General features: G+C 38.3%; 1 protein-coding gene across 3 annotated transcripts; it reads left to right on the top strand.

The window, feature by feature from the left end:
- Positions 1-1,755: 1,755 nt before the first annotated feature.
- Positions 1,756-37,070, top strand: LOC121381580 (chitin synthase chs-2-like). 3 transcript variants are annotated; one of them, XM_041510915.1, is made up of 14 exons: positions 1,756-1,958; positions 3,404-3,547; positions 9,465-9,518; positions 10,254-10,789; positions 12,183-12,360; positions 13,136-13,273; positions 13,602-14,743; positions 17,987-18,066; positions 24,308-24,413; positions 28,579-28,732; positions 29,985-30,203; positions 31,644-31,791; positions 33,004-33,204; positions 33,955-37,070. In XM_041510915.1, exons 3-14 carry the CDS (start codon positions 9,477-9,479, stop codon positions 35,802-35,804), a joined length of 4,794 nt encoding a protein of 1,597 aa, XP_041366849.1. In that variant the 5' UTR covers positions 1,756-1,958; positions 3,404-3,547; positions 9,465-9,476; the 3' UTR covers positions 35,805-37,070. The 3 variants fall into 3 exon arrangements, with proteins under 3 accessions (XP_041366849.1, XP_041366856.1, XP_041366863.1); XM_041510922.1 differs by having other exon boundaries at positions 3,436-3,547; XM_041510929.1 differs by lacking the exon at positions 1,756-1,958 and having other exon boundaries at positions 3,071-3,547.
- Positions 37,071-72,089: the final 35,019 nt, after the last annotated feature.

Consider the following 72,089-nt stretch of genomic DNA (forward strand, 5'->3'; position numbering starts at 1 on the left):
TCTAGGATCGATTCCCGTCAGTGGAACCATTGGCCTATTTCTCGTTCCAGCCGGTGCACTGCGGCTGGTATATCAAAGGACGTGGTATGTGCTTTCCTGTCTGTAAGGAAAATGTAGAGGGTTTCTTCTGATGAGTACGTGTTAGAATTACAACTTTAACTTTATTCCCCACTAACAAAGTTTGTTTGTTTTTGTTTAAGACACCACTAGAGCATATTGATTTATTAATCAAACATTTAGTAATTTTGACATATGAACTACTTTTACTTAAGAATTAAAATGTTTTTACGTGCCTCTATACTTTCAAGGGGGTAGCCTATTAGCAAAGCGCTAGCTTGATGCACGATCGGTCTAGGATCGATCCCCATCGGTGGGCTATTTCTCGTTCCAGCCAGCACACAACGACTGGTCTATCAAAGGCTGTGGTGTGTGCTATCATGTCTGTTGGATGGTGCATATAAAAGATCCCTTGCTACTAATGGGGAAATGTAGCGGGTTTCCTCTCTAAGACAATTTGTCAAAATTACCAAATATTTGACATCCAATAGCCGATGATTAATAAAGCAATGTGTTCTAGTGGTGTCGTTAAACAAAACAAATAATACTTTACTTTTCACCAACCGATGTTATTATAGATGATTTTTTTTTTTAAACAGTTTATTTATTTATTTATTTGTATGTATCAAGTGTTTATTAATACCAAGGAGCAGTATTTAGCTTAGTCGGTTGAGTGCTCGCTTGACGTGTTTGGGTCGCAGGATCGAACCTTCTCGGTGGGTCCATTCAACTGATTGTTTTTCTCGTTCCAACCACTGCACAATAACTGGTCAAAGGTCGTGGTGTGTGCTCTCTTGTATGTGGGAAAATATATAGAAGATCCCTTGCTGAATGTAGCGGGTTTCCTCTGATGACTACGTGTCAGAATTGCCAATACGTTTGACATCCAATAGCCGATGATTAATTAATCAATGTGCTCTACTGATGTCTTAACGAAAACATTTTTATTTTATTTTATTAATATCAAAGAAACAATTCAAACAGATAACTTAATCATGCTGAACATAGAGAAAGGGTGGGAGAAATGACTAGAGCATTAATTTCAACTTATTTTCGTGTTATATCTAATTAAGGTTCAAGCACGCTGTTAGTTAGTTGTTAGTAGTTAGTGGTTAGTGAGAGAGAAGAGGGTGCAATGACCTTACACCTACCCACTGAGCCCTTAAGAACTCGCTCTGGGATAAAGCCGGTACCGGGCTGCGAACCCTGTACCTACCAGCCTGTAGTCCGACGGCTTAACAACTGCGCCACCGAAGCCGGTACAAGAGCATTAATTTTAGAGAAGAAGTGGTCTTAGCGTTCCAGGACATCATATGAGGGTTGGCTTACTAGGGAGTTACAAACATTATTTAATAGGCTCATTTTGCGTTTCGTGATTGTTAAAGCACCCCCCCCCCCCCCCCCCCCCCCAATGACACTGAAGGCGAAACATGCGTGTAATTACCTTGCGTCGGCGTGAGTTAAAGATTCTTGCGTATACAAATATATAATAATGTCAAGTTACGCCTTTGATGGGTGTAACCCAAAAAATGTATCCTGTATATGAAAATATATTCATAAGATACGCTTGGTTCACGCTTGTTCCACGTCACGATCGCACAACTAGGTGTGACGTCAGATGCATTCTGTTAAGTAAATCCTCCCTCTGACAGAAAACATCAAGTTCGGTGTCAGATGAGACGATGTCACTTTGTCAGATAGAAAGGTCAGATGCTAAGCTAATACCGCCGCATTATCTGTTGTCGTTTTTCACATGACACAAGAGTTTAAGTGGGAGTAGAAGTGATACAAAAACAATCCGAAAACTTAGACATACTTAGTTTATGAACATTCTCATTATGACCAAATGGATACAAGAATTTGAGGACATCTTAAAATAACGTGGAATATTAAGACAGCAGGTAAGTGTTAATTAAATTAAATTAATTAAATTAAATTAAATTAAATTGTAAATAAATTAAATTATTGTAATCTCTAAATTATTGTAATCTCTTAAATTATATTATGTTATGTTATATTATATTATATATTAAATAAATTAAACTATTGTAATCTATTGGATTATGTTAGTGTTAAATTATATTATATTATATTATATTATATTATATTATATTATATTATATTATATTATATTATATTAATCTATTAATGTAAACTGTGCGCAAAATATGGGTGTGAAATCATAAGATTTAATTTATGTAAAAATCTCCCCAAAACTAATTTTTTTACTAAATATCTTTAAAAAAAACACCAAAAAAAGAAGAAGAAATACAAAATAAAAATATAACAAAATACCCCAAAATAACCGCACCAACACCCCACCAACACCCCCTCCCCCCCACCACCAACACCACAACAGATACCTCACCCCACCAAAAAAAACCCAAACACGATTATTTGGTGTACCCAATGTTATGGTGGGTTTCAACTATCGAAAACGTTTTCTTCGTTTCATCAAATTCAAATTTCAGAAACTGTCTGACCCAAGGTCTAGTTCCAAAAAATTCAAAGGTGACCTCAGTGTAACAGGTATATTATCATGTCATAAACATGTTAGAAACATAGGAGGTAATAACACGGACACATTTGAAGTGTTATAATCAGGCTGTAAAATGTAAGTAAGTAGTAAGTAAGTAAGTAAAAATTAATATAAAATATGCAATGCAAACAGCATATTAAATGTCTGAAGCATAGTAATTTCGCTATAAAACTGAAATGTGATAAACATGTTAAAACTCGAAGTATAATAAACAGCCATAAAATGTAATGAAATGTAATACACATATTATTAAACTTAACTGACAAAAGCATGCTGTAAAATTGTAATACCTGTTAAAACGTAATAAACATTAAAAATACTAAATGTGTATATTATATATGTTAAAGATTATACCTCCATTCAAAAAGTTATTACTTTTATTTGCATATGCCAGGCTATCTAGCTACACAAGGCAAGGAGAGAGAGAGAGAGAGAGAGAGAGAGAGAGAGAGAGAGAGAGAGAGAGAGAGAGAGAGAGAGAGAGAGAGAGAGAGAGAGAGAGAGAGAGAGAGAGAGAGAGAGGCCGCCACCATTTGTAGTTTACAGGTGCCCCTTGCCCCTTTTGTCTACCTGGAGAATACCCTATATTATAAAACCCTAATTTTTCAACCCCTTGCTTTTTGGATGGAGGCTGGGAATGGTAAATGACAAAAACATTCTTGGATCAATCCCTGTCAGTGAGCCATTAGGCTTTTTCTTTCAGACAGTATACCACAACAGTTACTGCTGTTAGAAAGGCCTTTGTATCCTGTCTGTTTCCTGTTTAATTCTTCTTGTTTTATTACCACCCTAGTTATTTTGGGATAGGTACCGCCCTGACGACATATTTTCTACCTCAGTTAATTCAGGGAGGAGATGGGAAGGAGTGACTAACATGCGGATCCAGCTGCGATGTGTTGAAAAATAGCACACACTGCGTCTATAGCTTCTTACACACTAGGACACATCCAGGTAAAAACTGCTAAATGATTTATTTTAGAGCCGTATTCGCGATATAGGGGCGTGGTGAATGAGTGCTTTGTGAATGCCGGGTTCGGGGCACACCAAAAGTAACAACCGAATTACCCAGAATCCAATTGCCCTAATAAGACAGTGCCTTAAATAATGTCTTTAGTTATACTTGGCAGCAATGAATGAATGAATGAATGAATGTTTAACGACACCCCAACACGAAAAATACATCGGCTATTGGGTGTCAAACTATGGTAAAACTTGGCAAAAAGTGCTATATCATCAGAAATGGGTGTTAGAACACATAAAGAGTGCATATATAAGTGTGGGTATCTGGGTAAATCTGCAATGTGTAATCTATAGTATAGTTTACAATGATACATAAACAGAGATTGTGTATGTGGAAGATGGACATTCAGATGAGTTTTATTTTATTTTTTATTTTTATTTATTTAAAAAAAAAAAATTGTAAATAGTCCGACGCACTTTATTTTGGCAGCCCATTCTAATTGCTCAAAACACATTAAAACCCTTTCGGACGAGCACTCTAATTTTATTCTTTAGACTTGGACAGATATGAGTGGTATGAAATGAGCTCATTTTTGGATTTAGGTCTTTGACCTAACTACTAAATTCGTATTCCAAATTCCGCCCACCTTAAACTCACTCGGAAGTCGGACTCTGGATGGCGTGTTCAAAACCCTAATGGTATATGGCACATTAAACTAGTTATCTATCTATCTATCTATCTATCTATCTATCTATCTATCTATAAAATGAGATGAGAACGTAAATATGTTGCCTGTTTGGAGGGGTCGGTTAGAAAGCAAGCAAACCGTTACCATATCAGACATATTCATAAATAAGATTAACTTTTTTTTCTTTTATTAGCATTTTCTTTTTCCTTTAAAACAAAATGGATGACGTTAATCGGTCATTGTCAATCTATCAAATGACGTAATAAAACTGTTATTTTCCCTACCAATCCCCCACGCTCTATCCACTCCACGATGGTCCCAACATAAGACGCATAGCTATGTCAGTGCTGTGTCAAAACACTTTATCAAACAACAGACGTTTTTGTGTTTTTTGAGATGACAAGTGACGAGTACCAGGGTGAACTGTTAAGCACGCTAATGTGTGGGAAGAACATGTTTTCCATGACATTCACGGTTGAAACAGCTCGCTTACTTTTGGTAGACTGAAGTTAGTGGTGCTGTGGTAGAAGAGACAGACATATCATCACTCTGCATCCTGTGGATTTAGAATTCCTTGGATAGAGGAAACAGAAGTATAAACACGCCTACCTTACACTGGATTATGTGGAGTTATAATCACTGTGGTAAAGGAAACAGACGTATAAACACGCCTACCTGAGACTGGATTATGCGGAGTTAGAATTCCTGGGTAAAGGAAACAGACGTATTGACACGACTACTTTAACACTGGATCATGTGGAGTTAAAATCCCTGGTGTAGAGGAAACAGACGTACTGACACGCCTACCTTAACACTGGATTATGTGGATTTAGAATTTCTGTGGTAAAGGAAACAGACGTACTGACACGCCTACCTTAACACTGGATTATGTGGATTTAGAATTCATGTGGTAGAGGAAAGAGACGTATAGACACGCCTACCTTAACACTGGATTATGTGGATTTAGGATTAAAGTTGCAGAAAAAACAGTTTGTATCCCCATGGTAGAAAACCATCAGATATATATACATATATATATATATATATATATATATATATATATATATATACCCATATCATAATATAGACAGTGTACTAGACGTCTCAGCAATGGATGTCAGCCAACAAATAATTACCGGTGATTTATTTTATATAGGTAGTCATGTAGATGCTATTCTCGTCGTTTTCAAATCAAAATGATATCACTTTATTTGTTACAGCTGTCCTCGCCTTGCCTTTTGTTTCATATCATTTTGACTTTACGTTTGAACTTACATTCAATCAGGCACGCTGTTCTGGGAACACACCCTCAACTATGTGGTCTCTCACTCACTCGCTCACTCACTCATCCATCCACTCACTCACCCACTCACTTACTGTCTGGATCTGTCTCCATCTCGCTGTCTGTATCTATCTCTGTCTCTGTGACTCTCTCTTTCAGTCTCTCTCACTATATAAAGACGTTAGCGACAATATTACAGGTATACATGTTAAAATTCTAATGTTATCTATATAATTTAAGAACATTTCAATTTAAAAAATGTAGGAGCAGTGAAACTTAGATGTCATTGTGATATGTTCTAGGCAAGCCATTCAAAAATCAGGAGTAGGGTTAGTTCGCATTGACGGATTGGTAGGCTGGCTAGCTGGCTCGAATGTTTGCGTGCCTTGCTAACTGTATGTTTACCAAAATGCTTGCCTGGCTGAAGGTCCGGTTGCTTACCCAAGTTCTTCCCTCGTTGACTGTCTGATTGCTTGCCCAAATGCTTGCATGCCTGATTGGCTATCTGAGTGCTTGCCCAAATACTTGCCTGACTGACGGTCTGATTGCTAGCTTAAATGTTTGCCTGACTGAAGGTATGATTGCTTTGCCAAAATGCTTGCATGACTGAAGGTCGGATTGGTTGCCCATATATCTGCCTGCCTTAGTGACTATCTGATTGCTTGCCCAAATGCCTGTCTGACTAACTGTCTGGTTGCCCAGATGCTTGCTTGACTTAATTATCTGATTAATTGACCAAATGCTTGCTTGGTTGACTGTCTGATTACTTACCCGAATGTTTGCCTACACATTGGTCTATGGTTTTTTTTTGTTGTAATTCAACTGTAGTATTGTTGTAGTCAGCACAATATATATTTTTCACGCATCTGCTGATAATATAGAGAATACCTCATAGCCTTATCTATCTTAATGTGCTGTTCATGGAACATTGGTTTATGTGAACCAATTAATTTCTGTACGTACATTTGGGATTCGTTTACACTAGATCATGGGAGATGGGACAAGTTAAATATTGCGCACGTTATCAGTTTGACAGTAAACTCTGCTTTCACCGAGAACCTAGCGACAGGAGTAGGCCATAAACTGTGTCACAAACGCCACCTTATAATTCTCTTATATCAGTAAACACGATGGTATTATTCTCTTACGTCATAGCAGACGGTCCTACACTGGTTTTTGCGCCTAACGTCAAAAATAACATGATGGATAAAATAGGCTGGAAACCAGTCAAATTGTTCGTGAGATATCGCCCACCTCCCTAAACACATCTCGGTGAATGTTGACATCAGATGTGGGTTAAGAGAAAAACTGCGTCATTTCTGTCTAAAAGGGCGTCAAAACTGAGACATTTACACGGATGTTCAATTGAATTTCCGCCAGGGGATTCTGGAACAACAATATCTATTTTTAATAGATGGTATGTAATATATTTACATCCAATGCGGTAGTTAATTATATATACATGCAGTTTATATATATATATATATATATATATATATATATATATATAAATACTAGGGGAACCTAAAATATTAATATCAACTATTAGATCGAACATACGTTTTGACCACAGACATCCTAGAAAAGAACATGCAGGTCTGTTTATCAACACACCGAAACACATTCCATAGTTTGCACGCGCATCACGCAGTTGCCTCGTACACGTGCGTGGGGTGTCATTCTCGATTTTGACAATTTCCAGGAAGGTTCATTAATCACTGTGGAACATTATTTCTGTCAATCCTTTTCATTCTGTTGATCATACAGTTGTTATTATTTTGTTTTTAGTCATTTTTATTGTTTGAATTTGCGATTTAATGATAAAAAACGTCAACTTTCAAATTTCACTTCTGACCCCAATCGTCCTTCAAGATCTTCGGTGGTCATAAAACTTACTGTAAAACTGAACTACCGGTTGTAATGTTTGCCCAATTAATTCACTATTATCATATAACCATTCCTCACAGCATATATACCTTACTATTTTGGCAATTGTAATTTCTTATTTATAGAGTTCTCCTACTTTTCTGAAGAGTATATATATATATATATATATATATATATATATATATATATATATATATATATATATATATATATATCAATTATTGACCGTCATTGAGGGCAATATCAATTTCTTCGGTCCATAAAACATGATATTGCCCGAAATGTGGTCAATAATTGTTTTATTACATAATGTCATCCATAAGACTCGTACATTCCTGCTTTGTTTATCAGAATCTAAATACGCCAACACTTATAATTTCCCCGCATTGGCTTAAAACTGATGACGTCACGTAATCCTATGACGTTGTATGACACGCAGAGGAATGCGGAAATACACAGTTGCAAAATTACCAAGACAAAAAGTCAAATTCAAGACATTATAACCAGCAAGAATGCCAAAATCATATTAATAGCAAAATAAAACACAAAATGTTATAAATCTGAACATACATTTATACTGAACGGTTACCGATTACCTTCAAATGCATTTTTTATTTGTAACATAAAATCCTGAGAGTGCCGATTCCAACTGCATTTTGATGTAAATTAGTCGAGGTCTTGGCACTAGGTTTATTGACATTTAAGCAAACGTACTTAGGTGGCACTCCATGACTGACGTATGCATTCATAGTCATCAAATAAAAAATTTCAATGGCAATTTGACACTGAAAGCTGTCCAGCGTTCAGAAAACGAAGAACGTTAGGCATAACTTTATTTTGACGTAAGGACATCCAAAATGACGTCATTCGAGTTTGACGTCATTTCCATTCAAAAATACATCGCGCCACATATTCTTACGTCATTTGAATATCTAGTAATGGCGGACTGGAATTAAAGTTGCGTGTACAGTTTACAAAAACATGATGTATTAAGCTTGAGATTATATGATAAAGAGATTATTACCTTTGTGTATTTCGGTATCGTCAATATCATATATTAGGGATAAAAATGATGTATTATGCTCGGCAGAGGCTCGCATAATACAATTTTTATTCCTAATACTGTAAATCATGAAATTAATGCGAGCAAGTAATTAATGCGAAAAATGCGGCGAACACATCGACGCAATAATAACTTAACGCATTTGGTTTAGACTCATTCCCAATACAAAAAATGTGCAGGATTTTACTATAATACTTCTCAATAAAACAAAACTTTTATAATATAAAGATGAAACAAAATACAAAAACAATTGTTCTTAAACGTCTTTTTGTGAACACTTCAAGAATCTTTCTTTCGTTTCGATGTTGCCATTCTATTTTCACTTTCCTGGAATATCATAGCGGTTATATAATACAGTGATGTTCCAAATGTTTTGTTTTTAAAAAGCTCATTTTGCTATGTGAGTATTTTTCAAATCTTTTTACACTTCGGATTACTGTATACATTTAAACTGTTTTGAACATTTGTAAAAATATAATCAACAAATTTTATTACTAAATATATTCCTGTAAAAATGAAACAGTAGAAAATTATATAACCGTAACCAACAATCCGTGCGTATTTCTTCAAACCATTTGGCTCGACTCTATACATGGCATTTAAATTTAGACTGGTCGCAAGTTGTCACTGTTGCAATATATCGCATTTGTTAACGTCTATTCCTGTGCTGCGCATCAAGTGTATAAAATCAGTCTAAAACATTTGTTATATGTATATGATATTGACGATACCGAAAAACACTCTGGTAATAAACACACACACACACACACACACACACACACACACACATATATATATATATATATATATATATGTATATATATATATAAGGGCAACCCAATGAAGCGTGCTTGAACCGTTAATGGTATAAAAGCACATGACATGAAATAAATATGGAAACAAAATGTAGAAATTATGCTGTAACCATGTTTTAATTAATACCAGTTAATCAGGAATACTTTAAATCTTTTTTCTCGTTGATTTCAGGTTTTTCTTAACATGTGGAATCGAGAGGCTCTGGAGGATTGTATAAAGAAAAAGGTTAGTACCATCTATAGGCCCATTTGGGGGATTACCCCTTGTGGAAGAAAAGGGCTACAAGAGCAAAAAGACAAATAATAATATAGTATAATGATAATATAATATAATGATAATATAATGATAATATAATATAATGATAATATAATGATAATATAATATAATATAATATAATGATAATATAATGATAATATATGGTATGATATGGTATTGATAATAATAATGATATAATAATAATAATAAAAATAATAATGATGATGATGATGATGATGAGATGATAATAATAAATAATAATAACAATAATAATAATAATAATAATAAGATAATAAAACATAATAATAATAATAATAATAAATAAAATAAATAAAAATAATAATAATAACAATAGTAATGAGAAAAATAAAACCAATAACTAGACCTATCATATATATATATATATATATATATATATATATGGGTTTTTTTATACTAGGCACGCAAAAACGTACTGCAAACTGGGATTGTAATGGTAAAGACGTCAAGACAGGTCGGCTATATCAATTTATCAAATGGTCTCAAGTCGTCTACAGCAAACAGCTTGTACCAAATAATCCTACAGACTTTTTTTTTTCTACAGTAACCATACCCAGCTGAATTATTTCATAACTTATATATAGATCTTAAAGCAATGCAGGAAGAACCAGAGTGAGAACCAATGAACACCGCACGTGCTGATTATTAATTAATGTTTACCCGCAGGTCAAGGAGCGGGACACGAGCCAGCAGTTCCAAGCCTCGCTTTCAAGTATGAGTACACATAATGACTCAACAGTTCCGGAGTGTTACCAGTCCGTAGCTCACTCCCTAGACAGCGGTCACGTGTCTGCTGACGTCAGCTCACCCGTGGAGGACTACAACAAACGATTCTCCGTCCCAAACCTTCTGGCCTACAACAAGCTCAACTCGGAGAAGTCTGGTCAGCGAAGATCCACGATCGGGGACTTGACCTGTGACCACGCGGATGAACCTATGGACAAGCGTCGTCTTAATCTCCTCCATGTTCCAAAGAGCACTAACAAACGGCGACCGTCTTTGGCGGGGACGCTGGACGATGATTTTAATGAGAGCGTGTCGATGACGGGGGTGAATGTCCAGAACGGGATAAACGAGAGTCTGGAGAGGACGGCGGGAAACGGCGGCAGTCAGGACAGCGTCCACAACCGTTCAGCAGACGACAGCCACAGCATTGCCACGACTGTTGAGGTGGAGGAGGAGGTGGAGGAAGATGACAGTTGGTAGGGATTAGTTTCCTCTTTTCAGTTGTTGGCATAGAGTATAAAATGATCATCCCCAGTCATAAAGTAACATTTTAAATAACAACACACAAATAACAAGAACAACAAAACAACATCAAGACAACCTCGTAAGGGCACTTGAAAATCCGCCATAAAATAAAAAAAATATTAAAAAGAAAAAGAAAATCCACCACAACTTCATCCATGATCACCACCGCCACCACCACCACCACCACCACACTAACAATCACTTTTCCCAAACAATTCTAAACTCGACTATATATAAAATTCTGTAGCAAATTGAAAAGCCACCCCTAAAAAACCCTAAAAACAAACAAACAAACAAACCGTATCCAATAGCAAAACGAATTTTAAAAACGGTTAACATAACAAAAACAGTCAAAAACGGTTAACGTAAAACGTATATACATGTGCTTGTGTTTATTCAAATAAATATATCTATTGTGCATTACAAAAGGCTATTGGGGAAGGAAGGTTCGTCAAGTGAATGATAGTTACATTCAGATTGGGATTTTTTTTACTCCAAAATTGGGAATAAATAGAATGGTGGGGAATCATGCCCATTACCAGAGTCTAGAAACACAGGTGATAAAACTCTGCATATTATTACGTTTTAAACTCACAACAGCTCTCATATTATTTTAACTTAAGATGACTGTAATTACATTTTTGCAACGGCAGTCAAGGTCAATTAAATGACCACTTTGATGAATATTAGCGCAGCAAAAAGGGTGATGTATCGAAGTCGCATAATGGTGTGTTGCCGCAGAAATTGTTAATTAACTTTGTGCTTGGCTAAGGCGATAACAGAAATCGAGATAACGAAGTTTGACTGTATATATCTTTTTAATTTATAATTTCCATATTTTGTAGGGATGGACTTTCTTTCTGTATGTCGAACACTGCTTTCAAGATTGTGTTTAAAGCCAGGACTAGTATAATTGATATTGTTATTAGTAATATTTGTATACATTTCACATTTATATATATTTATTAATAAACATTAGATATGTTGCCGTATGTACATTTATTGCATTAACTGTAAGATTATGAATCTTAAAAAAGTTAAATTAATAATTTTAAAAAGAAACAACCCTAAACTCGTTTTACTTTGAAATGTAAACATTATACATTGAACTAACACATTACAACCAAATAATTTAATTTACTAGTAGAAAAAACCCCATGAGAATGTTTAGAAGACATCCAAAGGAATTGTGCGCGATCTTTTGAGGCTTATGATCATCTCATAGAAAAGTATCCCAAAACACAAGTATTTGAAATTTAAAAGTTAGCTGTACATGTAACTTCATTCACCGTGGAATTGCGCTAATGGCACACGCAGCTGATGTTGACGTTGTTGTTATCACAGGAGGCCGTACGACGTGTTCCAGCTGTCTGAGCGAGATAGCGACGCCAGCGACTCCATCTTCAAGGAACTGCTCAAGATTCTCAGACTCGTCCTCTACGTCTTCCTCGTGCTCGCCATCCTGGCAACCACCGTCACCAGCAGACTGTCGCTGTTCCTCCTAACGTCAGGCATCAACGAGGTCAGTGAACGATTTACACACAGATAGGTCAAACAATTATTGTAGCTGTTTCTGTTGACGTCAGTGGACGATTTACATACAGACAGATAGGTACAATTATCACTGACAGTTTCTGATAAAGAAAGAAAGAAATGTTTTATTTAACGACGCACTCAACACATTTTATTTACGGTTATATGGCGTCAGACGTATGGTTAAGGACCACACAGATTTTGAGAGGAAACCCGCTGTCGCCACTACATGGGCTACTCTTTCCGATTAACAGCAAGGGCTCCTTTAGTTGCGCTTCCCACAGGCAGGATAGCACAAACCATGGCCTTTGTTGAACCAGTTATGGATCACTGGTCGGTGCAAGTGGTTTACACCTACCCATTGAGTCTTGCGGAGCACTCACTCGGGGTTTGGAGTCGGTATCTGGATTAAACATCTCATGCCTCCACTGGGATCCGAACCCAGCACCTACCAGTCTGTAGACGTTTCTGATAACGTCAGGAATCAACGAGATCAATGTGATCTAGTGGTGTCGTTAAACGAAACAAGCATACATAAGTACAGGCGTACACATATACGCATACATCAAAGACATCACAAGATGGCAGCATATTTGGGTGGTGTTTTTGTTTTTGGTGGATGGAGGGCAGTTATTAAATACTAATTAAGCTAGTTATTAAATACTAATTAAACTAGTGTTAGATGCCAAATAGCCCTAGCTTTAAAATGTGCAGAGGTTGAACACATACATCTTTCCTTGCCTGTATGTGATGATTTATTACAGGACAAACAGTCTCTCAGTGTGAGCATGGTTCTCCTGCTGTTCTGTATCTGCGCTCCCATTGGATGGAACTGGCTTCTGTCCTTCATGAAGATTCTCTTCGGTGGCAAGGAATGGCCGTCTGTAAAAACCTTATTTGTGGTAAGTTAAAGTTTTACTTTGAGGTGTTCAAAAGACAAGGAAGTCACCACTGACATAGCACAACCTCAGTAGATTATTTGTAACGTAGGGTCATCTACTGCTAGCCAAAAAAATAATACACCTAAACTAAAAGGGCGCCTATTGCCCTGTTTTGAGATATGCTAGGTCGTATTGTAATGCTCTTGTTTTTGACCTGTTTCTCTACACTGTTTTCAGATATTATGGGTCGTATTATAATGCTCTTGTTTGTGGCTTGTTTCTCTACACTGTTTTCAGATATGATTGTAATGATCTTGTTTTGTTACCTCTTTCTCTTCACTGTTTTCAGCTGACAGTGCTGGAGCTGCTCCAGACCTGTGGAATATCCCTCCTGGTGTTCAAAGTTCTCCCATCAACTGATTTCTTCTGTGGAATCGTCATCACGTTTGCTGTGTTCCAGGTGCCTAGCTTTCTCCAGATGCTCTTCTCGGACTACAAGCTAACCTCCGGTTTGTGGAACTGTCTCAAGCTGGTCGGTATCACCGCGGCGTTTGTGTGTCAGGTCGGATCAGCAGTGCTTTTCACCCTGACAGACTTCACATCGTCTGCTGGTCCAAGTATCACAGTGGACAAGAACGCGACATTCAGTTTGAGAAATCTAGTGCAGTTTGGATATTTCACCTGGGAAATTCCAGTAGCCCTGGGTCTTGTTTCTTTGGGATTTTGGCAGAATTTTATTTCGGGCGAGTGGTTCCTGTGTATGAAGGTGCACTGCTGTTTTAAATCGTGGAGGAACACGCTCCATAACGTCAAGGAGACGTCCTACTTCCTCATAGGACCTCTGAAAATTGGACTAACCGTCCTCCTCGCAAGACTGATCACCAACAGCGGGTACAGCTTACCGGACGTGGTTGCGAGGACAGATGGTGACGTTGTGGGTCACCTGGCGACATACAGCTTGATGTACATACAGATCGGGTCTGGCATTATCTGCACGTACCTGGCGGGTTTGGCGTGCAAACTGCACATGCAGCGCATGTCCTTCGCCTTGCCTCTCCTGCTGTCACCTCCTGTAAGTCTAGGCGTGGTCTACCTACAGTGCCGCTACGCCTTTTTGCCGTCCCACTGGCATGACGGGGAATGGGCGTGCCCGCGACTGGACTTAATCCCTCTAGTCATTCCACTCGGATGTGCGGGCGCACTCTGGATCTCCTACTGCCTGATTACGTCACATATATGGTTCCCGAAGTGCGAACGCATGGCCAAAATTGAACGGCTGTTCGTCACTCCGAACTACAATGGAATTTTCCCGGATTACAATCTGACGATGCGCAGACGTCGATACGAGTTGGATGTGGTGCGAGGGCGATGCGAGAGCAGCAAGCCGGGGGTGCCGGGTCTGGACAGTGTGACGCCCATGCTGTATGTGTGTGCCACCATGTGGCACGAGACTAGGAAAGAAATGAGTCAGCTACTGAAGTCACTGTACAGGTAAGTCACACAGCAGCATTATATACGTACACGGTGGATAGCTGCTTGAGTAGATTTCACACAACAGCATTATATACGTACACAGTGGATAGCTGCTTGGGTAGATTTCACACAACAGCATTATATACGTACACAGTGAATAGCTGCTTGAGTAGATTTCACACAACAGCATTATATACGTACATGGTGGATAGCTGCTTGGGTAGATTTTACACAACAGCATTATGTACGTACATGGCGGATAGCTGCTTGAGTAGATTTCACACAACAACATTATATAATATAATGTGCACCCAATAGCCAATATATCTTTCGTGCTGGAATGTAGTTACTTAGTAGTTTTCACAAAATATTATATATGTACAGGGTGGTTAGCTGCTTCGGTAGTTTCGCCAAACTTCATTATATATGTTCAGAATTGTTTGCTGCTTGAATAGATTTCACACAACAATATCATATATATACTTTGTAGAGAGCTGCTTAAGTAGATGTCATGGACACATAGATAGATAGATGGATCATTGGCTGGATGAATGAATTGTTTTTAGGTTGCTGGACAGTTAACTGGTTGAGGATTGGGTTGGTGGATGGATATATGATTAGCTGGGCGGATGTGTGTTGGTTTGCTGAGTAGATGAATGCTCGAATGGATAAATGAATGGTCTTTGGGTGGCTGGGCCGTTGCTTGGTTCGATCATTGGGTGGATGGATGGAAGAATGATTGTGGCTGGACGGATGTGTTTTGGGTTGCTAAGTAGATCAATGTTTGAATGGATGAGTGAATTAATGGGTTTAGTACTTTGATGGTATAGTCAGATGAACCAAAGGTGGATGTTCGAACGTACTGGTAGAATACATTGATAGCCGGCTAGTGAGATGGATTGACTAATGAACGAAATGTATGAATTAATCAAAGTCTGCTTATAAAGAACCATCCCACTATAATGGTTGTAAATATTAACCCAAAAGGCAGATAACGGGGGAAAAGTACACACCAAAAAACACATTACAAAACTGGATCGTTCAAAACACTCAGTTAAAGATATTCTTAGCCAATTGGTGGATATTTTTAGCTTTTAATATTGATCGATTGAGGATCGGAACCGTCAGATTTGAAGCTACTTTTAGATACAAGGCAATAAATAATGTTAAACAATGTTAGTAACACCAAAACACAATTAGAATGAATAATCTATGGGTGTCTAATAATGATTTATTGCACCAAAATTCAATATTGTCATTTTAGCCTTTTGGCTGCCACCCAAACATAATATATGTCTACTGGAGAGAAAAAACGTTACCCAAACATTTTCTGAAGGACTTGGCATATAGTAGCGATGTGTCAATGGTTGATTGCAGGGTATGACACATTTTTTTTAAAGTCACTAGCCACAGGGCTAGTGGGGTTGTAAATTCCACTAGCTCACCAAAATAAAGCACTAGCCCAAATTTCTGATTTCTGCCTAATTACAACAAACTTTATATAAGGCTGAAACACATGATTCTGGGAACCAATCCTCTACAGTACCTAAAAAACACCCGCGTGACCTGTTTTCTTTCTTTTTTTCGTTGTACATGTGTATAATATATTTTAAAAATCGACGATCATAATCCAATATTGATCGGTTTGGTTCTACCGATTATTAAAATGATGATCGATTATTAAAATCTGTGATCGATTGTGTGGAAATGTGTTAACTGTAATTGTTCTTCTAGATTAGATGACGGAACTGATTATATTGGGGTTGGTGTTTAAAGAAAAAATAATATATTAAATAATTAATAATGGTATAAATAGCGATTTATAGGATCTATTGCGGTGAACACAACAATAGGTACATGACGCTTACAATTCAAAAGCACTTTATGTTCATATAATTTTAACCGATTGTGTAATCAAAAGTTGATCGGTTGGTACAAACCGATATATGGATTAATTATCGATTATGAAATCCCAACCAATTCCCAAGACAAGCATATAGAACAAGACCATTTAAATTAACACTCTAAAAGTTAAAGTTAAAATTTGTTTTGTTTAACGAAACCACTGGAGCACATTGATTAATTAATAATCGGCTATTGGATGTCAAACATTTGGTAATTCTGACACGTAGTCATCGGAGGAAACCCGCTGCATTTTTCCTAATACAGCAAAGGATCTTTTATATACAGCGATAGAAATAAACAGCATTTTTCAATTGTCCACCGGACAAGTACATCGAGAAATCTACTTGTCTTGCAATATTTTCACTTGTCCAAATACATTTTTTGTTTTATTCAAATACAAGGACCGTATTTTTTATTTCTCAAAATTAAACTGCATTGAACATTTTTACTTGTCCACTGGACAACCATATAGGTACATTTTGCTGGTCCGAGCAGATTTTCACTTGTCAGGACAAACGGACATGTGCTTATTTCGAACACTGATACACACCATCCCACAGACAGGATAGCACATATCACGGCCTTTGAAATATGAGTCATGGTGCATTGGCTGGAACGAGAAATAGTCCAATGAACCCACCGACGGGGATCGATCCCAAAACGACCGCTAATCAAACGAGCGCTTTACCACTGGGCTACGTCCCGCCTCACCATGCATATACTTTTCTCCCAGCCAGAACTACACGGTGTAGATTTTATAACCTGGTAGACCAGTGGGCCACCACTGAAGAAAGTTAAAGTCAAGACCTGACTATACAATTAGAACATACTAATGGTTTACAATCTTTTCAATATGAGTGTTTAAATACAATAACTGCATTTTAACACGATATAGCAAAAAAAACAAAACAAAAAAAAAACAAAAAAAAAAAAACAACCCCTGATTGATGTTCTTAGATCGGTCTCTGTGGCGTCGTGGTTAAGCCATCGGATATAAGGCTGGTAGGTACAGGGTTCGCAGCCCTGTACCGGCCCCCACCCAGAGCGAGATTTAACGAATCAATGGGTAAGTGTATCACCCAAATAGCTGAGGTGTGTGTGCCCAGGACAAGGTGCTTCAACCTAAATTGGATATAAGCACAGAAATAAGTTCAAATGAAATGATTTTCTTAAAATATATAAATATATGCTAAACATTTTATCTCTTTTGTGTGTGTGCCTTTATTGTGTGTGTGTGTGTGTGTGTGTGTGTGTGTGCCTTTATTGTGTGTGTGTGTGTGTGTGTGTGTGTGTGTGTGTGTGTGTGTGTGTGCCTTTATTGTGTCTGTGTTTTAAAGGACTAATGTATTGTTTTAGGTTGGACTACATGCACTGCGCTAGCCGACTGGCCCAAGAAAAGTTTTTAATCAGAGATCCGGATTACTTCGATTTGGAAAGTAATTATGTTACCGTTTTTATTTATTCACTTCGTGTATTATAGCATGTGTGCGTCTCTCTCTCTCTCTCTCTCTCTCTCTCTCTCTCTCTCTCTCTCTCTCTCTCTCTCTCTCTCTCTCTCTCTCTCTCTCTATCTGTGTGTGTGCGTGCGTGCATGCGTGCGTGTGTGTTTGTTATTAAGTTAGTTTAATTATGTGGTGTTTCTGGTCGTAATAATAACTAGGCCAAATATAATATGCGTGGTTCCGATTACATAAACTAGACAAAATTAGGGTAGGTAGGTGGGTTCAATTTTTTATCTTTTTATTACTAGGCAAATTATGTAGGGTAGGTAGGCACTGTATAAACTTTTTTAAAGACTGAAATATTTTATATTAAAATATTTGTAGCAAGAGAGCCAGGTTTTTCTTAAATTTAATTAAATATTTAATATAGATGTATAGATATAAAGCAACATAATTAAACACCATGAAAAATAATATATCAATATGCCTAGTATGACATTCAACAAGTTTAAACAAAATTAACATCACAATGCACACAAAGAAAGCAGATTGTCACATGAATAAGCATGTATCCCTGTGTGCACCGACATGCTGTTCAGTGTTTTCAACTTTAGGTCCTGCAAAGTTTATTTTGTGGTAAAAGTGGTAAAGAAATTAACGATATAGAGTAGGCATTCATTTAAGGTTCAAAGTGTAATATATTTTTTTTTCATTTTGCAAAATTATGAAAGAAAGAAATGTTTTATTTAACGACGCACTCAACACATTTTATTTACGGTTATATGGCGTCAGACATATGGTTAAGGACCACACAGATTTTGAGAGGAAACCCGCTGTGGCCACTACATGGGCTACTCTTCCGATTAGCAGCAAGGGATCTTTTATTTGCGCTTCCCACAGGCAGGATAGCACAAACCATGGCCTTTGTTGAACCAGTTATGGATCACTGGTCGGTGCAAGTGGTTTACACCTACCCATTGAGTCTTGCGGAGCACTCACTCAGGGTTTGGAGTCGGTATCTGGATTAAAAATCCCATGCCTCGACTGGGATCCAAACCCAGTACCTACCAGCCTGTAGACCGATGGCCTACCACGACGCCACCGAGGCCGATACAAAATTACGAAATGCATTACAATGGGCTGAGTGCGTTTTCGGGAAAAGTAATACTCTTTGTAGGACTGAAAAATGTGAAAACTTTGCACAGATCCTAATACACTAACTAAATATATTAATGTCTCTCTCTCTTTTTTTTAGCTAAACTTCAAATGTGAACATTGTGCAAAAGTTAAACAATAAAACCTCTTGTTGGTGACATTAATTTAGATTGTCGGTCAGCATTTCTTTCTTTTTCCTTTTAAAACATAATTGTCGCACATTTTGTTCTAGGGACGGAACCACAACTATTATTTTGTTTGACCGTATATTTTCTTATTTACTTCGTTTGTCCATCTTATTTATTTATTTATTTATTTATTTATTTATTTATTTTATTTTATTTTATTTTATATTTTTACAGGGGTGGTTGGGTGGTTCCTTTTAGTAGTAATAATTAAGAACAACCTACTAAAGGATTTCTTAATATTAGTATCGAAAATATAAACTCATCCCAAAAGTCATGTTTTTGTAATGCACGGACTTTTCCTATTATTTAAAAACCGGCCTCGGTGGCGTCGTGGTAGACCATCGGTCTACAGGCTGGTAGGTACTGGGTTCGGATCCCAGTCGAGATATGGGATTTTTAATCCAGATACCGACTCCAAACCCTGAGTGACCAGTGATCCATAACTGGTTCAACAAAGGCCATGGTTTGTGCTATCCTGCCTGTGGGAAACGCAAATAAAAGATCCCTTGCTGCTAATCGGAAGAGTAGCTCATGTAGTGGCGACAGCGGGTTTCCTCTCAAAATATGTGTGGTCCTTAACCATATGTCTGACGCCATATAACCGTAAATAACATGTGTTGAGTGCGTCGTTAAATAAAACATTTTTTATTATTATTATTATTTAAAATGTCTTGTTCAAAATAGGTAAATTCAGTTAAGAAGCCATCATTGCAATTTGTAATGTGTTTATTCTTATATATATAGATAACTATACATGTATTTTAGCCACTAGTTATGAACGGTTATTGGTCCCCCGACAACTTTAAAGGGACATTCCTGAGTTTGCTGCACTTGTTAAGATGTTATCGACTAACAAAGACTTTTTAACGATTGTAATTACATATCAAATATATTTTTCTGCATAAAATATTAGTGGCTGTATATTAAACGTGTTTCTGGTCGTTCTGATATTTGTACTAGGTTAAATTTCACTTTATTTCCAAAAATATAATTTTTGTCGTACGTACGAAATTATTTGAAGACAAATCCAGTTTGGGCTTCTCACAAATATTAAAACGACCAGAAACACATTGAATATACAGACACTGATATTCTAAACCAGAAAAACTATATTTAATATGTAAGTTTAATCGTAGAAGTATTTTATTAGTCGGAAACATCTTACAATGCAGCAGACTCAGGAATGTCCTTTTAAATTTTATTTCTTTTTAAAGCTTACTTTGTATTAAAACATCAACAACAACAAACAAACAAACAATCAATAAAATAAAATAAAATAAAATAAAATAAAATAAATATAATGAAAACCAACAACAAAAACCTTCAATAACACAAATAAAAAAATCTCACCATTAAATAAGAACAGTACCACCACTACCACTAACAACGACGACGGTAACAAAACAACTAAAAGAACAATTAAAACAGAAGAAGGAAAACAACACACCGGCATCATCTGTATTGTGGTCCACGCCAAACCGTAGGTCTGGGATCGATCCCAGTAGGTGAACCCATTGGACCATTTCTTATTCTAACCAGTGCACCACGATTGGCATATCAAAGGTCGTGGTATGTACTATCCTGTCTGTAGGATGGAAATGGATTTTCTTTCTAAGACTGTCAAAATTGCCAAATGTTTGACACCCAATAGCCGATGATTAATAAATGAATATGATCTAGTGGTGTTGTTAAACAAAAGCAAACTTTAACTAACGTGCAATGTTTTTAAAGGACTATGCATCTTTACCCGGTATTGTACTGTTAGAATGAGCGGTGTAAGCACAAAACGCTTCCTGTGACATTTTGATGTATTCCTTGACATTGGTATATCTGCCCTGGAGGGACATGCGGAGAAACGTTTTCACAGTAAAAAACAAATCTTGTCATGATCCCAGTAACAGGTTTAGTGTCGTCTGATGAATGGGCTGGGTTTAACATGGGGGCTGGAATTCTTGACCCTATTCACATGTGTGCGATCCTCCCCATTAAAATTGTATCACGAAACATGCATCTAACCTCCTTGCCCCATCACATCGTTTACTAGTACCAAACACAATTCTTTAAATTTTCTCATGTTTTTCTTCCTTCCTTCCTTTTCTTTCTTTCTTCTTTCATTCTTCTTTTCTTTTCATTCTTCCTTTTTCTTCCTTTCTCTTCTTTCTTTCTTTCTTGTTTTCTTTCTTTCCTTTTGTCGTTCTTCTTCTTCTTCCTTTCTTTTTTTCTTCTTCTTCCTTACTTTCTTTTTCTTTCTATCTTCTTTCTTTATTTTTCTTCCTTTTTTTTCCTTTATTTCTTTATTTGTTTCTTCCTTTCTTTTCATTTTTTCTTTCTTTCTTTTTTCTGTCTTTCTTTTTCCTTCTTTTCTTTCTTTCATTTTCTTTCTTTCTTCTTTCTTTCTTTTTCTTCCTTTCTTTTCTTTTTTCTTTCTTTCATTTTCTTTCCTTTCTTTTGGAGAGGTGGTGAGATTCAACGGATATAATCAGGATTTTTCAAAGCAATATAAAATCACTCATCGTCGTTTTAATAATTTGTATCGTTAAACGACCGAGAAGCATGTGTAACACTGACAAAAAAATTATAGTTTGTTTTGTTTAACGAAACCACTAGAGCACACTAATTTATTAATCATCGTCTATTGGATGTCGAACATTTGGTAACTTTGACATGTAGTCTTAGAGGAAACCCGCTACATGTTTTCATTAGTAACGATGTTAATTACAATGTATATGCACCATCTTACAGACAGGATAGCACATACCACGAACTTTGATATACATCGGTGGTGCACTGGCTAGAACGAGAATTAGCCCAAAGGGATCGATCCTAAACCAACCGCGCATCAAGCGAGCGCTTTATCACTGGGCTACTTAGCACTGACCAATAATACTCCGATGGTTTATGAGAGGGTGGGGTGGGGGTGGAGGGAGATCGACCCTCTAGCTGGGTATATCAGGTTCTATAGGGGCATAATTAGCGGAGTCACGGTTAGGTAAAAGTGTTTCCTTAAAATAAATCAGTTATGTATATGCTACTACTGACAGTCATCTTGTTTACATGAATATATCTGTTCTAAATTTGTGGTGAAAGGTCCTAATATAGGCTTATGCCTGTCGACCAATCCCATCCGCCATGCAAAAGACGGAATAAATTTTGTTGTTTAAAAACAAAATAGATAAGTGCTCGTTTAATTTGAAGAGCCCATTTTGCCTAGTTGGAGAACACGCATATTATTGTGCCTGATACATAGTGATTATTAAATGAGTTCGAAGATCGTACAAAAATTATGAACGACTTTGTGAACTGTGTTATTCCCGGTGTAGCATTTAATTTGCACTCCCCAAGAATATGCACTCTCCAGTCATTATTATACGTATAATTAGCACTCCCCCCATTTACTATTATACGTATAATTAGCACTCCCCCATTTACTATTATACGTATAATACGCACTCCCCTTGAATTATTTACACTCTTTTGGTTATAATTATACATATAATATGTACTCTCCACTAATATGTTGAATATTGAATACATTAAAAAAAATATTATAGCCTACATGTAATGGGGGAGTGCATATATTATTCAGAGGGAGTGCATATATATATATATATATATATATATATATATATATATATATATATATATATATATATATATAATATAGACTAGGGGAGTGTATATTGCACGTATAATATGCACTGGGGAGTGCTTCTTCTACGTGTAATGTTGACTGGGAAGTGCAAATCCACGGGAGTGCAAATTATATGTGACAGAGGGATGAGAGACAATGCACTGTGCAGTTAAAAACAACAACGATGAGAGAAACACGTCATTGAATTTACAGAACCGATTTTCTGGTCTGTCATTCACTCAACTGTTGAGTCACCGAAGGACCGTCGTTGTAATGTTGCACCCTTAGGAAATAATTCCATAAATTACGACAGTCAAAATTAACCAACATTTAATAACTAGATTGAAAACAAGTTGTTTTTAAAATTAATTCCCTTTAAACATGTACATCGTCATAGTTTGCTACGAACAATCGTCGTTTTAATAACCTGTATCATTAAACAAGTGGAAAACGTCCCCCTTTATGAATGTTAATGAGTAACACTGACAAAAAACAACAACTTTGTTTTGTTTAACGACACCACTAGTGCACATTGATTTATTAATCATCAGCTATTCGATGGTAATTTCTGACATAGTCTTAGAGGGGAAACCCGCTACATTTTTCCATTAGTAGCAAGAAATCTTTTTTATGCACCACCCCACAGACAGGATACTACATACCACGGCCTTTGATATATCCGTAGCGGTGCACTGACTGGAACGGGAAATAGCCTAATGGGTCCACCGACAGCGATCGATCCTAAACCGACCGCGAAACATTGCTACCCACAATAAGTCTTGTTCAGTTCAGAAATATGTGAGGTCAAATGCAGTCAGTGCATCAGCCGCTAACCATAGAAACGCACGTGGAATCCTTATGATTTTCGTGTATCAAATTGATTATATTGCCCTATACATTTTGAACTGTATGGATAATATTTTTGTTCTAGTTATTTTGGGTAGATACTGACCCACTTGCACTGGATTCTTAGAAACTAATAAGTTTCTGCTTTGTAGAAATATTTATTGCATTTTTAAACATATACAGTTTTTATATAGATTGAATTTTAATGTGTGTGTGTGTGTGTGTGTGTGTGTGTGTGTGTGTGTGTGTGTGTGTGTGTGTTAAACTTACGTATTTCTATTAATATATTACACTGAATATTGATTTATAAACATGAATTTGTTGTTGACGTTTCCATTAATATGACACTGAATAATACTGGTACAAAAACACGACTAAACACATTATAATGATATGCAAATTTATTCACTTGTAGTTCACATCATTTTTGACGACGCCTTCGAGTATGATAACGAGACTGACCGCTTCGTACCTAACACTTTCGTCCTGCAGCTGGTCGAGGTCATGGAGGACGCAGCCAGGTAGGCAGGGCCGCATCTAGTGGGGGTATGGTGTGGGCGAGGGGGACACGTGGTCCATGCCCCCATTCAAACTTTTTTTTTACGGTATTACATTTTATAAAGTCATATATACATACATACATAGTGTGGGTTGCCCCCCTTCCCCAGTATGGTTTGTCCCCCAATATAAAATCCTGGATTCGCCAATGGGGGTGGGTAGGGTCAATAATCATTGTCGCCAGAAAAATACGAAAAGTGACCTTTCATTTTAGAATTTCTCTTTTCATCTAGCTTTAGAATACTACACTACAATGCCATGATTCTTCACTTCATTTTCACTTTATAGTTAGTTTCGTGCTTATAGCCAATTAAGGTTCAAGCACGCAGTCCTGGGCACAGACACAGATATCTGGACCATCTGTCCAGAACGGTGGATTAGTGGTTAGTTGTTAGTGGTTATTGAGATCTAATTCGGTGCAGTGACTTTACACCTACTCAACGAGTCGTTAAACACGCTCAGGTGTGGTGGAAGGGGATGGCGGTATCAGGAGACGAACCAATTATCCACTAGCCTCAAGGCATGATTCTTATTTTACTGCCCTACTTACTTTAGACTAGGTACTACCCCGTACTGTGTTCAACCAGACCGAGCAGGAAAACGACCGCTAGGCTGATTTAGGCTCCTCACGTTAAACCAAATGGCCACGTCGGGAACCAATCAAATAGTTCGCGAACGTTAGCGAAACGTTTGTTGGCTGAACTTAGAGCTGATGAGGTCAGGAAGTGTGCAATCGCATGCGGATCAACCATCACTGTGACCTCAAACCTCTATAAATCAGTGAATGCATCAATCACAGTGTATCGCCTCCAGCGACAGTGTACTGCACGAGCACCAACTTCATTAAAACAAGCCTGTATGGGAGTACATATCTGACACTAGTTTAAAATAATGTAGACAGAGAGACAGACAGATCATTTATTAACGTCTCACCTTAACGTAGAAAATACACCAAACATAAAAGTACATACATAAGCCATTCCTTGTTGAATTATGAGACACAGTATAGTTAAAGGGACATACCCTAGTTTCAACCCGTGAAAATTAACACTAAGTTTAGTTAATCTACAAACCTGTAACACATTTGGATAAAGTTACAATTCAGTGAAACATGAGTCTAATACTTTGAAATGGTGAAATACCCTCTAAAAATAGACTAAAACGTGACTCTATAACTGTTACTTCTCAGACGCACGTGCGTTTTAAAAAAATATGAGAAATGCATTTTGTGATGTTAAAAACACCAGGATGACCAAAAACACTTTGAATTTACGGAAATTAATAATCTAAACCATAAAATCTAAGTAAAGTATGATTTTAGTTATAAAAAAACCCCGGCTATAATAGTAAAAAAATATGCCTTAGTTTTTAAAAACTAGGGTATGTCCCTTTCAGTAATACAAATAATAATAATAATAATAATAATAATAATAATAATAATAACACTATGGTATATATATAAAAAGTTGTAAAATTTATAAATAGGTTTTGGCTGTATTTGTTGGATGTGTGAAGTAGTATTTGAGGTACCCGTGCAGAGAAAACATGTATTCATTTGAGAGAAGAACTGCACTGGGCCCCGTTTCACAAAAGAATTGTAGCTAAGATTAAAGGGACATTCTTGAGTTTGCTGCATTGTAAGATGTTTCCGACTAATAAAATACTTCTACAATTAAACTTACATGATAAATATATTTTCTTGTTTAGAATATCAGTGTCTGTATATTCAATGTGTTTCTGGTCGTCTTAATGTTTGTTAGAAGCCAAAACTGGATTTTCTCTTCAAATAATTTCGTTTATACGAAAAAAAAATATTTTAGGAAATAAAATGAAATTTAAACCAATACAAATATTAGAACGATCAGAAAGACGTTTAATATACAGCCACTAATATTGTATATGGAAAAATATATTTGATATGTAATTACAGTCGTTAAAAAGTCTCTGTTAGTCGATAACATCTTAAAATTTGAAGCAAACTCAGGAATGTCCCTTTAATTGTAGTGACTTACGGTGAATTTTACAAGTGGCACCGTAAACTTTACAGCCGTTCCACAAAGCAACCTTATGGTAGTCGTAAGTGCCCCTTTAATGATTAATATATTCTTTGCAAAGAAGTACGAATTAGTTAAATAATAAATTGATTACCGACTTTTCGGAACATCTTGGATGTATTCATTGGTATCGAACATCCATGAAGTAACTTGGTCAGTTTATTTGCTAAGCGATAATTGCCGAATGCATAAGACATGAGATTATTTTCATGTAAAGGTCGCTTGGCCTAGAATGTTTTTTATCAAACGCAGAGTTTTATAAAAGGTATTTGGTGTATATTAGACCCATTTTTATACAAAAAGTTAGTATCCGTCTTAAAAAAATGACCAAATCATCATTTAACTGCCATTTGACAGCTACGTTAGTGGCTTACAACTGCCTCGTACCTATTGTAAATTTTCACAGTAATTTACGACGATAGTAAGCTACGCTGCGTCGTGGAACGGGCAGGCGATCGTAGAACAAAGTTAAGGAGGCGATAGTAGGCATTTACGGCGATAATAGTGCTAAGATAGCTTTGTGGAACGGAGCCCTGGTCTTGTACACACTAGACAACCATTATCTTAATGAAATAAACACATTGACACGGACTAATAGAGTATAAGAAAAGAACGGCAGTTATCTGTTAAATTTGACTGGTGGTTACGGCAAAGAAATTTAATTTTAAGCACAGACACACATACATACACACACGCGCGCACTTAATAAAATAAAAGTTTTAAAAATAAATAAAACAACAACACTTTGGACGTATGTGTATGCATCATCACCCTCGGGATTTTAGTGTTCCCCGGTAAATCCCGTTCTTCGGTGAACCTTTCGTTATGACCGTACCGTAGTAGACTTGCTTATTAGAACAGCTTACTAAATTTGCTCATCAATTTGACCATTTTGTCCTGGCTATGATGGGATTTTTGTGTTAATTAAAGTTTCAGTTTACATGATGTTTGTGTGTATATCTGTACATGTCCAGAAGAGTGGTTAATAGTTAGTGAGAGAGAGAGAGAGAGAGAGAGAGAGAGAGAGAGAGAGAGAGAGAGAGAGAGAGAGAGAGAGAGAGAGAGAGTGAGAGAGAGAGAGAATGAGAGAGGGGGGGGGGGGGGGCACGGACCTTTAAGACCTGTTATGCGTATAAAATATCCCCAGGACGGGCCGTCGGTCATTCAGTCGGTATTTCAAGAAAATCGTGATGTGGGTAGGGTAGCTTTGCACCCAGAGGTTCTATTTGTGACATTCGCAACAAGAGTGAATGACAACGATGACTTGCAAATTTTAAAAACGCACTCGACAGTTTGCTTGCTTTCCTGTGATTTTGGGCCAGAATAAAGTCAGTGTGACTAGACATCTTTAAACTTCAGGTTTTTTTATTATAAACACAGTTTAAAATACAACATGCCTAGTTAATATTTAGAACTATATCAACACCATTAATGTAATTCGCCGTTATAGAATATAATATTTTAATATGCATGCGTAAATGAATGAATGCATGAATGGATGAATAAATGAATGAATGAATTTTAACGACACTCCAGCACGAACAATACACCTGCTATTGGGAGTCAGACAAAGGTAACTATATATATGATTTCTTGTTCCAACCAGTTCACCACGACTGGTATATCAACGGCCGTGGTATGTGCTACCCTGTCTGTGTGATGGTGCCGATAAAAGATCCCTTGCAACTGATGGAAAAATGTAGCGGGTTTCCCTAAGACTATAGTATATTATTTCAAAATTACCAAATGTTTGACTTCCTATAGCCTGTGATTAATAAATCAATGTGCTCTAGTGGTGTCGTTGAACAAAACAAACTTCAACTGTATATATGACTCGATGCGCAAAATGCCTTGTCTCTTCAACCGCGACACGTGTCTGTTATATTAATCAATTATGTCACGACGAAGAACAGTTCTGATGAGTAAAATTTCAGACTGACCTTTACGTTTAAATGACTGTAATTAGATATGATGAAAACCAGTCAAACTGTCTGCGAGCGCTCGCCCTACTGAACACGCCGTAGTGCTGTTTACTGGTATGTTTGTCTTAATGTATTGGTATAATCCTTCACAGGTCTGTGGTGAAGGGCCCCATTGTGATTCCTCCCCCGACAAAGATCCCCACCCCGTACGGGGGGAGGCTGGTGTGGACGATGCCAGGGCAGACGCAGCTCATCATCCACTGTAAAAACAAAAACAAGATCAGACACAGGAAGAGGTGGTCGCAGGTATGTCTTCTACCAATATCGTATCAATACGATATAGTCTATATTGCAACCTTTGTGTGTATACATTGTTTAAGTGAAGCTCGGCTCTTAAAAACAAGCATATAAGGGTGTATACTACCAAATCAAATCCCATAGACGACAATAGTAACATATGTGGCTAAAACTCCTACCTGCAGCGTATCAATCGACATAAACGCCACGAATATAAATACTACCACCCCTCACCCTTAAAGTGAATCATAATTGGGGGTCAAGCTGCTCATTTCTGAGATAACGAGTAGCGTCTATGACTACCCTAGTTCCGCACAAAATTCGAGTACTTTATTTTACAGTTACCCCATACATGTTTCAAGCACAAGGCTACTTGACACAGTGGTACTAGATGGAATAAAATTGCATATTTGTTTTTTACCCAGATGAAACTATTTTTTTTTACACCCAGCACACTCACATTTATCACCGATCACAGGACTTGTGGTGTTCACTTCTCTATTAAAAGTTGGGTGCACCTCGAACTTTGACCCAGCCGGAAATTATTTGGTTTAGTACTACCATAAGAAATCAGTGACTTATTGTCAAAGTTTGCAGTGTACCATCAAATATGTTTATGTAATAAAACTAATGATATTTAATGTTGTAACATAATATAAACATGTACTATGAATAAAAGGGATTGTTCTGAGTTTGAAATAACCGTAGATTATACAATGGATAATAAAAACTACAAAACAATTTCAGATATCTCGAATAATACATTTTATGCTCCCTTTGACCTAATTATTATTTTTTTAAATTTATATTTGTTAGAAAAAAAAAATTATGTTAAGCTGACTGAAAATGCATAGACTAGACAGATATTCATATTATAAACTGGAAGAGTAAATACAGCCAAACGTCGTAATCTCGACCTCTGTTATCTCATTAGCTCCAGATATCTTGAAGAGAACAACAGTCCCATGGCATATTTCGATTAAAGACCATTTTGTTTATCTTGGTACACCGTTATCGAGTTCTATATCGTTTGGTCGCTTCATCATCAAGATAACGGTATATATGGCATATGGCAGTACACCGTTATCTCGATCTATTTGGTTCGGTCTCTTCATCATCGAGATAACAGTGTTTGTCGGCATATTGCAGTTTTAATCATTGAAAAGGCTTTACTGGCTGATTTGTTTGCACAGTAGTTACAGACTCGGTCTAGTCCATTTAAAGTGTAATAAACTGTTATATTGGCTGTAATCTCTTTCAGTGTATGTACATGTACTACCTGCTTGGATTTCGCCTGCTGGGAGGGCGTGGATCCAACAAGACGTCCACGGACAGTGACGGCGATGCGGCGGACTCCCCAGAGCTCCCCAACAACTCCATAAGAAACAGGAAGAAACGAAACAGCAGGAAGGGTCAGAAACAGAAGTCGGTTCCCCTGAAAACTCTTCTGATGAGGATGCCGCCGGAGAAGTATGAACAGGTAAGAGACGAGTCTTGTCCATGGCAATGAGACAATTAGACAATTAGACAAAGAGACAATTAAACAATTGGACAATTAGGCAATGATACAATTAGACAATGATACAAGTAGACAATGAGACAGTTAGACGATTAGACAATGAAATAATTAGACAATGAGACAATAAGACAATGATACAATAAGACAATGAGATCATTAGGCATGATACAATGAGATAATTAGACAATGAGACCATTAGACAATGAGACCATTAGACAATTAGACAATCAGACAATGAGACCATTAGACAATGAGACAATGAGACAATTAGACAATGAGACCATTAGACAATGAGACAATGAGACTCTGCCGAGCCGCATTAGCCATTCGACCTGAGTAAATATAGAAATGTTTTGTTCAATTAAAATAATTTAGATTATTGAGATTGGTTTAAACAACAGGCACGGTGGAGCAGGGAGGGTGGGGGCTGGATTCCCAATAAAAGATATTATTGATAGGTATTCTTAAGACAGAGCTGAATTTGACCTGTAGAATGCAATGTCGACTTGCTTCCGCCTTGCCTGAACAAAATGTATTATGACTGCATATATGGTTTTAAGATCGACCAACAGCCGAAAGCCTATAATTATTGAGACTATGTTATTGACATTATTCAGTAAAGTTACCGCAATTCTCCCAGGATAATTAGTGTTAAACTGAAAGAATTGTATCAAATGTTCAAGCTTTTCCTTGATCTGTTTTCTGGCGACACAAAATAATTTGGGACATGCTAGTTCATGATCATTATTACCTCTCTTCCGGTGTAAGTACGTTTAGTGGATTCTACTTGGATATTCTCATTTAAAAACTTAATAAAATGCAGATACGTTCTTTATTTACTTATAGTGACTTTTTGAGAGAAATTTACTCGATCTTATGCAACTGCTATGCATCAATAAACTCCCCCAAAAGGAAGGAAGGAAATGTTTTATTTAACGACACACTCAACACATTTTATTTTATATGGCGTTGGATATATGGTTAAGGACCACACAGATACTGAGAGAGGAAACCCGCTGTCGCCACTTAATGGGCTACTCTTTTCGATTAGCAACAAGGGATCTTTTATATGCACCATCCCATAGACAGGATAGCACACACCACGGCCTTTGTTACACCAGTCGTGGTGCACTTGTTGGAGCGAGAAATAGCTCAATGGGCCCACTGACGGGGATCGATCCCAAAAAGGAAGGAAGGAAATGTTTTATTGAACGATACACTCAACATATTTGGTTTAAGGTTATATCGCGCACTGGCTGGAACGAGAAATATCCCAATTGGCCCACCGACGGGAATTGATCCCTGATCGATCACGCATCAGGCGAGCGCTGTACCACCAACCTACGTACCCCCTCCACACAAAGAAAACGTGATTCTAATTTTAATGCATTTTGTGTTCAGATTCTACAGAAAGCTGAACGCTGCTTCATCCTGTGTCTTGATGGTGACGTCGACTTCCGGCCCGAGTCGGTGAAGCTGCTTATGGACAGGATGAAGAAGAACAAGAAAGTGGGCGCGGTCTGTGGGAGGATCCACCCCATCGGATCAGGTGAGAACAACACCGTCAGTTGTATAGAGGATAATAAACGAGTTTCCAGTTACCAAATTTATGTCCAGAGTGAAATAATTTTCAGTTTTTCTCAAAATAATTTCACGAGGGACATAAATTTGATAATAACCGGTACAGAGTTTGTTATTCTATTGATTACCTGAGCTATTTTACTCTAAAAGCCTTTATTTTCGACACATGCACGTACATGTATAGAAACGATATAAACAACTTTTGGGACTGTTCTCAGTATTGCTATAACTTTGTAATCACGTTCATAGATAATTTCCAAAAACAAAAGTTCTCTTTCTTCTCGTACAAAATCTATAATGAAATACATTAAAATGACTTTTTGTTATAAATTTAACACCAAAAACACACAGCCGTAAACACAAACTCTTTAAACTATATGACATCAATGTGTGCGTTTGCCAAATCGTGATGACTTCATATTTAGTACCGACAAGGTCATTGGTTTGTAAGCGTCAAATCATCCAGTAGCATTGTTCGTTAGACCAATGCATCATAAATTCTCAGTGAGAAATTATGATTTTTATTTTCCCCGTTATATGAGTGCCTGCTGGAGTAATAAATAGGTTTAATGTATACAGATGTGAACGTAGCAGACTTAAAATGATATGTATATGTTTTTGTTTTTTTTAAAACAAAAAGTAATGTTTATAAATGGATATTAAACAAATTTGTCTGTGGTGCTTTGAGAGCTGGTGTAGTATTCTATAATAATAACCCCCTGCAAACAGACTGAGTTAAGCTACATTGGTAAATAGCTAAATTTGCATAAAAAGCATAATATTCTAGCACTTAATTTTAATGACTTTTACTGTTGTTTTGACACTATTTGTTGCATTGATAAATGTATTTGTATAAGGAGCAGTATATTTTGTGCCGTCCTAAAACTAGTAGTTTGGCTAGTTTGTCTGTCGGAGGTAAATATCAGTCGATAATGAATGCATGTACAGGGGCCATGCCCTCCCCCCAATTGAACCTTTTTTCATTTTTGTACTATATTAAATTTATAAAATCATACCTACATACATACATAGTGTGGGTTACCCCGACCCCCCCCCCCCCCCCACCCATCCCACCCCACGCTCCCCAATCTAAAATCCTGGCTACGCCAGTGACTCGATGAGATATAGAACTTATAATTATGTCAAAAATCAACATAAATGTCCCCTCTATATGTTTCAGGTCCTATGGTGTGGTACCAGCAGTTCGAGTACGCTATCGGTCACTGGCTGCAGAAGGCCGCCGAGCACGTGTTCGGCTGCGTATTGTGCTGTCCGGGCTGCTTCAGTCTGTTTAGAGGTTCTGCGCTGATGGACGACAATGTTCTCAAGATGTACACGACGAAACCCACGGAGGCTAGACACTACATTCAGTTTGAACAAGGTACAGTGCGGTAGTGTAGTTATAGTCCGTCCCACGGGGAACGCATTTTTTCATACTATGGAATTTATAACAATTTATTTATTTCTAAGCCGATTGTTGTTTTTTAATTGCACACAAAAATAATATATTCTTTGTATTTCCAAAACACTTTTACTTTTCTTTTTACGTTAAAGTAAACTGAAATTATTTATAAAAAACATTTTTGTAGGATGGGACTATATGTGGTGTCACCATTGGTTTTGGTAGTGACTCACGAGTTCTTGTTAGTAACTGATATGTCCCTGATATCTGTCTTGTACAGACATATAATTGTGTCTCTCTGAAGAGTTTAATGCTCTGGATTTGATTAAGTTGACTATCTTGCATTCCTGCTAAAACAGTCTGTGATAAGCATATATTCAGATTGATAGATACAATAATAATATTTTTTAAAACCCATTGTAATGATTAAAAAATATTAACCGAGAATAATTTCTCTCTTAAAATAGTCTGTCTGCGCGCGAGCGTGCGTGTGGGTGTGTGCGTGTGCATGTGTGTGTGTGTGTGTGTGTGTGTGTGTGTGTGTGTGTGTGTGTGTGTGGAGCGTAGATTCTAGAATAAGCATGGGCCAACGTGGGACTTGAATATTGTTGTGTTATGCCTGCTAGGTCAGTCGCAATTTGTCTAAATACATTGTATATATAAGACCATAATATCAAAATGTTTGTCTATATCAGCGATTGTGCAACTGAGATGTTTGATATGTTTTAGGTGAAGATCGCTGGCTGTGCACTCTTCTTCTCCAGCAAGGCCACAGAATCGACTACTGTGCCGGTGCAGATGCTCTGACCTTTGCCCCCGAAACCTTCAACGAGTTCTTCAACCAGCGTCGACGGTGGTCGCCCTCGACTCTGGCCAACCTGATGGATCTGCTCGAGTCGTGGCGGGAGACTGTCCGGATGAACGACAACATCAGCAGGCCGTACATCTTCTACCAGTTCATACTGATAGCGTCCACTGTCCTAGCTCCAGCCACGGTCATCCTCATGATCACCGGCTCGTTCCATTCCGTGCTAGGCCTGAGCGTGTGGTGGTCCTTTCTGTTGTCAATGACTCCCGTTGTCTTCTACGTCATCATCTGTCTGACTCAGAAGAACACCCTTCAGATCACCATAGCGGCCGTGCTGACCGCTCTGTACACTGTGGTCATGATGATAGCAACAGTAGGAACCATCATCAGCATAGCTACGGAAAGTTTCAACAGTCCGAATGTTGTGTTTCTCTGTGGATTGGTGGTGATATTTGTCGTTGCTGGGTTGCTGCATCCTCAGGAGCTGTTCTGTCTCGTGTACGGAGCTCTGTATTTTCTCGTGGTGCCCACGACATTTATTCTGCTGACAGTTTACTATCTCTGCAATCTCAACAACGTTTCGTGGGGGACGCGAGAAATGCCTAAGAAGTTGACGCCACAAGAACAAGAAGCCGCCGATAGAGAAGCTGAGATAAAGAAAAAGAAGAAAAGCAAGACCTTTTTCAGTCTTTGGGGCTTAGTGGCTCTTGTGCAGGAGCTTCGTGAGGTGACGAGAAGTCTTATGGGTTTGAAGAATGAGATGGAGTCCAATGCTCTGCAGCAGCAGCAGGAAGGAACCGAAGTGACGATGGACACGAGGTGTGAGTACGTCCACAAGACGCTCAGTTCTCGAGACTCTGCGTTCTCGCGGACTCCAGTCGGCTGGGAACCAAACCCCGACCTGCCCTTCTGGCTGAATATCGAGGAGCTGGGGCACGGCGCCGTGGAGGTGATTGACGACGAGGAACTGGAGTTCTGGAAATTCACCATCAAGAAGTATCTGCATCCGCTAGACGAAGACAAATCGCACCAGGAACAGATCAAAACGGACCTGAAACTGCTCAGAAATAATGTCGTGTTTATATACTTTCTCTTAAATTTCTTGTGGTGCGTTATTACTCTGCAACTCCAGGGTCTGGAAAGCGAACTGAAAAACTTCTACATCATTAAGAAGTACGAACCACTGTCGTTGCTGTTTCTGTCCATTTTTGCTGTGGTTTTGCTGCTTCAGTTTTTCAGCATGCTCGTACATCGGTGGGGTACTTTCCTCCATCTAATGTCGAGCACCAGAGTGGACTGGTTCCAGAAGTCTCACAGTGAACAAGAATTTGCCAAGTTTGTTCTCAACGAGACTCGACGACTTCAGCGACTGGAGCCAGACATGGAACCGGATCCCGACTACGGCGATGATGACGACGACGCCTACTCGTCGACCTTCTCTGACCCTGAATTAGGAGAAGAGATGTTTTCCACGAGAGGGAGCGATGACTATTTCGAAACTCTGAGAAGTGTTAGAAGTGACACAATAAAGCGCCTAAGAAGTCAGTCGCGGAGTGCGGGAGTTCCAATATTAGAGACGATATTTGAGCAGAATCTGAGGACTATGCAGAGCTATCACAAGAACTCGCTGCGTTACAAGGGCTCCAGTCGGATGCAACGAGTAGACAGCAAACACAAGGGGCCAGTCAAGGAACACGAAATGCGGCAAAGACTTTACACTCGGACAATGGAGCATGATAGAGAGCAGTTAAAGAGGATCAGGGTCATGTAGGTACTAAACGACAGAGGGAAGACCTAACCTAAGAGCATGTAGACAACAGATGGGAAAAAAACCTGACCTAAGGGCATATAGACAACAGGTGGGGAAAAACCTAACCTAAAGTTATGTAGACAGCAGGTGAGGGAAAAACCTAATCTAAGGTCATGTAGACAACAGGTGAGGGAAAAACCTAACCTAAGGTCATGTAGACAACAGGTGGGGAAAAAACCTAACCTAATGTCATGTAGACAACAGGTGGGAAGAGGGAAAAGTGATTTAGTGTCATGTTAACTATAATATGCAAACGAAAAAGTAAAATTACGATGATGGAGATAACAGATGAGAAAAGGAACAACATGGTTTAGTGTCATGTTGCCTACAGATCCTGCCTCGGATCCAGCAAGTTGCAAAGTGAGAGGTTGAACCCTGGCTTGGCATGCCTTGACCATCAATGGATATGAGCATGTTTAAATGTATGCAGACTCAGACATTCAACAGCAAAAATAACCTAGAGTCACGTAGACAGCAGGTTAAAACGAGAAAAAGTAACTTTGCAAAAGGGAGTCAAATGTGTTAAAGCCATGCAAGCAATAATACTCAATACAATAATGCTAATACTCGAATTCAAACGAATCAAGACGATGCAGACAATATTATTTTAGTACCAGATCAATCAAAGATGACTAGTCGTGAAGACAACATATGAGACAGATATCAAGGTCAGTTATACTGTGTAACAACACGGCAAAGGTTATACTGACCGCATTATATCCTTCTTCAGCGGCTTGCATGCCCTTTATGAATGGATCCAAAGCGACTTTGGATTCTGCAGACGGCAAATGTCTTTCAGTACAAATAAAGAGGATTATGACGTACAGAAATGGAATGACCATGCCGGTTATTTTGATGTACTGGGAGACGAATAACACTGATTGCTCAAAGTCCACCAAACTGCCAGAAACTCGCTCACATTGTCGTTAATGATAGTGAAATTTTAATCTGATGGATGAATGAATACTGAACGGCACACGGACAATATAGGATATGCCATATTAGCATCGCTTGCCAGTCGTTCCTCATTTCATAAAAGATATGTATAATGAAATTCAAAATGTACAATTGTTCGTCAACTGTAATTATAGGAAGGCACGTCCTGAAACTATATTTTAGGTACGCCAGACGAAGATGATAACATGTGTCCTAGGGAGGAAACTATGTAAGTGGAAGATGACACTGGATTGATATTAACCAGTACGGCATTTCAACGGGTGTGTTCTGTATTTTTTTAAATATATATAATATATATATATATATATATATATATATATATATATATATATATATATATATTGTAAAAAAGGCTGGCCTAATAGTCAGAGAGAGAGAGAGAGAGAGAGAGAGAGAGAGAGAGAGAGAGAGAGAGAGAGAGAGAGAGAGAGAGAGAGAGAGAGAGAGAGAGAGAGAGAGAGAGAAATATGGGAGAGAGGGAGATATTGACAGTAAGAGATTGAAAGTTTGAAAGAAATTAAGAGAGAGAGAGAGAGAGAGAGAGAGAGAGAGAGAGAGAGAGAGAGAGAGAGAGAGTGAGTCTGTCATACATATCCTTTACATTCACTGATTGCATATGAGAATGTATATTACATCATAAAAGTGATATAAGATATTCTTGTATTTTATATTATGTATATATACATATTATACTCCATGCTGGTTCGTGGTATAATATTAAACCGAAATAGTTTACTCGTATGTCTGTTCGTTTGTCTTAATTATAGTATAGTTATACTTTCAACTAACTTCAGATTTTTAAATTATATCAGTAGTTAGATACGTTTATCTAGTTAGATAATTATCAATAACAAGATTAAATTGATAACTTTCAGAAACGATCTGCGTATTCTAAGGTTGTACCAACTACGTGTGCAGCCACCGACGGTGGGCCTATTGTGCTATTGCTCGTTCTAGCCAGTACTCAACGACTGGCATACCAAAGGCCGTGGTCTGTGATATCCCTGTCTATGAAATGGTGCACATAAAAGATCCCTTGCTACTAATGGAAAATGTAGCGGGTTTCCTCTCTAAGACTGTGTGTCAAAATTACCAAATGTTTGACATCCAATAGCCGAGGATTAATATATCAATATGCTCTAGTGGTGTCGTTAAACTAAACTAACTTTTTTGGTGCGCAGATCCTTCATTTCATCATAAGGCAGGCGTATGATCCGTAGAATTGATCGGACTGTTCTAATGGCCGTTTAAACCAGACCCACTGACAGATTGATCCCAAACCGACCACTTTACCACTGAGCTACGTCTTTCGAACATGGTTGCGCTGTGACGTGGATGTAGAGCAGTTGGTGATATTTCTCTGAGTGAAAAAGTTTGTTTTTGTTTAACGACACCACTAGAGGAGATTGATTAATTAATCATCGGCTATTGGATGTCAAACATTTGGTAATTCTGAACGTAGTCGTTAGAGGAAACCCGATACATTTTTCCAAAATACAAGAAGGGATCTTTTATATGCACTTTCCCATAAACAAGAAAGCACATACCATGGTCTTTCACCGGTTGTGGTGCACTGGTTGGAACGACAAAAAAAAACCAATCCGTTGAATGGATCCACCGAGGTGGTTTGATCCTGCGACGCAAGCACCTCAAACGAGCACTCAATCGACTGAGATAAATCCAGCCCCATTCCGAGTCAAAGAAAGAAATGTTTTATTTAACGACGCACTCAACACATTTTATTTACGGTTATATGGCGTCAGACATATGGTTAAGGACCACACAGCTTTTGAGAGGAAACCCGCTGTCGCCACTACATGGGCTACTCTTCCGATTAGCAGCAAGGGATCTTTTATTTGCGCTTCCCACAGGCAGGATAGCACAAACCATGGCCTTTGTTGAACCAGTTATGGATCACTGGTAGGTGCGAGTGGTGTACACCTACCCATTGAGCCTTGCGGAGCACTCACTCAGGGTTTGGAGTCGGTATCTGGATTAAAAATCCCATGCCTCGACTGGGATCCGAACCCAGTACCTACCAGCCTGTAGACCGATGGCCTAACCACTACCCCACCGAGGCCGGTCCGAGTGAAAATTCCATTCCATATGAAGTTGAACTGAACAGATGCTATGTATTCTGAACTTAGGTACAGCAGACAACAACAAAAATTCAAATTGCGACTTTTTATTACAAATTAGTTTTATATTTACAATATTCACATATATGTTACAAGCGACAGAATACACAGTGGCGTTTTAAGCTATGTACACTATTTACAAGCAAAAAAAAAAAAAATCAATATACAAAGAAACAGCAGTAGACATGTTCATTAATTTTTACAATAACCTGTCTGTGTGTTTTAGTATGTGCGTTTGTCTTTTTACGTTGTAGCATAGATAAGCTTATTCTTCTTATGATTTTTTTTTTCTGATTGCGGATGTTTAGCTTTTCCCGAATCCACAGAAAAATAAATGTCAATAATCCTAACATTAACATTTTACTAAAATGTTATTTGAGAAGCAAATCGTTTGGATACTAGCAGCGACGTTAAAATAAATGTGTTTCAGTAGTGATTAAAGGGGTAGACCCTAGTTTCAGCTTATGGGAATTAAAGGGGTAGACCCTAGTTTCAGCTTATGGCAATTAAAGGGACAGACCCTAGCTTCAGCCTATGGGAATTAAAGGGACAGACCCTAGTTTCAGCCCATGGAAATTAAAGGGACAGACCCTAGTTTCAGCCCATGGAAAGTAACACTAAGTTTAGTTAATCCACAAACCTGTACCACATTTGGATAAAGTTATAATTGAGTGAAACATGTGTCTGTTACTTTGAAATTGTGAAATACCCTCTAAAAATAGACTAAAACTCGACTCCATAACTGTTACCTCTCAGATGCACGTGCGTGTTTTTTTTAAATATGAGAAATGCATGTTATGATATTAAAAACACTAGGACGACCAAAAACACTTCGAATGTACGGAAATGGATAATCTGAACTATAAAATGTAAACAATGTCTGATTTTATTTATCAAAAATGGCTCTAGTAGTCAAAAATATTCCTTAGTGTTTAAAAACTAGGGTATGTCCTTTTAAAACACTTTCGTCTAGACACAACCTTACATATACTCAACAAAATTAATTAAGGGACAATATATATTTTCGGCATTTTCCTTTAATTATCGTTAAACAAAAGCCAAATTCTTACGTTGTAAGATCTCGACGTTATGGCATGTTCCTATTCTTAATGATTTAAACAACAATTTATTGTGAACACAATGATAAGTATTGTTATGAACCATAGTGCAAACAAATCCTAGCCGAATGCGCATTTCAGTATCCCGGGAGCGAGACGTAGCACAGTGGCAAAGCACTCGCTTGATGGACAGTTTGGGATCAATCCCCGTCGATGAGCCCATCGGGCTATTTCTCGTTCCAGTCAGTGCACCTCGACTGATATATCAAAGGCCGTGGTATGTGCTATCATGTCTGTTGGATGGTGCATATAAAAGATCCCTTGCTACTAATGGATAAATGTAGCGAGTTTCCATTCTAAGACTATATTTCAAAATGACCAAATGTTTGACATCCAATAGCCGATGATTAATAAATCAATATGCTTATTCTTTTTTCAGTAGTTTTCATAAATGCACGAAAACCACATCGTGTGCACGATTTTTGCATGTATTATCGCAGTTTACTGAAACAATGTTTAGAAGACATTTGTGATTAAAATGTATTAAAATAATGTGACACTAGGAAAGAATTACCAAAAGCATACTGACCCTTAATTAATTTTATTAAGGATATTATGTGACATCATTATCATGCCATCTATCGACACAGTTAAACATTTTGCTCAGAGAATACAAAGGGTGCATTACCGTTATAAAATGTGTTAAAACAGAAACTAACATTACGAAATGAGTAGTTTATCGTGCATGCCAAATACGTGTAAAAATAAAATGGCGCTGGTTACAACACAATGTACTAACAACAAAACAGAAACCAGCGGAAGACAAAATTGACAATAACAAAAAAGAAAGATAACTGACATCGGAAACAAAATAGAACAAAACGCTTCTAACAAAATATAAAACATATTACAAAAATATAACAATAATATATAAATGTATAGCATGTAACACAACATCCACTCCTTGAATTCAGACCTTCGGAATCTTCGTTGGAGAATCTAATGGTCTACGTAACTGAGCTAGTAGGGGAATCTCCACCAGCTTCTTCCAGTAACACAACACTCGATGCAGACACTGTTAGATGCTGGTAATTGTTTAAACAAACTATTAACATTCAGTACAAACATCGTGGAGGTCCATCGAGGAATCACATAGAATTGTGTAGATGACTCAACATGAAGCACACTCATTGTGAACATCATCATTTGGATTTTTAAAGTCAGGGTCGCACGACAGTACGAAATTTAAGAGTCACACATATTATGTGGCTTAATATATATATATATATATATATATATATATATATATATATATATATACTACGGCCTTTGATATACCAGTCCTTTGTATACCAGTCGTGGTACACTGGCTAAAACAGAAATAGCCCAGAGGGCAAACATATAACAGCTAAAAAAAATCCGATTTATAGCTACGTTGCCATAATTAAATTGTGTACAAAAAATATCGATATAAAGTAGAATTTGACGACTACGTAGCAGGGGAATAAAATATTTATCGAGAATATTCACGCAATATTCCGTTGGGTTATCTTGTATATTAACGATCGTGCGACCCTGAATGTAAAAGATTTCATCATTTGTCTATCCAGGTTCAGAGAATTTGGAGATCCCATCTCACAGTGAGCCTAGTTGTTCAGTATTCAGACAATGTGGTCACAGAGCGCTGAAACTGAGAGTTCTCCATACCAAGTTTCACGACACAGTTTTCATCTCACGGATGTCAGGAATGATATTTGTCAAGTTTTAAAATGACCAAAACCAGAAAGGACCAGCCCCTCTGGATCCTCTTCCAAATGGAAGAAGGACACGTGGTCTTACTTGCCACGCTGACTCTTCGACACTTCCAGGATTCACATACTTCTCCTAGGCGTAACAAAGATCTTATGTTAAATCACACTTCAAAACAGTAATGTTGGAGAGGGTCTCCACACACCAAGAGAATAGCCTTTGTTTTTTTCTTTCTTCCTATACGTATTATTTTCGCCAAAATATTTACTCAAATCACACCAAGATACATAAAACTGTTTCGAAAAAGCATCCATATATCTTGTCTGTGTTGTTAATGATATCAACGCATACACACAAACAATATATATCTTATACGTTCTTTCGTGAAAATATATAATCTAAATCCAGCTCCGTGTAATGTCATCTGTTGCCGCCTGTTTTTATATTACAAGTGCACACATATCTATTAGAGAATCCATCGCTTCAACAGAAAGGTAAGAATGGCTCCTTGAAGAACAACACAGCAGTATGGTCTGTTAATTTTTCATCCATCCTTCACATTTCACATCCTGAATATTTCTATATTTACGAAATACTAAGAGTATATTGTCCTGGAGAGCGGCTGTCCTCCGATATACGAAATGCCCGATAGTGACTATACATTAACGAGCTTGTCCAGCCATCCTTTGGGTTCTATCTTGCAAAGATTTGCGAACCTGAAGGTGTTAATGTCTTTATCAACTGGCAATTAATGAGCATCGTGGATGATCTACTTAAAAGATCACACCACACTTCGACCATGCACTTGTAATCAGTTTGTAGCATTCAGACTAATATAACATGCGTTGTATCACTGGATAATCAATCAACGTATAGTTAGATAAATTGGAAGCTAAACAACGCAATCCCAGCCTTGAAAAAATGGTTGGCTTAAACACATCTTGAATGAAGCCATTTCATCCAATTTATCGGTTGCAACACGAAACGTCCAAACCACTGACTTGACAAGTCTACACTTATCTATAGTCCGTCCCACAGAGAACGACTTTTTTCATACTAAGAAATTTACTACAAGTTATTTATTTCTGAGCCGACTGAATTGTAAATGGCACACAAATAGTAATTTTTTGTTATGGCCAAAACACTTTTACTCTTTAATTTTGTCAAACCAAACTGAAATTATTTACAAAAGAAAACCCAAACATTTTTATAGAATGATGGGACGGACTATAGGCTGAATATTTCAACCATAGTATCGGTTCTTACAGACGTTGTTTTAGTTAACAGCTGTTTACATAATAAGAAAATGACTCATTACAATCTAAGTACATGCATTTAAAACTGACTAGACTAAACTCATCTATGTAGCAGATATTTGAGGCCACCTCAGTGGTAGCTGTACACATCCACTAACAACATAATATCTGAGAGCATGCATAAACAGAGAGGAGTACAGTATTAGAATTAATTAAAATGATTCCAGAATTATTTTCAGAACATATATGTTCAACAAGAGCACCAGAGTCAGAACATCTCATTTGAAACTACTTGACCACAATCTAGTTAATCGGTTCAGCGTCATGTAATGATTTAAAACCTAAAACTCGGGCATGCATTATAACATTGAACCATATCACAATATTACTATTAAACAGAACTGATTTCGCTATGGGTAAAATGGAATTCAATTAATAAATAACGGTGGTGTCCTTATCTTGACCTATGCCCTGTTGACTCTTACACCGTCAGTCAACATGCATTGAAACCCATGTATTTTATATAGTTCAACAGTAGTTTTGTAGACCTGCATTGCATTGAATATGACTAATATTTATATGAAAGAAACTTGGATGGTTGTCAATAGCTACTTCTGCAGACAAATCACATTTACTAGGTATTCGAGGGATCATGGAGTCAATTTTCCCGTGGTATATAAGCCCATCTCGGACTTCCCGTTTCATCAGATACATCTGGGGTAAGTTCAACCAGCAGTTTGTCGCTAACGCTGCACGTTAAACCGAACTACCATTTCGGGAACCAGTCAAAACAGTTTACAAACATTTAGCGAAAAGCGGCTGGCTGAACTTTAGTCTGGTATATTAATGGCAGTGGTATGTGGTATACTGTCTGATGGAAAATGCACATTTTAAAAGATCTTGCACGGGCGTTCTGTTCCTGGATAGAATTTTATATCATGTGTATTTAGTTAGTACCACTCGAGGGAACTAGTCATGTGTATTCGCTGTTATATATCGCAAATTAAGCCAATTTATTTTCACATTTACCAGATCAAGTGTCGAAATTTCTGTTAGACTCCTAACAGTTACAGTTTTAAATGTGCTGGGGTCCTATTAAATCAAAATCGCTACATGTCCACTATTTCTTCTACCACTCCAGTATTCCCAATACCAACATATACGTACATCTTTGCTTTGATTTATAAGAATCTTTTTAAAAATAATATGTGATATTTATTTAAACACATTTTTGTATTAAAATTAGCATTGAACTGTATCGTGTTCGGCGAGGGGGTATATTGAAAGATTTGTATAAATAAATAATATTAATATATTTAACGGTTCGAGCATATATAACTTTAGAAGAAGGAAAAATGGTAACGTGTACTGAACACAATAAACATAATAGAACAACAACAATAATAATAATAATAATAATAATAATAATAATAATAATAATAATAATAATAATAATAATAATAAGCATTATGAGAGTACTGCTAAAGCAATGCATGTCCCCTACCGGGCCTAACAGTTTTTCGTATCTCCTAAATTCAAGTGCCATAACTCCGTCAAAAATGGGTAAATCGATATAAAAGTCAAACTTGATCTGTAACAGTACATGGTAAAACTATACACAAAATTTCAGGTGAATATTTCAAGGCATTCCGGTAGAGGATTAATAATAATATTATTATTCATCAGAGGAATAATCATATTGATAGCATTCTCAGCATCATACTAAATGTACCGTGTTATTTATATATAATACAGAACCATTAATGAAACACGATTTCATACAGTGACGAAACACTCTTACAAACACATGATAACATTGTACAGAACGCAATGATGAGCAAATTTGTTTTTGTTACAGTTGGAATACAATACCTTGTATAGTTTCTTTGTTTTCCCACCAAATAACTACACGGAAAGTATCAACTGATTCTTTTAACGTAAAAAACCGGTAGTGTTGTCGAAAAGACCAAGGGAGATAACACTATCACTTGCGACACGTGGCCAATCTCGGCTGTTTGTGTAATTTCCTTCTTAATTTATGGAAGCATTATTTTGTCCGTTGTTGTTGCTTGGCTTCAGACTTGAGTCTCGCTTGCTCGTCGACTTGTTTCGAGCTGTCAGACATCAATAGACGCCCTGTGACTGCCCCCATGCAGATAGAAAGCTCTGCTGGTGTCGATTTTCCTGAAAATAATAGACAGAGGTTAGCCTGAACCAGATCGTCAGGGATGTGTGTTTGGTCTTGGTAAAATGATTTCACGTAGAACTCTTTAAACAGCATGACAGCAGTGCAACTTTAATATTGTGTCTTGTCCCGACTCTCCTTCTCCTATCCCTCCGTACATATATCTCATCTTGTCTTTCACAATACGTGTTGTGTACATACACGCACACACACGCACGCACGCACACATACACAAACACGCACGCACACATACACAAACACATATATATGTGTATATATATATATATATATACACACAAGCACGCACGCACGCACGCACACACACACACACACATATATATACGTGTGTATGTGCGTATGTATGTGCGTGTATATATATATATATATGTGTGTGTGTGTGTGTGTGTGTGTGTGTGTGTGTGTGTGTGTGTGTGTGTGTATGTGTGTGTAAATAGCAATTACAAAACTTACCTGAATTAATTTTTATCAAATACTTACCTTTGTAATATTATAAATACATGTATGTATGTTCTGTGCCTACAGGTAAAATCCAAGCATACAATAATATTTATGCTAACCACAATGTATACTATTGTGCTATAAGTATTCTGTAGATTACTATCACTAATTCTGCTACAATTATTATGTAGATTACTATCGCAAACGCTGCTATACTAAAATATTGAGTCCTACATAGTGCATAACAAATATAGCGGATACATACCTTACTAAACGAACATGCAAAAGTAGTCTTATGACAACAGATGAATGTGCAGGGGCGTTTTGGGAATCGAACCACTCTGCTCAAATGAACTATCTTTATATATATATATATATATATATATATATATATATATATATATATATATATATATATATATATATATATATTGCTCTTCGGGGCAGCATGATTAGACGCCCCTCCCCCAGAAGCTTCACTCGCCACTGTCTAGTCACCCCCTGCATAAACCCCTTAAACAAGCGCCTGAACAATGCAATACTTACAAGAAGTTAGTCTAACTTTCTAAGTTATCTTAGGCGGATAGGTGACAAATTTTAGTCAAGATGTGCACATCTGGCAGTGGAGTTGGGCGGTATACCGTATATACCGTTCGGTATCGGTATCATGTCAATACCGATGTACCGTATCAAGCAAATTTCAAAATACCGAAATTTCGATACTGAAAAATGTTTTCCGCCATTTAGTAAAGCATTGACAATATATCTGACGAACGCAAAATGGGTTGGGTATAAATCAGACGAGAACCTTGAGTATGGAATTTAATTTTATTTAGATGAAATTAGCGGGTGAGTTTAAGGCATGCATTTAAAGCCGAGTATACCGAACATATCGCTCGATATCGGTATCGGTATCGGTATTGTGTCAATACCGAATATCGTACCGATACCGTGGTAAAGAACACCAACAATACCGATACCGATACCGAACCTCAAATTTTAATACCGCCCATCTCTATCTGGTAGAATATGTGAAATTAAGTATGTAAGGGTTTTAAAGTATGCCGAATCCCAATTAAAATGGAAGCAAGTGATACGAGAAGCACTAATAGTTCAAAATATCACAGTTGGTTAACTTACACGAATCGCGTTAATTTTGAAACCCTAATTGACATCCACTCCCAAAGTAAAAATGTCCACAACAAATGTAGATTATGCGTTTTCACAAGATACTGTATTAATGAAAAGGTACATTAAACTATTTAAAGCTATGTATACTTAAAATGGGATTTATGTGCTTCAGTTACCAGTTTAAAAATGCAAATATAATTTTTTTGTTTTGGACATGGGTGATAAAAATGCATGCACATTATGCCAATGCCATAGTATAGGTATATACTAATATACCTCAGTTGCTGAAAAAGTTAAACAGTTTGTTTTGTTTAACGACACCACTAGAGAGAGAGAGAGTACTTTTTAAACATGCCCCTATACCACTAGGGTTTTAGTCATTTACCCCTAGATCACATTGATTTATTAATCAACGGCTATTGGATGTTAAACATTTGGTAATTTTGACATTTTTAGTCTTAGGGAAGAAACCCGCTACATTTTTCCATTAGTAGCAAGGTATCTTTTATATACACCATCCTACAGACAGGATAGCACATACCACGGCCTTTGATATACAAGTTGTGGTGCACTGACTGGGCCCACCGACGGGGGTCGATCTTAACCCTACCGCGCATCAAGCGAGCGCTTTACCGCTGGGCTGCTTCCCGCCCCCACAGTTACTGAAAGTACAATTTTAGTTTAGCCTGTACTAGTATAAAGTACCTGAGTAGTTCGGATTAGTGTATATTGACGGCTGATTATATTTTCTTTCACAGACAGACAGTCCAACAGTTTCACTTTTATAATGTATCTACACTGTATGTGACTATGCATTTTCACAGCTCTACTATTGGAGCAACGTGTTACAGTTTGAACCACATTATCTTTGGTTTCTGAGATCGCAATGGGACCCGAAATCCATTTTCAAAATATATCTTGAAGCACTAGGTAAAATACTTTCTTGGAATCCCACTGTAGATCATATCCATTAAATAAGCTGCCTGATTTCCCATGTAATAGACATACAACAACCACAGAGTCCATGTTAGGATGTGTATGACAAATTTAATGGAGGAAGCTTTGAAAATGTGGTTCAAATTCTCGCACTTGGTCCGTCAGAATAGCATGCTACCTCCAGGGTTCCCAGCAAATTATAACCTGTCTTGGACTTCATTTGTTTATAAATAACTACAGCCGTGTGATCTTTCTGTAGATATCCAATATCAAATACAATTTTGGTGGCAAAACATAATATGAATTTATTTCCAAAATGGTGGTTAAATCAATGTTGGAAATTGATAATAGTTATTTAATGCGAAGACCATATTTTCGGATGGCGTTCGGCTTCGCATCAAATAATAGCATATATTTGTTATCAAACACCGCATTATGCGCAGAGTGTTTTGGAAGTGATTTAATCTTAGTAGAATCCTGTAGAGAAAGTTTTGCACGTCTAGCACCAAACTAGGTTCTACGAACAAGCTCTGTACAGGAGATGTTCTAAAGACGCCAAGACAAAGCCTAATCAACGATTGTGTATAGGATGTAGACTCTGCGAGTACGACTTGCGTGCTGACTAATGCGCAAATGCACACATCAAGTTTAGATCTACCTAATCCAACATTTTTGTTGGAATAATACCCATTTGTTAGTGGACAGGTTTCTTTCTGGTGTAGCATAGAATGACCGGCGCTAATGTTACTTAATTCTACATATAGTATTATATAAGCAACTAATATTATCAATCCTCAGATACTATAGTTCAGTACTGTACCTAATGAGTATAGGTTTTAATGCTACGTGTATGCTAATATTATCAATCCTTAGATACTCTAGTTCAGTACTGTACCTAATGAGTATAGGTTTTAATGCTACCTGTATGCTAATATTATCAATCCTCAGATACTGCACTCCGCTACTCTATCTAATGAGTATACTTTTTAATGCTACGTGTATGTGTATATGCATCTATACGTATGGTTATAACTGAAGCCTATTAATACATTTGCTATAACCTACGACAAACCTGTTTTGGACCCTTAATTGTGTAAACGAAGGTATCCGTCGATGTAATACTGTACTGAAAAATGAAAGTCAATAAAACCTTATAAAAGTATTCGTATGAAATACCTTTCTCCAGTGAGCGCAACTAGTGAAACATATATTACTTTGAAGTTCAAACAAATAAATAAATAAATAAATAAATAAATAAACATCTTATGTTTGTGTGTACGTGCGTGTGTGCCTGACTGTTTGTATATATGTGTGTGTGACGGTACATGCTCTTAATTTGTTTTCGCCTGTGGCGATATTAATTGTTTTAGAGGGTCGTGTGCACTTGTTACGTAATACTTCTGCGCGACGGTCCTCGATCGGTACGCCTAATACACACCCTTAGCCAGTTGCGGAGGCCATGTGGCGAGTAGTTACGTAATACCTCTGCGAGTGCGGTTTTTACAACCGTGATTTGGCGACGATGGCGTCAGGAAGTCTGACGATCAGAGATAAATAATACCGCTTGGTCGCGGTGGAAATATCAGATGATAGGGGGAGATACCGTCTTGTACCTCCAGGCGAATTTCTGATTTTATAATAAATAGCTAGTTTTTTTTATGAGGAGAACCAAAAAGGAAGGTATCCCGGGGGAACGTGTCCGTCCGGACTGGTAAATATATTATTTCTGCTCTGTTGTATAACCTTGATGTGATTGATGTGACTTTTAATATTTAATACTGTATTATACCAATATTCTTTAGACAGTGTCTTCGGTCATCTGACGAAGTAAATCGTAGACTTTTTGTTCTAACATTATACGAGTATTTGGTAATATAAAGCTTAGCCAGTCATCCTAGAAGACCTAGGTAAACTGTAGGTTATTGTCTTTATTGTGATAGGTACCAGTATTAATTCTGTGTTACAAGGTTACTGAATGAGTAGTTAGGGTTAATTAAAAATTAACCCGTTAGGAATAGAGCTGTAATTCCTTTATTAATTAAGTTCCCCAAGAAGCGTCTCTAAATTATCACACGTTACTGAACGAGTAGTAAGGGTTAATTAAAAATTAACCCGTTAGGAATAGAGCTGTAATTCCTTTATTAATTAAGTTCCCCTGGAAGCGTTTCTAAATTATAACACGCTACTGAACGAGTAGTAAGGGTTAATTAAAAATTAACCCGTTAGGAATAGAGCTGTAATTCCTTTATTAATTAAGTTCCCCTGGAAGCGTTTCTAAATTATAACACGCTACTGAACGAGTAGTAAGGGTTAATTAAAAATTAACCAGTTAGGAATGATGTTGTAATTCCTTTATTAATTAACTTCACACGTGTGGGTGTTGTGTCACGGTGAAGTGATTCGCATATTGTGTAACTAGACACCTAGAGATTAACTAATTAAGTGATCAGTTCTGGGTTGTTATTATTGTTGTTATTAATTAACTACTACGGCTGTACATTTGTCAGCGTAGGTTAATACAGATTCCAAAGTGTATTGTGTTTTGTTGTGTTTCTAGTGAACTAAACGTGCTATATTACATATACTTTATATAAGATCGTATCTCTGATCATACCTAGAGACGAGCCATACTAGGGTTTAACAGCCTGTTACAGAGAGATCTAATATATATACAGTTAGGAGAGATATTTTGATAATCGTGTTTTATTCAGTTACGGGAATTATAGAATCCCCGTGACAGGAGTAGAAAATTGGGGCGCTCGTCCCGGATCTGAAACGGGACATGCATATTTAAAAAAGTATTGTTTGTAAATGGGGGCTTTATAAATTAATTTTACAAATTAATTAGAAGTAGCAACGTTGTTCACTAGAAAATTAATTAATATTAAGTGCGTCATATCTAAACATGGATAAGAATTTGCTGGATAGGCCTACGCTCAGTGTAGTGGAGATTAAGCGAGCACGTAAGGCCGAGTTAGTTGAAATCGCGGGTGAGCGAGAAATTGATTTAACATCAGCTAAAACCTTAGGTGATATAAAGACAATTATTATCCAGGAAGTTTTTGGTGATAGGCCTGTTATGGAAGACAGTGAGATTGTTCCAGAGATAGAGATAAATGAGTTAAGTGTGGAACAACAATTAGTTTTTAAAAAACTTGAGTACGAAAGAGAAGAACGTGCATTAGATAGAGAGAGAGAGAGAGAGAAAGAGAAGAGAGGGATAGAGAGAGGGATAGAGAGAGAGAGAGAGAGAGAGAGAGAGAGAGAGAGAGAGAGAGAGAGAGAGAGAGAGAGAGAGAGAGAGAGAGAGAGAGAGAGAGAGAGAGAGAGAGAGAGAGGGATAGAGAAGATAGACATAGGGATAGAGAATTCCAGTTAGAAAAATTAAAAGTGGAACATGAGTTAAAGTTGAATACTGAAGAAGTCAGACGAGAAGCCGGAAATGGGTTTAACATGTCGGAGGCTTATAGATCAGTGCCGGTATTTGATGACCAGGATGTAGATATGTTCTTTCAACTTTTTGAACGGGCCGCTAAGCAGCTAAATTGGCCGCAGTCTAAGTGGACATTGTTAGCCGTGTCTAAGTTTAAGGGGAAGGCTAGTATAGCTTATAATTCAATGAGTGATGAGCGAGCAAGTCAGTACGACCTAGTTAAGGCTGAAGTGTCGAAGGCTTATGAATTACGACCTGAGGATTATCGTTTACGGTATAGCGAGTTGAGAAAAACGCAGGGTCAGTCTTATAGTGAGTTTGTGGCTAAGAAGGCAGGGATGTTTGATAAATGGGTGATTTCTCATCAGGTAGAGTCATATACCGAGTTACGGGAGTTGTTGATCTTACAGGACATTAAAAATGGATTACCAGTTAGCTTACGTATTCATTTAGAGGATCGTGATGTCAAAAAGATAGAGGAGGCAGGCATAGTGGCAGATGATTACGTGTTAATACACAAAGCTCAGGCAGTACAGGGTAGCTCTTTACAACAGGGTGATAAGAAGAAATTTCAGCCAGGTTTTTCCCGGGAAAGTAACTATCGGGGAGAGTCATCTAGTTGGTCAGCTAGTCAGGCAAGGAATGCACCTGGTGGGCAAAGTAAGGATAGACCTGCATTATCAGCCAATACACGAACTTTTCGTCCACATTGCAGTTACTGTAAAAAGGATAACCATCTTATCGGGGACTGTTTTAAAAGGAAACGCGATAATGCGCAAGTGGTCGGTTTAGTGAGGTCAGCTCCGTTAGCGAGAGAGTTAATGGTTAGTCCCATGGCAGAAAAAGTAAACCCGTATGTGTCCACTGGTATGGTTTGTGATGTGAAACAAGAATTGAGTCCTAAGGCAATATCAATCTATAGAGATACCGGGTGTAGTCAGAGTCTGTTCACGCAAGAGTGTTTAGCTGGTATTGAAAATTCAGATACGGGACGTAGTTTGGTTTTAACCTCGGTTACTGGAGAAAATATGGTTGTCAGGTTACATAAGGTTTTCTTGTGTTCGAAGTTTGTGACGGGACCAGTCATTATGGGTGTTGTGAAGGACTTGCCTGTTGAAAACATAGGAGTTTTGTTGGGAAATGATTTGACTAATCAGTGTTGTCAGCCGAAATGTGACCAGTTGTTAATTAAAGACAGCCCTTTACCAGTAGAAGAGAGTGAGGTTGATGAGATTAGATATCCTGCGTGTGTAAAGACTAGGGCTATGGCTAGTAGGTTAGCACGAGACCCAGAGGATATTTGTGATTTGTCTGATACGTGTGTGAGCCATGAAATTGGAGTGGATGAGGTTATCAGTAAAATGGTAGATAAGTCAACTGAGGAATTAAATGTGGTGGAACCTGTTGATCTCCCGCAGAGGGTAAATGAACCAGTTGTGTTTGATAGAGGGGACTTACCTTGTAATAGACAAGAGTTAGTACTAGAGCAGGGGGCTGATCCAAATTTGTTGGCAGCTCGCACTACCTTGTTAACTGTGGACAAGGGAGTATTAATGAATAAGAGAGTTAGAGATAGAAAGGATAGGAAGCAACTGAGCCAAGCTCAGAGCAAAATGAAATCAGTGTTTGACAGGAAGGCTAAGAGTCGTGAATTTAAACCAGGGGATAAAGTGCTGCTGTACCTTCCCATTAAACGGGGTTCATTACAGAACAGGTATTTCGGTCCCTATGTTGTGCACAAACGGGTTAATGAGACAGGGTATGTGATAAACACTCCTGATAGGGTTAGGAAAAGTAGGTATTGTCACATCAATTTGCTAAAAGGTTATTTTGACACACTGCCGATAGTTCCAGAGAGACCGGTCTAAATTGAGAGACACTCAATTTCCTGTGATGACGTCAAGACTGCAGAGGTCAAGTTGGCCAACGGCCAGATTCTAGCAGACTTGAGTCCCCAGCGAACAAAGTTGACTACGTTGAAACAAGACAATGTTTCCATTTGTCAGAACCTTCCAACGGTTACCAATACCTTAAGCCAAGATGTGCGCTTGGAACCCAACGCTACGCCGATTCGACAGCATGCCTATCGGAGAAAACCTGGAAAACGTGCGACGCTGAAAAAGAAGGAAACGAAGTTCCATTGGCCAGATGAATGCGAGAAGTCATTCAACCGTCTCAAGCAGATGCTCTCCTCGTCTCCCGTGATGGCAGCACGAGAGTACCGAAGGCTTTTCAAGCTAGCTGTGGGTGCCAGTGACGTGGGTGCTGGAGCTGTGCTGTTCCAAGAAGACGAAGACGGACTGGACCATCCTAATGAAAGCCTCCAACCAGAGAGTTTTGAGATGGAGTCTTCTTCTGCAAGAATACCCAATTACCATTGAACATATCAAGGGCACATCCAATGTAATCGCTGATGCCCTGTCCCGAAGTTGAACGTTATGATAATGTGTTCACATTCTTTATTTCTGTTTTGTTTATATATATTTTATTTGTATACCAGGGACTCAGAGACTCAGTGTGTTTACTGGTAGTCACCTTATTATTACATGTGTTATAAATGTCCGTATGCGTCGGTTAACGCACCTTTTTGTTTTAATGTAGTATATTTCCCTATTCCTAGAGTAGAGGAAATATCCTTTTTGAGGTGGGGGTGTGTCACGGTACATGCTCTTAATTTGTTTTCGCCTGTGGCGATATTAATTGTTTTAGAGGGTCGTGTGCACTTGTTACGTAATACTTCTGCGCGACGGTCCTCGATCGGTACGCCTAATACACACCCTTAGCCAGATGCCGAGGCCATGTGGCGAGTAGTTACGTAATACCTCTGCGAGTGCGGTTTTTACAACCGTGATTTGGCGACGATGGCGTCAGTAAGTCTGACGATCAGAGAGAAATAATACCGCTTGGTCGCGGTGGAAATATCAGATGATAGGGAGAGGTACCGCCTTGTACCCCCAGGCGAATTTCTGATTTTATAATAAATAGCTAGTTTTTTAGAGTTATGAGGAGAACCAAAAAGGAAGGTATCCCGGGGGAACGTGTCCGTCCGGACTGGTAAATATATTATTTCTGCTCTGTTGTATAACCTTGATGTGATTGATGTGACTTTTAATATTTAATACTGTATTATACCAATATTCTTTAGACAGTGTCTTCGGTCATCTGACGAAGTAAATCGTAGACTTTTTGTTCTAACATTATACGAGTATTTGGTAATATAAAGCTTAGCCAGTCATCCTAGAAGACCAAGGTAAACTGTAGGTTATTGTCTTTATTGTGATAGGTACCAGTATTAATTCTGTGTTACAAGGTTACTGAATGAGTAGTTAGGGTTAATTAAAAATTAACCCGTTAGAAATAGAGCTGTAATTCCTTTATTAATTAAGTTCCCCAAGAAGCGTCTCTAAATTATCACACGTTACTGAACGAGTAGTAAGGGTTAATTAAAAATTAACCAGTTAGGAATGGTGTTGTAATTCCTTTATTAATTAACTTCTCCTAGAAGCGTTTCTCAATTATCACACGTGTGGGTGTTGTGTCACGGTGAAGTGATTCACATATTGTGTAACTAGACACCTAGAGATTAACTAATTAAGTGATCAGTTCTGGGTTGTTATTATTGTTGTTATTAATTAACTACTACGGCTGTACATTTGTCAGCGTAGGTTAATACAGATTCCAAAGTGTATTGTGTTTTGTTGTGTTTCTAGTGAACTAAACGTGCTATATTACATATACTTTATATAAGATCGCATCTCTGATCATACCTAGAGACGAGCCATACTAGGGTTTAACAGCCTGTTACAGAGAGATCTAATATATATACAGTTAGGAGAGATATTTTGATAATCGTGTTTTATTCAGTTACGGGAATTATAGAATCCCCGTGACAGTGTGCATGGCTGTATGTGTGTTTATGTGTTTGTATGTATAACGTATAATTGTCTGTGTCTGTGTATTTGTCTGTGTGTCTGTGTGTATTTGTTCATACATACATATGGTTGAGTTAAAGAACTTTCTTTTTATGGAAGCTTCGATAGCTCAGAGCGTATCGTGGTTAGTCTTGCAATTTGCGGGCGATTCGGTGCCACAGGTTCGAGTCCCAGCAATGGCATGGGACAATTTGTGAGGCCAGAAAGGATTTAATTATCCCCTGCGCCAGTGCGTTATTATCTATGTATGTAACAGTCAACCTCGACATACATACAATATATATATATTTATACATCAATACATACCTACATACCTACCTACATACATACATACATACATATATATATATATATATATATATATATATATATGGAAATGGTTTATTTAACGGCACATTTAATCTGTCTGTGTGTTTGTGTATACATGTGTATGTGTGTATGTGTACATGTATATATACGTATAGGTGTATAGGTATGTGTCTATATGTGTGTACGTAGTTGCCATTGACTGATTTATTCACCTGTTTACACATACAAAAAAATAAAAGCGGCTTCTTTAGTATATTCCACCAAATAAGCTGTGTTTGTCTTTGGGTATGTGCGTGTTAGTGTTTGCGACTCTATATGTATCTATGTGCATATGTGTATTGTATCTGTGTGTCATTTAGCCCACGGTCACATATTTCACAGGATCTTACATTATATCCTACATCGTCCATCGTGTGATGCAATTAAATACAATCAAATAATCTTACGAAGTGTTGAGGCATGCCTCAAGTAAGGAACAAGGAGTAATGAGAATTAAAATATTAACACTAATAACAATGTCTGGGATCAGTCAATTCCGTTACAGCATACGGCAAAAACAAAATACACATCAATTTACTTACATACATGTACTAATATCAGTGGCCTACCCAGGTACGTTAATGTGTATGTTGTGTGGCCAGTGCAATTATGTGCACCCCCCCCCCACCCCCCAATCTCTCTCTCTCTCTCTCTCTCTCTCTCTCTCTCCTCTCTCTCTCTCTCTCTCTCTCTCTCTCTCTCTCTCTCTCTCTCTCTCTCTCTGTGTCTCTCTCTCCATTCCCTCCCTTTGTGTGTATGTGTGTGAGAGAGGTGTGTGTGTGTGTGTGAGGTGTGTGTATGTGTGCGGTGTGTATGTATGCCTGCGCGCGTGTGTATGAAGTATGTGTTAGGTATGGGTGATGTGTGTGTGTGTGTGTGTGTGTGTGTGTGTGTGTGTGTGTGTGATGGTTATGTGAGGTGTATGTGTATGTATGTGAGGTGTGTGTGTATTTGTGTGTGTGTATGTGTGTGTGTGTCTGTGCGTACGTACGTCGAATAGAACTGTTTTTCTGCAAAGGACGATCTTTAACAGGAGATATTAATAAATTACAATTACTTACTTACTTAATCCTCTTCGTGTGCGGACACACATAAGGCCGACAAATTATAATTACTATAGTAATAATTATACTAAGTCTAGACAAAAACGTTTAGCAATTTGGTAAATATTCTTAACTAAAACACAACTCATGCAGCTTTCACAGTGAAATTAGACACCGGATTCAGTTGATCTAGTATTTGTCAGTATGAAAAACAGGAGGTATTCAATACAAAATGAACTGCCTGAAGTCACATCACTGAATGTAGCTTACTTTTAAAAGTACAATGTAGTGGTGCCAAATTGCTAAACGTTTTTATCTTAGTATATTAAAGTGTACCTATCATGGCACATTTTCTCTGGAGGTATGTACGCACCTAACACACTCTTTAGACTACACCAGACATTTTACTAAACAAAAACCCACAAAGGCTGTGCTGAAACAAGTGAATTGTAATGCAACACATTCATGAAATGAAAATAATTAAAATAATTAACTTTACATTTAAGTGCCGACTAGCAATATAAATCTATCTACTGCATCGTGCATGCGTGCATAGCTTCTACAGATATAGTTTCATTACAGAAACAACGAATTAACTGTAACTGCAACTGTAATTTTAACTCTTAATGTGAGATAGATACAAATTATATATCATATGGGTTATGGTTAGTGTTTTCTATTGTTGGATGGGATGGTAGTTTTAGCTTTAAATAACCCGAGGAAAGTGAGTAACACTGATGTTAAATACTAGTTACTCACTTCATAAATAAATTTATAGTTAGCAGTGACAATTTCATAATTGAAACAGTAAGGCGTAAATTAAAGTTGTGTGTTTATGGGAACCCGACCCTACGTAGAAAAAAGGTTCAACTTTTTTCTGTTTTTTTTTTTAAAACGTACAGTATTTTTTTTCTTTTCGAATTTTAATAATTAATATGAAGGTGACAAAGATTAAAATGTAGTAAAAAAAAACAACCCAACAGACCCTACTTTAAACATTTCAGCATGTTCCTGGAAACAAACATTTTGAGGCTTAAATGTCATCTCCTTTTTAACTTTTTAAATTGCTCATGTATAGGGGTGTGCAAGATTGTAATCTGTATGTTATGTTTATTTTCTGTGAAATCGTATTAATTTTGTTACAAAACGCTTTCATGTCTAGTGCTCAACCAGTATAGTGCTCTAAAGTTCCAAAGAACAAAAGAAAGAAGAAATATAAAAGAAATATACGAAGGAAATTGAGAGTTGCACAGAGGTGCAGTAACAAAACAGGGCTTAAGCTGGACGCCAAACATTAGTAGCAATTTGAAGAATTTGACAGAAAAAAAATCATTAATCAAATTCAATTAAATTTAGCTATTTAGAGTTATATTTTTTAATTAGCTTTAAAACATTTTGTGCGAATTGATAATGATTTAAAAAAAAAAAAAATCAAATTAAGCTTTAATTCGCAGGTGATAATTTTGCAAACAACAGCTTAAACCCTGACAAAGGTAGTGGCGCATGCGTGCTACAGTGCACATACCTTGACACGTGCTGTGACTGGCGGAAGCGGAAGTGCAAGTCTAAATTGTGGGATAGATAAAACGAGATGGGATTCCTAACCTCCGTTTGTGGATAACTGTGATAGCGATGGCGAACACGATGATGGAGGGGATGCCAATCACCAGGGCAGCCACGATTGGCCAGAACGTGTCGTCGCTCTCTGCGTCATTTCCGCCAGACAGACCCATTTTGAGCGTGCTCTGTGCCGACATGAGAGACTCCGTTGTTCCGATGACTATTGCCTCAGTGGTCGTCGTTTCGCTCACAGTCTGAGCAGTGGATTCCGCTGTTTGATTATACGACGTCGCCAATGTCGTCGTAACATTTTCTGTCGATAACTGTGTAGGTTTTGACGACGGCTTGGTTGTCGGTGATCGGGTTTTGGCGTAAAATGGAAGTGTTGTCACAGCCGGGGATGAGTTGGTCTTACTGAACTGAGTTGGATCACTGCTGATGCTGGAGGGACGTTCAGTTAGTGACAGTGTGTCACTTGTTTTGCTTGTAGTGAACCTTCCAAGCTTTGTGACAGGCGAATCACTCACTGTACTGGTATGCGGCGCAGAAGACGAAGTTGCTGTACCAATGTCGGCTGTTGTTATATTAACAGTTACGCCTGTCAGTGAGTCAACATCATCAGGTTCTGTATTTTTCCAATCAACGCCATCAGGTGCAGAAGTTGTATTTTGTAGTGTAATATTTTCCATAAACTCAGTTGTTGTTTTCTGCGCTGATGACGTTGTGTTGAAACCTTCATCACTGGAGTTAGCCAGCACTACTTCATCAGGTGGTTCCGTGCTAGTTTTATGTTCTAGCATTTCCACAGTGGATGGCCGATCTTCGGTACTGAAGCCATTCTGTACTACTTTGCTAGATGATTCTGTGCTATGTTTATATTCCTGTCCAATTTGGTTCGATATCGGATGTTCAGGATACGAAACACTTGATACCAATTCAATGGGTGCTTCTGTGACATTTTTACGTTCTTGGGCATTTGCGCTAGACTGAAGTACGTGGGCAGAACTTATTTCTGACACACTTTCCTTGATATTAATTGACTCTAGATCAGCTGCGGTTGCTGTAGGTCTTTGTGATGATAAAACGATGTCATCTTTCCTAGGAACCATCGTCTTTACTGTGACGTTTGGTTTGTTAGCGAAGTTTGATTCTGACACGTGGATGTTATTTTCTTCCGAATTCCTTGGTTTCAAATTGTCATCTTTTTTCTGCACATCACCTTCTTTTTTCAAAGGAGATTTGGGAGTAATGCTAACATCTGAAGGTGCTTGTCTTCTTGTTGTTGTCACCGTTGTTGTTTGGAGTGTGGTACTGTTAAACACCTCACTGTCCTTGTTTGGATACAATTCTGAGTCATCGGCATTTGACAATGGCTGTTTCTCTGTAACGTGCCCTGTAACGTCTGTTGGTTTCGCCAGAATAAGATCTTCATTGACAGACGCGGCAATAACATCCCCTTTTGATTCATCCTGCTTAATACTGACTTCATCCGTGTTGGCTTGAGTGGTCGCTGCCGTCGTCGTACTAAATACATTTGCCTTCATCGTTGTTTGTTCATTTCGTTTGGTGATCAACATTGATCGTTCCATCAGCATTTGTCGACGAACTGGTTTCCTGAGGACCCTTTGCACTTTACTTACACTCTCAAGTTGAACTGGTGATATAGTGCTTACAGATTGACTGTGTATAATGCTACTACCTGTACGTTGGCTGATTTTATCCTGTATACCAATTATGGATGGATTTTCCACCTTATATACCGAGTCATCTGGCTTAGTATTGTTAGATAATATAGCAGCCACTCGTTTGACGGCTTGTCTTGGACCTGCTTTGTTTCGTTGTCTCAAAGACTCCATGAACCTCTGATAAAATCCTGAGAGTCTTGGAGCCGTGCTTTGTGTACTAGCTATCGTCATGAATCTCGGCTTGACCACCTCTTCCATCATCTTCTTAAATGGCTTGTTATCCAGGACGGTCTTAACTTCAACCACGGTCTCGCTATTGGCAGCGGCTCGTAATGATTCCATCTGCAGTAGAACCTCGCGGTCGATGTAAGAGTCTATGATGTCCTTCTTGCCGCCAGGGTCAGCAGCTTGTAACAGGTTAGCCTCGGGAGGTTTTAATGAAGATGCGACAAATCTATTATGAAGCACTTCTATATTCGAACTTGCATCTTGATTATCTTTTAGATTTTCCTTAATTGCGTTTGGATTGTTTATAGATTCCTTGGTGTCTATCTGTTGTGTTCTTGAAAAAGATGATCGTGGAGATATTGATATTTTATTTGGATTTTCTAACGTTTCTCTGGTATCTGTGATCATCTGTTGTGAATCCAGCAAGGAAGACGGCGCCTGTACTTGGAAGGGATCGTGTTCAGCTTTAGGACTAGGACCTGGCATGCTCTGTTTAATGTTGTCCGTCAGTGATGTCTTGGAATTCCGTACAATGACAGGACTCTGAATAAAGTTCATCTTACGATGTCCGACATCCTGGGAATGAGGACTGTTTGATATCTGTGAAGCATATTCAGAAAAACTAGCCTGGGGAATTTCTTGTAGATCAACATCACCAGAAGAATCAAATTCATCTTTGGAAATAAATATATCCTTGTCGTCATTGCCAAGGGCAACTGCTTCTGCAACACTGGGAGTGATGATACCTCCTTTAGGACCAGCAGTGGTTACATCGCCTATAATAATGGGCGTGGTCCTGCCAACTGCAACATCAGGTTTTGTTATATCTCTTACAACACCAGGTTTTTTCTCATCTCCTACAACACCAGGCTTTGTCAAATTTCCTACAACACCAGGCTTTGTTATATCTCCTACAACATTGGCAGTGGTCACACCTTCCAATACACCAGGCTCTGTCATATCTGCTATAAAACCAAGATTTGCCTTATCTCCTTCAACACCAGCCTTTGGCTTGTCTCCTGCAACACCAGGCTTTGGTTCGTCTCCAAAAACACCAGGCTTTGTCATATCTGCCACAACACTGACCGTGATTCTATCTCCTACAACACTGGCCGTGATTCTATCTCCTAGTCTGATATCTCCTACAGAACCTGCGGTGCTCCTGTTCTCTACAACATGGGGCGTGCTCCTGTCGCCTTCTCTCCGCGGTCTGTCGAGCGTCTTTTTGGAAGTGTCTGTCTCAACTGGTTTAATACACGTCCGATGAAACGTAACCTGTACTCTGGAAAAGAGTAATGTTGAACAGTAGGATTAGAATCATAAGCACCATGTTAAAACATACTACTACTACTACTACTACTACTACTACTACTACTACTACTAACTAATAATAATAATAATAATCATCATCATCCTCATCATCCTCATCAAAGCATCATAATAATAATAATCATAATAACAAAATAATAATAATAATAATGTTTATCATAAAAATATTATAAAATGACAAAAATAAAAAAAAGACACACAAAAACTAAAATCAAACAAACAAATCAACACAAAACCCTCCAGACAAAACGATTCATCACATGATAAACATTTTCAGAAATAAATAACTTGTAGTAAATTCCATATTATGAAAAAAGGCGTTCGCTGTGGGAAGGACTCTAGTGTCTCGTCTATGGGATGAAAGCCACTCCCGGGGAAACACTATCTTAAAGCATTCATTCCTCTTGTACCGCCACACACGCACCAGTTTACCAAATCAAAACCTATAGCAGACAGAGCTCATTGGAATAAGTACAGCCATGATGACATGCACTCAAGAATCACTGTCATAACAGTGATGATATCAGGTGTTGGCGAAAGATTAGCATATCCTGCCCAACCGGTGGCACCCGCCAGAAGTAGGGGCGGGACGTAACCCATTGGTACAGCGTTCGCTTGATGCGCGGTCGGTCTAGGATCGATCCCCGTCGGTGGACCCACTGGGCTATTTCTCGTTCCAGCCAGTGCTCCACAACTGGTGTACCAAAGGCCGTGGTACGTACTATCCTGTCTGTGGGATAGTGCATATAAGAGATCCCTTGCTGCTAATCTAAAAAGAGTAGCCCGTGAAGTGGCGACAGCGGGTTTCCTCCCTCAATATCTGTGTGGTCCTTAACCATATGTCCGACGCCATATCACCGTAAATAAAATGTGCTGAGTGCGTCATTAAATAAAACATTTCTTTCCCGCCAGACAGAAGTAGTCTAGCAATTGATGGCGTGCGTCAAGATACGCTTTGTGTGTTTTAATCAAGTATGTGTTGTGGTCAGTGATCCTGTTACCGTGTTTGGTGCTGTCTCCCGATGGCCTCCACGTGTGTAACGCTATCTGCAGTCGAGTACAGGTTCGTGTGGATCGGGAACTTATCAAGAACTTCAAGTTTGTCGCCGTACTTCGCTAGTAACGTCAGGTCTATGGACAGGGTGGCATCCTGGTGAAAGATAATTAAAACAGTGATCATAATATACTGGTGGAATCAAAATAAGGTGTTTCATACCAAATTTAATTTACTAAATAGAGTATTTGTGCCCGTATAAAATACATACCTGGGATTGCGAACAGATTTGTAAACTGGTCCATGGGAATATGCCTTTAAGATTTGGAATCATGGAATTTACCATTGGTCTATCATCTTGTATAAACCTGAATTACATTTTCAAATTGTAAGGAGGAGAGGTCTTAATATAGACATTTTGCCTGTTGACCAATCCCCAACCAGCATTATAATTGGGAATAAATATTTGTTTAAACGGTATAAAATACAGAGGTGATCTATGGTACTGAAAGTGTCGTGGTTAAGCCCTCAGACATAAGGCTGGTAGGTATATGGTTCGCAGAACCGGCACCAGTTCCAACCCAGAGCGAGTTTTAACGTCTCAGTGGGTAGGTGTAAGACAACTTAACCGACTTCTCTCTCACTAACCACTAACCAACAGTCATGGACAGACAGCCCAGGTCGATGAGGTGTGTGTGTGTTCAGGACAGCATGTTTGAACCTTAGTTGTATATAAACCGATGATAAGCTGAAAAAGAAGGTACATGTACTGACTGTCAGAAATGTGACATTGGATGCCAGTAAAACTGTTAACTTCCTGACACTGTGTACGAAGGTTCTGGTATCAGTCAGATATTTGCTGTTGCTCTTTATGTCTTCACTAATTTGTATCCTTCAATATATATTTAGACGAAATAATTCTTTAGTATTCTTTCATTTCATGGAGCGTTCACCTGATGCGCGGTCGGTCCGGGATCGATCCCTGTCGGTGGCACATTGGGCTATTTCTCGCTTCAGCCAGTGCATCACGACGGGTGTATCAAAGTTCATGGTATGTGTTATCCTGTCTGTGGGATGGTGCATATAAAAGATCCCTTACTACTAAAGGAAAAATGTAGCGGGTTTCCTCTGTAAAACTAAATTTTAAAACTAATGTTAAAATTACCAAATATTTGACATCCAATAACCTATTATTAATAAATCAATGTGTTCTAGTGGTGTCGTTAAACAAAAACAAACTTTAACTTTCATTTCACATGTATGGATAACTTTATAACAGAAAAATAAATAATAACATAAATAAATACACATAACATAACAAAGGCGGATATCAATAAATAAAAATTATAAAACATTTAATAAAAAGAAAATAAAAAAACATTTGACATACATTTGGTATGAATAACAAGTTGGTCCTAATATCGATTTAGCAGTGATAATGACGATTGTTTGGTAATTTCGATTTAGCAGTGATACTGACGATTGTTTGGTAATATCGATTTAGCAGTGATAATGACGATTGTTTGGTAATATCGATTTAGCAGTGATACTGACGATTGTTTGGTAATATCGATTTAGCAGTGATAATGACGATTGTTTGGTAATATCGAATTAGCAGTGATAATGACGATTGTTTGGTAATATCGATTTAGCAGTGATAATGACGATTGTTTGGTAATATCGATTTAGCAGTGATAATGACGATTGTTTGGTAATATCGATTTAGCAGTGATAATGACGATTGTTTGGTAATATCGATTTAGCAGTGATAATGACGATTGTTTGGTAATATCGATTTAGCAGTGATAATGACGATTGTTTGGTAATATCGAATTAGCAGTGATAATGACGATTGTTTGGTACATGTTGATCGTGTATATGTTAACCCCCAAGGTTGTCATAAGACATTATCCTGATACATAACATTAAGAGCCGATGCCCGTAAAATGACACAAAGGCATTACACTTAACTGCAAGAATTATCAAGAAACAAGCCTTTACTTGTATCAACCTCATAACACGACAGTGTGTCATACATGTAAACTTGACATCCAACAGTGGCTGTGTAAAAACGACATCAGACGGGAGCCAGATAAGCGTATGAGACGGGGGGCAACTGCCGCCCGCCACTCCCAGTGCTGGAGCAACTGTATTTTAGTTGTAACTTGTGTAAAAAAAAAATGCGTAGTGATTCGTTTCTAATCCTATATAGCTATTTGGCGGTAATGCTAATATGAATAAATGTTGTTATCCAGATTCGGGCATTTTGGTTTAATTCGGTTAAAAAAAACAGCCTGCTCCCCCCCCCCCCCCACACACACCCCACCCTCACCCCCTACAAAAATGGGAGTCCGTATGCCTACGGGCAGCCATATACTTGAAGAGTGTAATATTCATTATTGCGCACTCAAATTAGTAAAAGTGTTTCTCATTATGATAGCCTTTTTGAGTGGCAGTTGAGGTGGTAGGAACTGGAGTAAAGAAATGGAGACTGCCTTGGATCATTTACCACAAAAAGTGTGCAAAGACTGAACCGACGAGTTACTAATTTATGTCTTCTCCCACACAGTCCATAGGAACCGTGTGTGTGTGTGTGTGTGTGTGTGTGTGTGTGTGTGTTTGTGTGTGTGTACGGGGGGGTCTGACTGACAAAGAAGAGTCGTGTTCCCCATTTCAGATGTTTCTAAGCGACTGGAATAACCGATATACTCGTCAGTAGCAGGGGCGTAGGCTGGGGGGTGTTCGACCCCGACCCCCCCCCCCCCCCCCTTCAGAAGCAAATGGTCCGCTTTCAGAACTAAAACATACAGGTTTATACATATGGAGTTTCTGGTGGTGCAAAAACAAAATAGAAAAAGGTCCACTTGGTTCATATTCGACCCCCCCCCCCCCCCCCCCCCAGGTCCAGATCACGCTACGCCCCTGAGTAGGTATAACAACACCACTACACCGACTTCCCTCTCACTAACTACTAACCCACTGCCCTGGACATAAAGTCCAGATAGCTGAGGTGTGTGCCCAGGACAGCGAGCTTGAATCAGAATTGGAAATAAGAACAAAAAACAACTATAAAAAATAATTAATGTTGTCGGGGTTTGTTCGGAAAAAAATTACATTGAAAATGTCTTCGGTGTCTGGTGAGCACTGGATTAACAAACTTTCAGGTGCGGATCCAACGTAGCCCACCTTTACAAAACATTAATGGTTAGTAGCAAGGGATATGCACCATCCCACACACAGGACACAACATACCACGGCCTTTGATATATCAGTCCCTATATCTTTACTTACATAATTCCGCACTACCTTTATTTACCAGGCGCGATTCTAGACGGAGAGTGCCGGTAGTGGCATTTCAATTACATTCCGACATTTTTCGTTAAATTACGAAAATGGCCGGAAACGTTATTTGACGTGACGTCAACAATACGTTGACGTCTGTTATTGGTGTCAAAGCGATACTATGTACATGCTTTTGAATATAGTTTTAACTTAAGAAATGAGCGAGGAGAATCGCTACTTGACATTTAATAATCTTATTTATTAGACATGTGTATAATTGTAAAATATCTGTGCATGGATATAATATTATCTAATGACGACTGCTGACTACTGTGCTGTTGTGTTGGAATGTTTTCTACAAGTGATGTCAAGTGTTGAGGAGATATATAAATAGAGGTAAGTTTTTGATTGTTTGATTGTTTGTTTATTACAATCGTTGAAGTCGGAGGTGGGGTGCGTATGCATTGGCTTAGCCAGGGTTTTATACTGATGGGACACTGGGGGGGGGGGGGGGGGGGGGGGTGCCAGACGTCGTCTGAGACGAGGGCCTTGTCTCCCATGCTCCCTCTGGCTACGCCGATGCATATTAGTAAAACTGTACATGAAATATTCGCGAGGTTAATCCAGTTCAGTTCAGTTTGGACGGTTATAATTGCTCTCAACTGTCAGAGTTAACTCCATAAAGAAAAATGGGCGGGATGTAGCCCAGTGGTAAAGTGCTCGCACAATGCGCGGTCGGTCTGGGATCGATTTCCGTCGATGGGCCCATTGGGTTATTTCTCATTCCAGCCAGTGCTTCACGACTGGTATATCAAAGGCCGTGGTATGTACTACCCTGTCTGTGGGATGGTTCATATAAAAGATCCCTTGTTGCTAATCGAACAGAGTAGCCCATGCAGTGGCGACAGCGGGTTTCCTCTTTCAGTATCTGTGTGGTCCTTAACCATATGTCTGACGCCATATAACCGTAAATAAAATGTGTTGAGTGCGTCGTTAAATAAAAAGGTTTCTTTCTTTCCATAAAGAAAACGCGCAATTTGTGTACAGATTCCCGATCTAATAACATTAATCCTGTTTAACATAAAATACCATTACGTTAATCATTTTCGAGTTGTCCGATAAGAAATATTTCACATACCTAACATTAGGTCTACATCTATGTATTTAACCGAAACATTGTTGACGGGGGAGGGGGCATAAGCCTCTTGGGTAAAGGGTTCGCAGCCATGTACCGGCTCCCACCCAGTGCTAGTTTTATCGTTTTATTGGGTAGGTGTAAGACCACTACATCTTCTTCTCTTTCACTAAAAACTAATCCACTGTCCTGGACAGACAGCCCAGATAGCTGATGTGTGTGCCCGGGACAGCGTGCTTGAATCTTAATTGTACCTATCAGCCTTATGTCCGATGGCTTAACCACGACACCACCGAGGCCGGTATACTTGTTATTGGAAGGAAGGGAACTTTTTTTTTTTACGTGCCTATATCCCGAAGGTTCAGGCACGCCCACCCGGACTTAATCTCTGACATAGCCAGTGACCAATTCCGGGGCAGGGTGGGGGCTTGTTATTGTTTTATCTGCTGTTGGCAGAGGGCAATAATTATAACCGTTCATTGTCCGTCTAGCTCCCGAACGGCAGAACAGTCGGCTTACCGCAGAGGCAACTCTGTAACGAAAATGCAGGATTTGTGCCAACCACAGAGTAGGCAAAGATTCTCGCTCTAATACAACAGTAATCCTGTGTTTGACGTTAAATACCGTTACAACGATCATTTTGGAGTTCGCTGATAACTAGTTTAATAAAAAATAAAAAGAAAAAAAAAAAAAAGAAAGAAAGAAATGCTTTATTTAACGACGCACTCAACACATTTTATTTACGGTTATATGGCGTCAGACATATGGTTAAGGACCACACAGATTTTGAGAGGAAACCCGCTGTCGCCACTTCATGGGCTACCCTTTCCGATTAGCAGAATGGGATTTTTTATTTGCGCTTCCCACAGACAGGATAGTACAAACCATGGCCTTTGATGAACCAGTTATGGATCACTGGTCGGTGCAAGTGATTTACACCTACCCATTGAGCCTTGCGGAGCACTCACTCAGGGTTTGGAGTCGGTATTTGGATTAAAAATCCCATGCCTCGACTGGGATCCGAACCCAGTACCTACCAGCCTGTAGACCGATGGCCTAACCACGACGCCACCGAGGCCGGTAAAAAGACAAAAAAGACAAAAGGTGAAGTTTATTGGTACATTGTCATTTTATTGGTTGACTTTGGTGCGAGATGGGGCGGGGTGTAGCCCAATGGTACAGCGCTCGCTCGCTGTACGGTCGGTCTGGGATCGATCCCCGTCGGTGGGCCCATTGAGCTATTTCTCGTTCCAGCCAGTGCACCACGACTGGTATATGAAAGGCCGTGGTATGTACTAACCTGTCTGTGGGATGGTGCATATAAAAAATCCCTTGCTGCTAATTGAAAAGAGTAGCCCATGGAGTGGCGACAGCGGGTTTCCTCTTTCATATGTTTACCATATGTTTGACGCCATATAACCGTAAATAAAATGTGTTGAGTGCGTCGTTAAATAAAACATTTCTTTCTTTGGTGCGAGACTGTAGATCAACTAATGTTGCACCGTTTTCAGGGTCCAGTCAAGCGTTGTTTAGTTAGCTATCGGGTTTTGAGATTTGACTCTAAACAGTGTGATTTTGTTTTTGGATTGGGTAAACAAATATTACGACAAATAAACCACGGTGGTCACTTTTACTCATATCAATAAACAGATAAAGCGCATGTTAAGACACCTAACGCAGGGAATTTCTTAGGTCCAAAATTCGACATATCCAATTATATTATCATACAATAATTCATTTGAATAACTTGCGAAGAAACGGCGATATGTACATGAATCCATTACTGTGTCAGCTTTGTATAAATGTCATCTAGACACTGTTTTGTACTGAGGTGTTGTTTACCTGGTCGTTGTCGTTGGACATGGCCACGTGCATCTCCTTCGTCAACGGCTGTCTCGAGTTGCAGACGTCCACCTGGACGATGTTGGAAGACGTCGAACACCTAGACCTAAATAACAAAACAAAACAGATAAATATACAGTTAAGGTTTGTTTTGGTTAACGACTTTACTGGAGGACAATGACTAATTAAAACCATCATACATTAATAATAATAATATATTATGAAAGATATTAGCTTAAAATGTGAACCTGCAATAGAATTTCAGTTCACATGTCGCCAATTTTGTAGTACTTTTTCAGTGTGTGTGTGTGTGTGTGTGTGTGTGTGTGTGTGTGTGTGTGTGTGTGTGTGTGTGTGTGTGTGTGTGTGAATTGAAGTGTCTGTGCATCTCGTCCCCCCACCTCTCTCTCTATCTCCGTCTATCTGTCTCTGTCTCTCTGTCTCTGTCTCTGTCTCTCTCTCTCTCTCTCTCTCTCTCTGTGTCTCTCCTCTCTCTCTCTCTGTCTGTCTCTCTCTCCCTCTCTGTCTGTCTGTCTGTCTGTCTGTCTCTCTCTCTCTCTCTCTCTCTCTCTCTCTCTCTCTCTCTCTCTCTCTCTCTCTCTCTCTCTCTCTCTCTCTCTCTGTGTGTGTGTGTGTGTGTGTGTGTGTGTGTGTGTGTGTGTTTGCATGCGTAGTGTGTGTGTTTCTGTCTGTACGCCAGAGCGTGTTCGTGGGTGAACTAGCCGTGCATGTATATGACACACAAGAACTGATCATAATTCTCACGGGTTAATGTGCTAGGTGCCACTAAATACACATGCCTTTCCTTTTCCTTTTCTTCCTTTTTAACAGATGCACTATTTACGTAAGGTCTGTAAAAAAACAAACCCTAAAAAAATCCCCCCCCCCCCCCCCACCCACCCAAAAAAACCCCACAAAAAAACCCCCACACACATACACCAAAAACCCACAAAAATCATGTACGCCAAAATTAGCGTCCAAACTGAAGACTGTTTTGTGTCATGATCCAAGACGACATTACTGTCGTATTGACCGTCCTTCTGGCGATACCGGAAAAGGACAGTTTTTCGTGTGTACCTCTCACCATTTCCCATCATTGACCTTAATGATTCCGAGATGCCCTACATACCAAGCCTGCACTGTCGGCTTGAATCGAAATGTCTGGAGGTGTTAGTGCAACACGGCAAGACCTTGTGGTGGACATATCACCGCTGCAGTGACTGCTCCTCAAACACGATCGTCTGGGATGTTCTCTCCCGAGGCCTTGTGATGCAAGCTTTTATTGACAGGAAATGCGCGTTATGTCAAACACAACTTTCTGGGCCCGGACCTCATAATTAACGCTAGCTAGTTGTTACATTTTTTTATTTTTTTTTCCTAAGGAAAGGAAAAGAAAGTTTGTTTAATGACTCGCCAGTAAACTTGGATATTTCATAATAATAACGGTTGCGATACTCGGAATTCGGTCAAATGAAAACCGATGCCGTCACATAGTCTAGTCTTTGTGATAACATAAAGGTTTCGTATTTTATGCAGGTTTCGAAGACAACACAACACAGACATCAGCATTTTAGCATATACCTGTCGTGTAGCACTGGTTGGGCAAGGAGAGACCAAAGTGTTCATTTAGAGGGTTGTCCGTAGGACCCTTCGCATATTAGCCATTTCCTCTGTGTTAGATACTGTCTCTGACTTCTTCTTTCTTTTTCTTTTCTTTTTTTTTTGGGGGGGGGGGGGGGGGGGGGGCAGTGGGTATTTTGTAACCTACACGCCATTTACTGGGTAATATATGGGTGGTATTTAGTGGGTGAATGTCGAGGATGGATGGGTGGGAAAGAGGGTAAGGTTACCCACAGACCATAAGGTACACCACTAAACTAAGCCGAAGTCTGTTTCATTATCCTATACATGTACTGACTTGTAAACATTTCTCACTGATTCACATTACTCACGTAAATTGTTTTAAGAAAATTATTCTTCTATACTAAATGAAGATTATGGCAATTTTGCATGGATGAAATCAAGCTTTATTTAAAAAATATCTATATACAAAATGTCTGCTTCAACTTCACAGAACATTGATACATTTCACGGCTTACGTAAAGACGAAATTGATTTCAATTGACGAAACATTTCTATAAACGATGATTCACTCAACACTGTATGAAATTAAAGTTACGAATCAGAATCACAGAAATCATGTTCACTTCAGCAATATCTTTATACAATGTATATGATGTTATTAGCTGCAGCTGTTTGGTCACTGTGAAATTCAGCTGAGTCGATTTTAAGACTGCTAAGTGTTAACTTCGTATCCCAATACAAGGACGGATCCAAAGAAGGGGTCCCCTCTAAATACGTTTTTAGAACTTTTTTTCTTTACAATTTTTCATGAAGTGCCTTTTCAGGGTGCTGGACCATGTGTCGATTTTTTTCTTGATCCGCTCCTTGAAATATTGTCTAGGTCCGTCCTTGCAATATTGGTTCCAGCTAACAGTGAATGCAATTCTCTCATTAACCATTCAGAAACGAATGAACGAAGCAGTACAAGTCGCAACTGCAGATGACGTTCATCTGTTTGTCTGGAAGGACCAACTTTCTTAACAGTGTCAATTAGCTAGTGTACGCCGCCTCTTGTCGTCGTTAAGAAACGCCCTGTTCAAACAGACCGCTGTAAACAGTCCGATAAAAGTGATAGCTCGCAGTCAATTAGACAAACTGAATGATCGCGCGTCTGTACATAACGCTCATTGAAAACGGAAGTATCTTTTTTTTTAAACGTTTGAATGCAGTCCTCATTAGACTATGTGCAAATAAATGAGTACACGGTTAATGACGATTATGATAATGGTGATGATTTATAACAAAGTAAGGTTAATACACGCTATCCAGAACACACTCATCAGCAACATGGTCTTTTTAAATTTAGTACATTTTATATTCAAAAGTGTGGGCTTTATGCTGTCTGTTGCTATGCCTATAATTTGAGTATATTGTATATTAGAAACTGAGCACAGCGTGATGTCTGTGTTGCTATGTCTATAATTTGAGTATATATTATATTACGAACTGACGACGGCGTGATGTCTGTGTTGCTATGTCTATACTTTGAGTCTATATTATATTGAGTATATATTGATGTGTGTGTTGCTATGTCTATAATTTGAGTATATATTATATTACGAACTGAAGACGGCGTGATGTGTGTGTTGCTATGTCTATAATTTGAGTATATATTATATTACGAACTGAAGACGGCGTGATGCGTGTGTTGCTATGTCTATAATTTGAGTATATATTATATTACGAACTGAAGACGGCGTGATGCGTGTGTTGCTATGTGTATAATTTGAGTATATATTATATTACGAACTGAAGACGGCGTGATGTGTGTGCTGCTATGTCTATGATTTGAGTATATTGTATATTAGAAACTGAGCACAGCGTAATGCCTGTGTTGCTATGTCTATAATTTGAGTATATATTATATTACGAACTGAGGACGGCGTGATGCGTGTGTTGCTATGTCTATAATTTGAGTATATATTATATTACGAACTGAAGAC

Source organism: Gigantopelta aegis, chromosome 2 (genome assembly GCF_016097555.1).
Source record: "Gigantopelta aegis isolate Gae_Host chromosome 2, Gae_host_genome, whole genome shotgun sequence".
In the NCBI taxonomy this organism is placed as follows: domain Eukaryota; kingdom Metazoa; phylum Mollusca; class Gastropoda; order Neomphalida; family Peltospiridae; genus Gigantopelta; species Gigantopelta aegis.

Excerpts from the sequence above, each read along its gene's own strand:
- LOC121381580 (XM_041510915.1), top strand. The coding sequence starts at position 9,477 with ATGTGGAATCGAGAGGCTCTGGAGGATTGTATAAAGAAAAAG. Across the intron at positions 12,361-13,135 it reads TAACGTCAGGCATCAACGAG|GACAAACAGTCTCTCAGTGT; the intron begins GTCAGTGAACGA and ends GATTTATTACAG. Across the intron at positions 30,204-31,643 it reads CGCCGGAGAAGTATGAACAG|ATTCTACAGAAAGCTGAACG; the intron begins GTAAGAGACGAG and ends TTTTGTGTTCAG.